This window comes from Chanos chanos, chromosome 10 (genome assembly GCF_902362185.1).
Source record: "Chanos chanos chromosome 10, fChaCha1.1, whole genome shotgun sequence".
Classification (NCBI taxonomy): domain Eukaryota; kingdom Metazoa; phylum Chordata; class Actinopteri; order Gonorynchiformes; family Chanidae; genus Chanos; species Chanos chanos.
This window is the reverse complement of record NC_044504.1, coordinates 24,336,221-24,389,240: the sequence shown is the minus strand read 5'-3', so window position 1 is coordinate 24,389,240 and position 53,020 is coordinate 24,336,221. Positions and strand designations below refer to the sequence as shown.

General features: G+C 38.5%; 3 protein-coding genes across 3 annotated transcripts; 1 reads left to right on the top strand and 2 right to left on the bottom strand.

Moving 5' to 3' along the window:
• Positions 1 to 20,869: 20,869 nt before the first annotated feature.
• On the bottom strand, positions 20,870 to 25,619 carry taok3b (TAO kinase 3b). The gene is made up of 8 exons (XM_030786736.1): positions 25,494 to 25,619; positions 24,159 to 24,395; positions 23,720 to 23,848; positions 22,940 to 23,143; positions 22,400 to 22,639; positions 21,970 to 22,182; positions 21,531 to 21,713; positions 20,870 to 21,031 (listed from the first exon to the last, which is right to left on the bottom strand). Exons 2-8 carry the CDS (start codon positions 24,342 to 24,344, stop codon positions 20,870 to 20,872), a joined length of 1,317 nt encoding a protein of 438 aa, XP_030642596.1. The 5' UTR covers positions 24,345 to 24,395; positions 25,494 to 25,619.
• A 7,763-nt stretch (positions 25,620 to 33,382) lies between these two features.
• On the top strand, positions 33,383 to 35,460 carry m17 (IL-6 subfamily cytokine M17). Its single transcript, XM_030787510.1, has 3 exons — positions 33,383 to 33,410; positions 34,060 to 34,208; positions 34,996 to 35,460. Exons 1-3 carry the CDS (start codon positions 33,383 to 33,385, stop codon positions 35,458 to 35,460), a joined length of 642 nt encoding a protein of 213 aa, XP_030643370.1.
• A 6,774-nt stretch (positions 35,461 to 42,234) lies between these two features.
• Positions 42,235 to 46,311, bottom strand: tescb (tescalcin b). The gene is made up of 8 exons (XM_030787088.1): positions 46,248 to 46,311; positions 44,973 to 45,042; positions 43,946 to 44,026; positions 43,275 to 43,414; positions 42,969 to 43,030; positions 42,719 to 42,826; positions 42,509 to 42,556; positions 42,235 to 42,282 (listed from the first exon to the last, which is right to left on the bottom strand). The coding sequence occupies exons 1-8, from the start codon at positions 46,309 to 46,311 to the stop codon at positions 42,235 to 42,237; spliced, it is 621 nt and encodes a 206-aa protein (XP_030642948.1).
• Positions 46,312 to 53,020: the final 6,709 nt, after the last annotated feature.

Here is a 53,020-nt window from a genome sequence, read left to right as displayed (position 1 = left end):
ATGCTGAAGCAATGTATGTGTGACTTTATCAAGTTAAATCTATTTCTGTGTTGTGCAAGTCCTTTTTTGGATGCCTGTGTGTCCTTAAAGTTTTATGGCTACATTCCTGCTGCGGAGGAGTTGGCAGATTCACTGCTGCTCTAATATGGCACGTATTTTAAACATGAACGTTAAATATTCAGATATGGTTGTGCAGCATCAGAACTGTTTTAGCCACTGAAGATTTATATGGAACATCAGATGTAGCATGTGTCTTCCCAAAGAGTTTTAAAATAATTTTGCATTGAGTTCAGTCATGTTCAGCCCAATTGTGTGAAGAAAATTAATCAAACCATGCTAGAATACCACAGATAATGTCCTCTGGGTCATTCTATTTTTAACAGGGTGACATTTGGCCAGACATTTACTCATATATCAGTTTGTCTATATATCACTTTTAATAGTTGCTGAGGTGCCAATTTATCCCATAAAATGATGATATGAATTTTGGACTTGTACATCAGTCTTAATTATGGTTTGTCTAGTCCACGTGCTTAACACTTTGCTGTGTCATTATGAAAGTGTCAGAGGCCCACATTGTCTTGTCCACATGTCCTGAGTTACCATTAGTGCTGTCAAAAGGATGTTTAAAATGTCCATGCTGTACTCATTACCATAATCTTTCTAACAGTTCTTTATGCCTATTATGTATTGTTACAAATACTATTGTGAATAATATGTGGAACTCAGCGAACAAACCTCCTAACATACATGTACACATACACATACATACACAGAAGTGATCATTTACTAATATATTATCCATTACAAATCATATTTCTTAATCATTTGCTTCATTATTTCAAGTGTTTTAAGCATGTAATAAGATGGGGGGAAAAAAGAGAGAGAGAGAGAGAGAGAGAGAGAGAAGAAGAAGAAGAAGAAGAAATGACAAGGATGGAGTCATTTCATCTAATTTTAGAGAGGGTATCTCTGCATGATCACAGAACAGCTGGAGTCTCCTCTCTTTGTTAATGACCTTTACATGATGACAAGTGCTGCATGTGTGAGATGCTTAGGTAAAGCTCCAATGTCCAGACTGGGTAAATGGAGACTAGATTTTGTGTATCATGACTTTCATCTAACATGATTATCACTTAGAAATTTCTTAGTTTCTCAACATATCAACATTTACCTTTCCAGCATCACAGCTCTTGGCTCTGAGCTTGCTGACCTGGGACCTCAGCCTCTTCCAGCTCATGATGCACCTTACTGAGCTTGGACATGTGGGTCTTGGATCTCTCCTCCTGAATTCTTAAAAATAAAGTATTGGTTCATGATCACTGTCTATACAATAAGATAAAATCTGATATATTATTAGACTCTTCTTTGTGTTGCAGTTACTTACAGTTTCTTCAGCTGATGTCTCGTAGGCCTTGACATTTAGGTGTAGTTTGTATATTAAATCCTACACTCTAGCAATATTCTTCTTTTTCTCCTCAGTCTCAAAATGAAATGTTGCCATATCAATTAGTTTTTGTAGGGATATCCATATTTTGATTTTACTTTTTCTATTGTTCACAAAGTGTTCTTACCAAGCATATGAACTCCATGACTTCCCTCTCAGATTTGCAGACACCTTTAGGTGCATCTGCTCCATATATCTGTTAAGGCTTCAGGTATCTGTTCAACTTCAACTTTCAACTCACAGACCTTTTAAGAAAGAAATTATACCCATTCTATGTAAACAACCACAGCAACAACAACAACAACAAGGTTTCTGTCAACAATTACAAGTTGGAAGCATGAATTAAATCAAAATTTGGCACAGCACTGATGGCTTCACTCCCGTCAAAGGAAAGAAAAATCAGTCCCTTTGGGTCATCCTATTCATAGAAATGAGGAGCTAGCAAAAATTGGAACCATTTGTGCTCCATATCAAACTACGTTTTAACTCAAGTTATGACAAAATTAAAAAAAAAACAAAACTGTCATATGTGTATACTGCATATTCCGATTTTGTTTTCAGAGGAGGAAAGCCTATGTTAGGACAACGATCTGGCCAACCTGTTCTGATGTGACATCATAATAACTATCATTTTAACTATTACTGTCACCGTAGAGCAAGCAATGTGTGCACATCTTGTTTCAGGAAGGAGGGTAACATGCAGAGCAGACTTATTAAGTTCTAAGATCCACCACACTCTCATACTGTCCAAAATCACTCCACTCCACTATTTTGTCCATGCCCCTCTTCTGCTACCCCTTAGTTTGTATTCTCAAACCTCTTGTACAAGTCTTTTTCTACAAATAAGGTAAAATTCAAGTCTAAGTCCTAGGTCCATGCTGGCTGCACCTAACTCAATAAACTGAGAACCTAGTGATAGTTCATTCTCATTATTACCATGCAACTGGCTTGCTTCAATTTCATTACTATTAAGTGAACACTATTTAAAGAATGCTTACAGTATAATTCAGAATACATGTCCATAAATTCCAATTATTGTGGTATCATGGTTGCTGGTACAATTTTACTTGTCCTTAGATGTGATTTTTGCCGGTTTCTCTCAACGCAGAGCTTTTGGTTTTACTACAGGAAAACGATTAAGATGAAAGAGTTCAGCATTTTCAAATTTAAAGAGCGGAAGAAATGTAAAAAAATAACTGACCAATCGATTATTAGCTCATCATTCCCATTTTGTTCAGCTTTGGCTAACTCCTCTGCCTGGAGGTCTTGGAGGACTTTCTTCTCTTTTGTGAGCTTGGCAATGCTCTCATCCTGACTGGTCATCTCCATCTCAGGTTCCCAACCTGCACAGATTCAAAATTAACAGGTATCAGGTCATAAAAGTTCACATGACAGATTTTTGAGTGATTTTATTCCCAAATACCCCAATATATGGTGTTCTCTGGCCTTTTTCTCCTTCTCTTTGACCAAGGTTAGTATTGTCATATAGGGTAATTTCTCTGATTGATTAATGACATGATTTAGTCCATTGATTAAATTAGTCTTGCTAGATAGAACTATTCCACTTTTGTGACAAGTAATGCAAGTACTGAAAAAGGAAAATCAAACACCATTGCATGAGGAAAAGCTTAATAGATCTATATGCATCTGCCTGCATTTGAGTGATTTGTATATTCATCTTGCCAAGCAGACTGTTTGCCCTAGTAATGAATTGTACTACTATACTAAAATTTGATTCTTACTTTGAACTTAATGCCTCTAAGGAATCAGTTTGCTACTGTGCTTTAAATTTGACTGCCTTTTTTCAAACAATTTTGGAAGTATATTTATATTTAAGGTTTAAAGAGGTCACAACATGTACAACATGTTGTAGTGAGCCCCTCTAGGAGTGTGTGTCTGATCCATGCATAATTGTTACCTCTATGTGGGTATCACTGCTGATTCTTTTTTTGTTGTTTGTTTTTAATATTTAGTGATTTTTTCAGTATATTATTCCTTCTCTTCTCCATTCTGTCCTGCCTGCTTTGATAGCAGTGCCAAGCAGGTCTTGTGTTTGATAGCAGTGCCAAGCAGCACTGCAGCGGTATCACTTTACCTTGGCATGTAGCATGCTGTTATGAGTATAGTGTAGATCTCCTTTAGAAGTGTACTGAGCTATAAAGTGGACTCTGGCCTTGCCCTTTCGTTAGAGTGTTAAAGACCCACTGGTTCTAAATTTCCTTCCATTCCCCCTCATGCCTTAATTAATCCCCTTGAATACCCCTTTTTGCTGTTCTGATTATTATTTCGCCCCTTAAGTCAGGCAGTCTGCATGGGTATTAGACTCACCAGACAACAGAGAGAGAGAGAGAGAGAGAGAGAGAGAGAGAGAGAGAGAGAGAGAGAGAGAGAGAGAGAGAGAGAGAGAGAGAGAGAGCAACTTGTCTGACTAACTTGTAATGCTATAAACAGCTCTTTTCATGCATGTGCTGTACTTGCTGCATCTATGGTGAATGAGTTGTTATATGTAGCTGGTGTCTTTGTATTCCCCTCATTATTAGTCACATGAATCACAATCAGATACAATTTACAATTTAGCATTTGGCAGACGCTTTTAGCCAAAGCGACTTACAATCAGTGCATCAGTCGGATTCCTAATACTTCATAAGCAGACATCACAATAAGACTGAGCGTCAAATACACACAGCCTATGTAAAGCTTCCTCAGTGGCCCACTCTGGACCTGGCTGTGCATATTCACAAACTTAAGTGCTGAAGAAAATGACAACAGATAAGAACAAAGTTTTGATTTTCATCAATCATATTGGTACCATTACAAGTAAAAGTGATTCCGTCATGAGCCAGTGGCTAACAAGCATCCACACTGAATCCACTAAACAATGGAAGAGTTTGTGAAGTCCTATTTCATAGCAACTGCTGACTACGAGCTAAGTTTTATATGGGGAAATCTTGAACTTCTATGCTGCTGTGTGCTTCGTGCTGGTCTGTGAGTGGCTACTAACATTTTTGCTGCTGTGTACTTTATGCTGGACTTTGCTAACATCTTTGCTGCTTGTGCTGGACTGTGAGTAGTAGTTGACTTCTCTGATGCTGTGTGTTTTATGCTAGACTCTGCTAACATCTCGGCTGCTGTGTGCTTCATGCTGGACTCTGTGTAGCTGCTGATACTTCTGCTGCTGTTGCTGTTGGTGCTACTGTTATTTACTTGTTTATTTTTTATTGATTTATTATGGCTTCTTTCAGCCTTACTTTGTCCTGACTCTATGTGTGGTCATTTTAACAAGTATTTTTAATTAAATCAGATAATGTACACTTTAAACTTAGCAGTCTGTCCAACTTTGAAACTGACAGTGATTGTCTATACAGCAGAGCCTTTGATTGTTTAATGGTCACCACATTTCTTGGTGTCACGTTAAACCAGCCCTTTTTCAGGTGGCTTCTGTTATCATGTGATGTCATGAAACAGTTTTTTAAGATGACATTGTTGCCATATGTGCATAGATTACCGTCCGTAAAACAACAACAACACTTTAGATCTCTGTCTTGCCCTCTTATTACTGCTTATGATTTCTGGTAAAATCCATGTTTATCCAGTCCCCTTAATAATCCTGTCCTCCAAAATACTTCCTTGGCCTCAAACAATTCTTTGCAACATGGATTTTCCACATGTAAATGCAAGAAGATTATGCTCAAAATGGATCAGCTTAGAGTATGGGTTGAAAGCTAAAAAACAGAGATTGTAGTAGTTTCTGAGATGGTTTCCAAAACTGTCCTACACTGACTTAAACCTGTTTTTTTTGTTTGTTTGTTTGTTTGTTTTGTTGTTGTTGTTTTTCGGCACGATAGACTGTCCAGGGGCAGGGAAGTAGCAATTTTTGCTTTACTGCTCTGTTGCCTTAGCTAAGTCTGTTCCCAAACTATTTGATTCATTAGTTTTTAATGGTAATTAGTTCTTAACATTAAGTTATCAAATAACTTCTTGCTGACAGTAGCTGGATGCTATTGCCCTCCTTCAGCGTCTGTTTGTACCCCAATGGCCTTAAGTAATGACTTGGCACCTTTTACGAGATCTGAGCAGGTTTATTAAGCGATCTTAACTGGGACATGTTGAAACCTCCTGAGAATGTATTGCAATAATTTGATTCATTGAATCTTCATCAAACTCATCCTAAAAGATATGATCCTAATATACCCGATAAGGCTACACTAATTGATATGATTTTTACTAATTCACCACACTTGTACCATTCTGGCATGTTTCACATTGACATTAGTGATCACTATTTTATTGCTTGTGTTCGTAAAGGCCATACTGCTAAATTATACTGACAGATTAGTCTAAAAAGAGTTCTCAAATTTTTAATACTCAAGCCTTTTTACTTGGCTGAGGTGAGCTGGACTAGGGTTAGCCTGATTCATGTTGTGGATGTTGCACAGAAATGTTTAGACATATGCATCCATAAAGAAATTACCTATTAAAATTATAACAGTCCATGGTTTTCTCGTGATTTGGCAGAGAAAACCCCCAAAAAACCTCCCAAAAAAACACTGCTAGGCACAAAGCGTGCCGAACTGGATCCCCGGCTAACAGACTTGCAATTTGTCAAGTTCGGAAACAAGCAGTGCAACAGTCGAAATCCAACTACTTCAAGGAGAAATTTATACATGGTGGCTGTAATCCGCAGCAATTTTGGAAAACAGTGAGGCAATTAGAAAATAAATCTTCAGGCTTGCCTTTGTCAGTCAAAGCAGATAATATTCTGGTGACCGATAGGAATCGTATGTCTGATCTTTTCAATCATCATTTGTTAAATCTTGGCATGTGTCTGATTCCCCTAACTCGAATTGCCTAAAGAAGAGCTGCTTGCACACTTGTCCAACTCATATCCCTCATGTAGCCTCTTGTTCAATACCTGCATGTAGTTTACTTGCAGCCTCTCACAGGTTTTCCCTCAACCCCAATTTTGCCAAAAGAGAAGTTTTAAAGGAATTGCTCTCACTGGACCCAAAAAAGCCAGCTGGGTTAAATGGGTTTGCTCCATTCTTTTTTGAAATACCAGCTCCAATCTTTGTCGCAGCATTAACAGACATTTTTAATATTTCTATTCGTACTGCTGAATTACCAGCTGACTAGAAGACAGCCATCGTACCTCCTCTTTTTGAGGGTGGTGATCAGGCTGACTCAAACTGCTACAGACCCATATCCATTTTACCTTGCTTATCTAAGGTAACATCTTCTCTGGATGCCAAACAACAACAGTGTGCAGCAATAATTATTGACCTAGCAAAAGCTTTTGACTCAGTGGACCATTCCATCTTATTAAATGGATTAGATAGTATTAGGGTCTCCAGCTTGTAAGTTTAGACCTCCATCTCTCTAAGCCCCTCCCTGTGTCTTCAGGCATTCTCCAGGGCTCAATACTTGGTCCAACTCTCTTCTCCAAATTCATTAACGATATTGCTTGTGTTGTTAATAACTCCCATGTTAATTTTTAACAGGGGGAGTGGCTCAGTGGTCACTGACATGACTCTATAGAGTATATAGGGGAATGGCAGGTTAACAAGGGGGATGTATTTTGGTCATTTTGGTAACAAATCGCCTACTGCCCATATTCATTTATATGCTGATGATAGGATCTTGTATGCCACTGGTCCATCTCCCAACACAGTGATAAAATCACTTCAGGACAGTTTTTTGAAATACAGCAGGCTTTTACTAACCTCAGTTTATCATTAAATGCTGCCAAGACTAAAGTTATGTGGTTTGGTTGGAAGGGCACTGTGTCCCCTTCCACTTTGGACAGTACTACTAGAGATGGAACTGTCCTAGAGCAGGTTACAGTTTATAAATACCTAGGAATCTGGCTAGATAGTGCCTTTCTCGCACCATGTCACCATGTTGCAGTCTAAGGTTAAGGTACAAAACTTGGTTTCCTATGTAGAAATTGTTCCTCTTTTACATTTGCTCTCAAACACATGATTGTTCAAATGACTATACCTCCCTTGTCTGATTATGGGGATACAATTTATAGTTTGGCTTGCAAAGGAACACTTCGAAAGCTTTACACAATCTGCTGCTATTCTTCTTTACACAATCAGTCTGCTATTCTTCTATCTTCTTGGATACTCGCCCCCCTATTTGAGTCAGCTATTGCAGCCAATATTTATGACCAAGTATACTACGCAGTCTTCACTCTACATCAGAGTAAAGGCCTCTAAATCCAACACATCCTTTGGCCTGTTGTCATTTCAGTCTGCTGCTGCTAATGATTGGAATCTGTTACAAAAAATACTAAAACTGGATAAATTTATTTCAAGGACTGCTTTTAAGGGGCTACTTATGGACACTTTTAGTGATACTTGTAAAGGTTTTACTTCTGTTTGATTAGTTAGTTACTCTTTGTTTTGTTTGTTTTGTGTTTTTCCCCCTCCCCTTCACCCTACAAGTGTCTTTTGGCATTTGTTAGGCTGTCATTTAAATAAGCAATTGTTCTTAATGTAGTGTTCGACATAAGTAATGGCCTGATGGCCTGGGGCCAGTAAAAAGTATGTGAAGCAAGTTGATGGGCCAGTGACAGTGTTTCCGCCAATCGCAGTCACGAGTTTCAATTTTTAAGTTTATTTAGAGCCCAATATCACTGTTTATCACTGTTTACAGTCTCAAAGGGTTTTACCACCCTACAACAAACAAAACAGGACGGCATCCCCCGACTTAATCCTCATGTCAGGCAAGAAAAAACTCCCCAAAAACCCACGTGTAACAGGAATAACAGGGAAAAAATGGGAGAAATCTTGAGAAGAGAGAAGAGACCCCTTCTTGGACAGACAGGTGTGCAATAGGTGCCGACCCAGCAGCCAATTACAATTTCAACTAAATGCAATCAGGTGTCAAACGAAGGGGATGGTGATACTGACAGGAGGCTCACAGGGTGATGAAATATGAGAACACCAGGATGGATTGGTCCGGAGGGCAGGAGGAACTGGTATCATTGGTATCTCAGGAGTAGCATGTGTGGCTCAACAGAGAGAGAGAGAGGCATTATTAGATATGTTCATTGCCACATAATGGTTAAGGGACAATGTACATCGCCTGTCGAGTGCAGGCAGGGAAGACTAGCTTTTACAGCATAGCTGTAAAAGGGAGAGCTAGAAGGTAATACGGACATGAAGGCACTCTGGGACACAAGGCGGCCACCCATTCCACCGTCAACAAACCTGAGTGAATGTGTTAGAGTGGGGGGGAGGCAGCAGCATCCAAACGTTCACCTGTGATGCTAAAGCTAACCCTCGATTCCCTGACAAATTTTTTTCTTACAGTCAGTATTTTCATCTAATTAAAGTTTCACCTCAGCCAGTAGTTTGAAAATAATGTCAAAAGAAGCATATGAGGCTACTAAAAGAAAGTGTGTGTGTGTGGGGGGGGGGGGGGGGGGTTCCTAGTGTCATGGAAAATGCAGTACACCTGGGTGGAGGAAACTAATTCCCCTATGTCAGGAGGCATTTCACGTGCTTTGTAAAAAAACAATTCTTTTAATTGTGGTGTTGTGTTAAGTCTGGGATAATGGTTGACGAGCTGTCTCAATGTGAAAATACTGGACAAGACAAGGCAAACTCAGCTTCGAGTAGCAGTGTTGCAAACGCACCCATTTCAGGAGGCATTTCACATGCTTAGTAAAAAACAAGCTCTGAATGGCCTTTTAAGAGAAGCAGACATCATATTTTGTTACCTCGGTTAATTGTGGTATTGTGTTAATTTGGTGATTTTCAGGGATGGCAGTTAATGAACTGTCCCAATACGGAAATATTGGATGTGGTGTGGGGAAATTCCACTTCGAGTTTGCTCCACCAGTGCTTTTTACTCTGTGTTTAATCCTTTGCATTTACACCTGCGTGTGTACAAAGGAAATGTTACGGCTAATGTTTGTGGTAGGCCACTACTTTCGGCAGATTGCTTGGTTCACGTAAAAATTATTCTGGTAATAAGTCCATAGCTGTTGCTATGACCATGTAGCTTGTTTTAATTTGGTAATATCACTGGTCCAGCCATCGCCGCTTGCAGTGAAACATCCACAGTCCTCACTGAATGTATCGATACAAATGAAATCAAAAATTAATTTTAAAATCTTCAAAGAAGAACATGAATCAGTTCTTTGTTGTTAGGAGGAATCATTACAATGTATATATGATTAATAAATGAACCGTTATGTGGAAAAGGGTTTTTTTTCTGCTTTTTCTTTTCTGGGCCACTCAAAATATACAAGGGGCAAGTAAAACAGTGTTATGTTGGACATTGTCTTAATGTCTTGCCTGGTAAAATAAAGATTAAATTAAAAAAATGAAATAAAATAAATATTAATTTCTGTCATTTTGGTGCAATTCATTTGATATTGTCTGGGACCTAGTAGTGCAGCTTGTCAGTGTGAACCTTACTGTGGTTGTCTGAGCTAATTTACTGGCCACTTATTTAGTATTTGTGTAATGAGCACACAGCAGATAGCACATTCAGTTATTGTTTTTGATATGTGGCATTCAGGAGCAAGATGTTTAATTTTCTTGAGTGATCTTTACTAGTTTGACACCTTTATTTACATGAGTGGGTGGGACAAGCCCTACAGCCATCTCTATTGGTGCACATATTCAAAACACCAGTACTCATTGCTGATTTAACATGTTTCAGGTGCATGCAGCTGATGTTAATAATGGAGCACAATTGACTTCAGTTTTATGACTGCTACCCCGTTATTTTCAACTTTTAATTTGGGTAAGAGTGTATCATTCTACACTGATCTCTACAATCAGTGTTGGTCTGAGGGTACCACGGGATATGGTGTATATTGGCCACACTAATCATGGTGTAGCAGTCTGCATCAGGCTTTTAATTAATCTTTTTAACATTATGTTACTCTCTGAAATCTCTGTCCAATATGTATGAAGTTTGGGGCAGGTCCAAAATGTGTGGAAAAAGTGACCCTATTTGACTTTTGCATCTGTCACACAAGAAAGTTGCATCAGAGTATATCTTACCAAGTTGCTCTTTAGATAAGTGCAGGCCTGGGGTCACTTGCCTTTCTTTAGCTGATCCATATAAACTCTGGACGAGAATAAGCAGAGACACGTTCCCGCTCGTAAGCGAGGGAGCTCATAGCCCACCCAATCCACATTATTCTAGGATTAATGTTTGACTCCCAGTTATGATGTCACTTCGTACCACCAGTCAATCTTATGTCTAGATCGCAAGGTACATAACGCGATAATGTTTAAGAAGAAGGGCGAACTGGCTGTGCAATGTATTTTGTTGATTTGGGAGATCAGAATGACCAACAGAGATTGCTAGATTGTAAAGCACAATTTCTTTGTAATTCCATCCAAGAAGGCTACCCTAGACGCTGAAAATACGTTCCTGTCCTGCTGGTGCTGTCCCACTGAAGGCTCCAGTTCCGGTGTCTGCGTTTTCACAGTTTTGATTGCATCAGAATGTAGCTTATGCTTATGCTTTCCATTTCTATCTCAAACTGCGGGAAAATGGTATGTTTAGCAGCCAGAATCAAGAAGATTTTCCCCTGGGAGAATGCCCCCCTACAGGTCTTGGTTTATCCTGTGTTCCTGTCCCCCCATTTTGGGAGGCGCCGCTGGTCCACACACCACCAAGATGAATTGGTTTAGTCTTGACTCTTGGTTGACAGTGAGGAAGGATGGTAATGTATTGATGCTCGAGTGCAAAATCAACACAAATGGATATTTGTCTTTGTTACTTCTGATATTTGTGAGTCTTATTTTTATATTTATATAGTTTAATGTTCTGATTATTTATTTGTTCCAAAACTCTAATAATGATTACAGCTAGTGCAGAATGGGGTTTTTTTTGTTGTTGTTGTTGGGGGGGGGGGGGGGGGGGGGGGGGTGTAGGCAATGAAGGATTTTGAACCATAGAACTCCATGCTTTGTGCATACTGATGAGGAGTGAACCCTATCTGGGATGGGAGCTCCACATGTCCTCAGACAACTCCAGCCCTAGATCATTTTCCCAACTGACCTTTAATGGCAGAGCACGAAGCACAGTGGAGAACAGCAGCTGTCTTATAAACCCATGTGATTACAACTATCTTAAATTAGCGAGAACGTCACTGAGAGTAATACTGGTTGTTGGTGGGGAAGCTAGGCCAGTTTAACTTATTCAAAGTACCTAAATTGCAAATATCCAAAAAGCTGACTATTGGACAGATTTTATTTTTTGCTTAACTGGGTGAATGACCAGATCTTTGAAAGACTTTGAAAGACAGTGTCTTTTAATGATGGTGGGTAAAGGTCATTACAGTATTTTGGAGACAAGAGAGGCATTATGCAGATTTTCTCCTAATGTGCAACAAGATGTTGAGTTAATTAAAAAGCATTGGAATATTCTTGCATGAACACATAAAGATGAAAGTTGAACACATAAATATCAAGTTAAAAGAGCAGGCAGTGAGGATGTTTTGCAATATAATGCCTCAACGCTTAGACAAGTTTATCACTCCTGGGCAGGTGAGTTAATCCAGTACAGTATGCTGTGAATATTTATTGCCCAATAGTAATATTTGACATTGGGTAATCCCAGACCTCCCAATTTCTTATCTATTTATTTATTTATTTATTTATCTTTGTGTCTAAACCTTGCTGATTCTTCAGGGGCTCACTATTCCAGATAAAACCTAAAATAGATTTGTCTAGGTCAGTGGAAAACGTTCTTGATCATAACTGGGACACATTGGGATAAATAGAGAAAATTCAGTGATGTGCTCACTTTGTATACTCATGTTCAAAAATCCTTTTTGATGTCTTTATTCAGCCAGGTGAAATTTAACTCAAAAGGCTTTTTGTTAGATCTCAGCACCTTGACGACCAAGTGGCTCATATATCCTGAAGCTGGCCACAACTAGAAAGCAGGAGGAGAGACTGTATCTGCTAAGGAAGTAATATGGAGCAGCCAACTCTTATGTAGATTTAAATTGTAACCTGAGATTTCCCCAAAGCTATTAAATGTGTTGAGGGCATTTGTAAGGGATCTCATAAGATAATCAAACATTTAATGAGTAATGTCTGTAATCGTTATTTTAGCCTGTCACTGCTCAAATGATGACACTTTTACTGAACTTCCAAGAGGTGGAAAGTGTAAACCTGAGGCAACTGTTCTTTTCAGCACATACTTTGTATGTGAAAGCTATTTACTGCACCTGCTTGGTGCTGAAGATCATTCTTTTTTTACAGCAGAGACACCATGTTCTCAACCATCTTTTTAGCTTCTTTATCAAAGATTTTCCATGTATCTGTCACAGTACTTCATTTCAGCAAGTTCATTCCCAGTCTCATTACTCTTGACCTTAATCTTGTAATACACCTTCATCCATGGCCAGTGTTTGATATTCATGAAGGAGCAAATGTTACATTAGATGGTAAAGAGGGATCCTCTGCATAAGATAATAATGTATACATGGGATAATTTTCACTTCCCTGATATGATTGTATGGATTGCAGATGTGCTCATTTATTAGTATCATCAGAATACTTTGTGAAGATTTTTGATGATTAAATTTCATTAATTTTACAATTACATTTCGGCCCCTGTTTTCTCAAGAGCTTCCAGATTTGCATGGTAAAGGCCATTACATTTGGACTAATAAAGCAAACTTTGTGTGGTGAAAATCAGTCCCTCAAAATGTTTACTAAAATTGCTTCTGTTATTGTTTTACCTTCCGAGGACAGTAATATCTCACATAGAAAAAACTGCTATCATTAAAAAAAACCCAAAACAAATAAAATAGTTATTTTCTGATACTTCCTCATCTTCTGAACAAAATTCATCACTTTTATTTATGAAGTAACCACAGCGCAGCAGCCAGTTTCTCCTCTGCAATCTCTTCAGCTTCTCATCAGTTTCTCTTCAATCTCTTCAAAGTACCCAGCAGACCGGCTTTGAGCAAGACCTGAATTAAAGACACAATATGTACATTTTCTCTCCAGTACACATCTTAAAAGAGTATTTTACCAGGTAGTGGTACAGGCATTTGACTGTGATCTCTGAATTTTTGTCATCATATCCAGGTGAACACTGGTGTCCTGCCATCTTTACAGTTGTACATTGTATTACTATAAAGTTGTGTTAGCTACTAGTTGAACCACTGGTCAAGGAAATGAAATGAGTGATTGTACTTTGATACTTTGGTGTTAGTTTTCATAAAGATGCTCAGACAAAATGTCACTGAGATCAGTTTCAGCAAATTGGATTGAAATGACAGTGTCAGGGGAGAAAACAGGATGTTTTACTTTGCTATTAAAAGAAAACAATAAATGCCAGTGACTGACCAGTTGGCGTGATGTTAACCTTTAAGCATTCAAAATGTGAGTAGGAAAAAGTACATTTTTCATACATTTTTGATTGTTGAGCCAGTTTACAATGAAACCTCAAACTCTAATGTTAACTACTTACCAACACTGCAATTGCAACTTTCTTGTTTAGATTCAAGTAGAGAAAGTAAAGATTGTTTGCCTGAGAGTGGCTAAGTTTTAACAACTAGATGTCCCCCCCCCCCCCCCCCCCCCTTTGAAAATAGTTCTAACCTAGTTGTGGTGTGCACAAGGGAATATTACCTTTTTATTTTAGTCAACCATTTGACCTGCTGATTCCCATTTAAAGATGCAGCTGTTGAGGGCTTATGGCTGAGGCACACGAGTTTTATGATCTTTTAGGCAAAGTGCCAGGGTACTTTCCACCGTCCATGCATTCAGCATCCACTCTACTCATTTTAATAAGCTAGACATGAAGTGGCATTTCTCAGATCATTTTCTTTGCATGTGATAATACCAATTCATGTATCTATCCATGTATCTATCCAGGTATATATCAATGTATTTAATAAAATTATATAACATTTTTTCAATATACTGTCCCAGAAAATAAACAGTGAATAGGTAACGGGGGTGTTTCAGAAAGCGGGTTTCGTGAAAACTCAGAGTTAGTAGTAAACTTCCTAATAGAAGAGCCCTATGCCTTCATTCTCCTAGCAAAACAAAGCCACAACGATCTTCTATTAAGAGGTTTACTACTTTCTCTGAGTTCACTAACTGTGAGTTTTCATTTAACCCGCTTTCTGAAATACCCTCAACATTTTCTGAGAGCAGATGTGGTAAGTACATTAATGTGACTAAGGGGATAGAAGTGCGCATAAATCGGGAGATCTGAAAGGAAAAGGTGGCTGAAATGAGATATGAGAGTGCAGAACTACCGTCTCTAAGGTAGTTGCAAACACATTTCCATGGTAGGCTTGTATGTAACATACACCTTCAGTAGAAACTGTTGGTTCGCTAATCACAGAATAACTGTATGAACATAATTTGGTTCTCTGTTGATAAAGACAAGTCCGCTTTTATATCAATTTGACATGCGGAGTTTGCTGCAAAATGCTGCATTCTGGGAGATTAAGATCAAGGTAATGGTCGAAATAGTTAAATGTCTGTTTTTACACTAATTACCTGTTATTTGCAAAGCATAAATAAAGCATAAATACTTAAGAGAAAATTACCCACCACTTGGCACTACGAAATGCAGTGGCGCAGCGGAAAAGACGCTGGTGCACCACCGTTCAAATACGTTAAGTATCCTAATAATTTCCGCCAGTTTAAAGTATTTGTTGTGGTAATTTGCGGCTCGCAAAAAAACACAATTTATCACAATTCGGTGGAAAGAAAAAAGGTATTGATGACGTGTGTTGGTGGATAGTACTGTCTTGATAACAAAGGAAGCTTTGCAGCTTTGGAAAACAGAAACCAGAACCTCTACCTTTCTTATATCGGGAACACCATGTAGATGGTGCTGTGTGTTCAACTCCATGTTTGTTCTGTATAGGGAACGCACACAGTTACAATTCATACAGTTCTTCCAGTGGCTGTCTGTACACAAGGAGGTGGGACTTCACCGTCTAAAATTGTCACTGCTCGCCGTGCTTATACACACAACAGGTCACTTCTTGTACATAAACCTCTAGAGCACATTTTTTGTTTGCCCGATCGCGAATAGTGACTCTGCATTCATGCCTGTTACGGACAGCTGAGAGAAAATAAAAAATGATATGTGAGTTTATTATGCTTTGATATGTATATATTTTTTCCATTTAAACAAGCATGTAGATACATATGTTTTGAATAAATTTTTCTAATTACAGAAGATCTGCATTGTATGCCATTCATATCAGATATCAGTTTATTATGAATATTAAAATATTAATGCATGATAATTATGATTTTTTTATATATTTAAACACAATTTTGATTGTTAGTAATAAACTATATGATATAATAATTGGAGTGGCACCATTATTTTATGTTATAGTTCTTAAATAAAGATGTTGTATGAAAGACGTGTTTACTTTGAGTGAATGAACAATGCAATTTTATATCAACACTGCTGCACACACAGAATTGACAGTGCATTGAAATGTATGTTAACATCAGTAAATTGATCATCATTCCTTCGAGAACTTAGAAACAAGTGTTTTATTGACTTTCATAGCAATATGAACATGACCATGACCTTGACCAGAATCTTAATTTCACTTGGATGCAATGTGACACTTTTAATGCCAAGTTCTCAGCCACTACCAACTTGGAAACATTTCAGTGCCGTGCAACTCAATCAGGGTCCAAATACAGCCACCAGAACACTCACCACTTATTCACTGTCTGCCTGCGCCAGCTGGCTTTATGTTTAATTTATATCCAAGTCCTAGTTACAACACAAGCCATTCTAAGAGCAAAGAGCGGACAGTTTTAATTACATAAAGCGTTCTACACCATTTATAATTTCAGATGATTCCCCTCAAATTCATAGATATAGCATCTCTACATTTATTGTTGTTCTGCAACTACTGTGATAAACAAAGTTTATGGAGTTTCAAACCACTGTAGACCATTACAACAGTCTATAATTAATAAAAAAAAAATTATTATGGGTCATGTAATCAGTAGATATATCATGACAATACATGCTTTGTGCTGTTTACAGGCACTAATGACTATTTGGCATGAAACAACAAGAGCTTAAGACGACATGGTCGCAGCAACTGCCGAGAGAATTTAGAATTCTATGTAGAACAACTAAAACAAGGCAGACTTCAGAATTGATTAAATACTCCTGTGTGATTTAATATATGAACACACACATACATACACAAACATCCATATATGTGTTTGAGTATGCGTGTGTGTTAGAGGTGTATGGGAAATACAGATGTTTATATATTCTGATTAAATAGAGCTTTAAATGCAACCAGTGGCAATTAACTGGTATGTGTGTGTCAAATATGTTTTGTACATCCAAATCTAACTGTGAATATTATTATGAACCACAATGGCATTTTCACCGGATGAAAGTTGCCACTGAGTGTCTCTGGGCTAAGGCCAAGTGACTTTTTGGCCTCATGCCTCTACTGAAGTTAACAACCTTACGGTTGTCAGTCATGATGGGTATTTATCACTTGTTTGGAATAGCTACAAATTGATAAATACTTTTGAATCAGCAGCTACTCAAGGCTTCCCCAAGGCAATAATTTATGAGGGCCTGCAGCAAGCCTCTCACCACTCATACAAGTAATTCATACAGTATTAATTTTCACATTGCACATACCCCTTATAACAGCCAAGCAGACCGTCCTGTGTAAGTCTAGATTTTACCACTGCTACAACATTTTTTGTGTATGAGTTATATTTAGAATCATTGTGTGTTGTAAACAGTACAGTTTGATGGCACTTAATAACAATTTGGAGTACAGTACAGCATATTAGTATCCACTAGTAACAGTAAAACAGTTCACACCACAAACACTGTAGCTTTGTACTTCAGTGTTTTTTGATTGATTCTTAAATTTTGATGATATGTTTGAGTCTTTAGTGTTTAAATAAGGTAGTGTCTTCTGTCTGACTTTATTTTTAAAGACGTCCTGTTCAGGCCTTCAGCAGCTGTCACCCAACATGTTATAGTTACTGAAGGAAGAAAACATCTTCCATAAAAGGTCATATTTTATGGCTCGTATCCAGAGGCCTGAGCTCGAATTCACCGCAGCAAATCCTCGGAACATGACCCTCTAAGACTGCCACATTTTTGCTGTCATGGCCACATTTATTTTGGACAGCCCATTGACTGTGTCACACACATGCTGTGTGGTCATCCAAAATAAGCAGGTGCCATGTCAGCATTCAGCAGTTCACTGCCATACATAGCAATGGTGAGATATTTAGATACTTAGAATTTATCTTTACTAAAGCATTGTACTGTTTCATCAGTATTATGTTACCTAAGCTCAAGATGTGAATTTGTCACATCTCACACAGTTTTTAGACATCCTCTGTAAATGCCAGAGTATTTTGCTGCAAGTCTGAAACAGGTATCGAATGTTGAAGAAGTTTTCTGAGAAATTACAGATGAGAAAGGTACTAAAAGTCTGGGGTACATTTCTGACGTACTTTCACAGAGATCAAGTAACTATATACTTGTCAGGACACTAAATTGGTTTATTGCTTTATTTATAGTTGTGACATAATTTGTTAACTGCTTTTCTATAGATGAATATGATGTCAATACTGCATTGCCTTTAACAGTATCCTTATTCGTTCTATTAATGAATACAACAATAATTTAGAAAGAAATCTAAGGTATTATAGTCAGTAATCTGGACTGTAACTGTGTGTTTCTCCTCCTGTCATGAGTTCAGCATTTCACAACAATCAAAAATTGTATTACACCATCGATCAATACCTTATAATTCTGCTGAGAGAGACCATCGTGATTATGAAGGTGTAGAGAAAATGGTATAAAATTGTACACTCTTACATTCTTCTCTAAAAGAAGTTCTTGACATAAATTGTACATTTCCCACATACTCCGATTCTAAATACAGTCCTGCAAACTCACACATGGAGGGATATCTGTCAGCTGTCCCACTGCAGCTGAAACAGAGCAGCTGAATTTCCCATGATAAATGCCACCTAGTGTTTGCAGAACAGACCAGCTGAATTTCCCATAAGAAATGCCACCCAGTGTTTGCAGAACAGTGCAGTTGGATTTCCCACAGTTAGTGCCACCTAGTGTTTGCATAGAGAACTGACTCTTTACATTTTTCTTCCAGGTTTTGACTCAAGGTTTTGTTATTATTGTTCTTCCCAAAAAGGATATTTCACAGTTACACCAATATGACATTTTTTTGTTACAGTAATTGATTTTGCCTTACCAAATGTAGATGCACTGATGCACTGATATTACAGAGTTTGTCACACTGTAATATGTACACATTTGTTTAATCAGAGATTGATATTGCCAGAATGCTCAAAGCTACACATCACGTAGCTCAACATTCAGACTAACCAGGCATCTCACAAAACAGCCAACAGTTGTCTCTTTGATTAAGCATATAGTACCTCTTTGATATTTCAGCTGGATTTTCATACTTGAATGTCATGGAGTAAGCTTGATAGAATCACTCAGACTTCAGAGTGTTATGAAATCTTAGAGTTTATAAACTCCAAGATTGAAAAATTGAAGTAACTATTTTTCCATATAACCTACCTTTTTTAAGACCAAAATGATTTGTCCTCCTTACCCTAGCACTGGACATTTCCCCTCGCATCAAATATATGGCTGAAGAATGGGAAATGAAAAATGTACAGGCACTCCTGTAATACAGCATCTGTGCCCCAAGAGGGCACTAAAACACATCATTTGAATGAAAAGCGGTTTGACGCTATATCCACCTTGGCGCTCTATGTTTGTTGTTATCAACAAACATAAAACACTGTGTTTTTATTTAATTAAGCCTTTCTCCTCATGTGCATAGCTTTACCATGGCAATCAAGAAGCCAGGTGGAAGTCTGTGGCTTAGCATGTTGATAGAAAACTGAAAGCATCTACTTTCTCTGTACCACCTAAGTCCATTTCATGCTTTTTTGTAACTTTTGTTGTTTGCCACCAAAGTCAGCCAACTAACATGTATAGTAGTGGTGTATTAATCAAAGTTGTCTTGAATGAGACTAGTGTATCAAACTTCCATATTAAAAAAGTGTGGACATTTTTAGATAAAAGGATTATTTCAAGTCATGAACTGTGGTAGAATATCAAGTAAATTTCACCCTTTCTGATTTTGCAGTCTTTTTCAGCATTTATCAACTGGAGTCTATTGTATAATTCATATTTTATATTTTCTGTAGTGAATAACACTTTTCTTTGTTTGGATCATTGTTATCAATAATTCAAAACTTCATGTGTGAAGGCTATGCAACATCCGTGTTCAGATACAAATATTTATATAAAAAGTTTACAGCGCACATCTCACCAGTTTCCCTTTACAAGAGCATTGATTAGTCCACATTAAATGATTCACAATGGAATGAAAAATGGTGTTGCATGTGCAAAACAAAAACATTCATCCATGTAACTTAAAGGCAATTGGTCATTTTTTATATCAAAGACAGAGCTCATGTTCAGTATCAATAGCCATGAAAACAAAACTGCTATGACCACTTTTATTTACAAACAGCTAAAATCTCTGACAGATTCATGCTTCACTTCACAACCTGAATTTGTCTTTTTTTAAAGTGCATGCAATAACACCGCTAAGCAGTTTTACAGAGATTTATTGTAACAAAATTTCACACCCTGATAAAACTAATGCCAGTTCATTTAAGATACTGAACAATGAAATCAATGATGTAGTTGTTGAGAAAAAAAGGCAAAAGAAGCATGTGTACCACTACAACATGATAGTAATTAATGCTCTCAAAAACAATTTGAAACCGTATTCCAAATCTGACAGCACTTCTAAACCTGCTTTAGCGTACAGTTTTTTTCATGAACAGTGTTCACATTCTCAGTGAAAAACAATGACAGCTAGTAGCCACGGTGAGCACGCAGCACACATTCCACAGTCGAAATGTCCTTCAGTGTACCCAAGGCATTTTGCTTTATATATGCACTGAACATAATGGGTTTATACTTAAACATATCAAAGTGCTTAATTTTACTAAAATATCCTGAATTACTGATTTACTACCAAAAGTAGGACAATGGCACAGAATCAGTGTCTTTTTGTCTTATACCATTTTTGTTTCAAAACTCCTGCACTTGACGTGAAACCACATACCTCTGTAACATCTTTGTTTTTGTTTTTGTCTTTGTTTTTATTTTGTTTTGTTTTGTTTTAATTTCTGCTGTTTCACAAGAGTTCACACTGCCTGCAACACCTCTGTGTTGTCTCATGTGTTATTGAAAAGACTATGGGGAATCTTCCAGCATGGCTGCTGTGAGAGAGGTCTTGGTGAATTCAACAGTCAGGCACAGTACAGGCACAGCAAGTCAGCAGTCATCAGCATTATATGGTCCCATCATAGTCAAATAGATCAGATTTCATCTGGCATCCTCCTTAGGAAAGTCAATGGATCCTAGGCTTCCAAAGCCTAAACGAGCACTCTCTGTGTCGAAGGTTTCCAATTCTCTTTCCTGGCGCTCAAATAAATGTTTGATCTTTTCAGTTCGCTCCTTCTGAAGTGTAGCCAGTTCCTCCTCAATCTGTAACCAAAATTGACAGACTAAACTATAATACGTAGGATGGAGCATTCATGTTTGATTGATTCCGTGCCATTTTGCAACATTTAAAATAGGCATCCTGAATTTCTGAATAATATTTGAGACCCTTTCCTTTGGTCATAAATTATTTAGGAAAAGTATGTTTTGGTTTCATTTGGACTTTTAGCATATAGAGTGAGGTAGGCCAGGAATTTCCCATTGGTCTAATTTCAAAAGACTACATAAGGCATTATGAATTATGCCACTGAGATCTAAAATATCAATTAAGTATTTGCCAAAGAACTTGACATACAGATAGATTAATTACTTGTGAATATAGTGTTATAGTTGGATTCTACAGAAGTTTAATGTTACATGTACTGAAGGCTATGACATTTGTACTCTGTTATATGTAATGATAAAAGGCAAATTTATGGAAAGATGAAACCTTTTTTGTATTTAAGGTTAAGGTTAAGCTTAAAGATGAAATCTCTCTGCTCACCTTCTGTTCCAGATGAGCGCGGCGTAAAGAGACCTTCTGTTCAAGTTTCTGCAGCTCACGATCATGTTGGACCTCCATCTGGGTCTTTGTCTTACTTTGGTAGGCATCTAAGAGCTCCATCTCCTGCTGCAGCTGCTGCTTCAGTGCCTCACACTCTGCCTCCTGCTCCCCATCTAGACGCAGCTAAGAAATAACATGAAGCAAAGGAGAGGAATGAAGGAGAGCAGTCTACGGTATAAACCTCAATGATTTGCTTTTTATTATTAATGACAATATGCATACCAATTCTAATATCATATATTAATTTTCTCATTGGCTTTTCACTTTCTCACTTTTTCTCTTTTTAACCCCAACTTCACACCTGTTCATCGCAGTTCAAGTAGGTAGCAACATGGTATGTGGTTTACATTTAGTGTCCAGTTTGTGAGTGTGCTTTTACCGATTGTGAGGCCATCATCTCATTGATGCTTTGCTCGTACTGCTCAGCCAACACCGCCAGCTTGCGCGTCTGCTCCTCTTTTAGAGACTTGAGAATGGCTTTGTGCTCACTCTTGGGGGAAACCTCCAGCTGATGATTCCTCAGAGCTTTATACTGCTTGTTCTGCACTTTGCATGTGTCCTGGAATTGCTTTTTGATCTGCATCTCCAATGCCTGTAATAGGGTAGAGAAATAAACATAATCACATTCCAATTAATGTGAGTTACTGCCCAGTTTTTGTTGTCCTGGATAAATTCTCCTAGGACTGGCCTGGGATTTATTCACAAACCGAAACCAAACCAAAAATCGAAGAGAAGGCATATTCTACTCTCAGTCTCCAGCACCTTATTTGACTTTCTGCCAGATCTGTGACTACTTTGTAAACTTATACCTTCAGATTTCTGGGCTGCTGTCGACGTTCCAGAGCATGTTTCCTGTGTAGCTCTCTCTGTCGGCGGCTGTTATATTCCTCCTGGTTTTCCAGCTCTGTTTGATGTTGCAAGCGGAGCAGTTCTATACGAAGCCTTTGGAGCGTGTGTAGCTGTCTACGTTCCAACTCTTGGGTGGACTCGTCCTGACGGATCATCAGTGCATGTTCCATCTCCTTCTGTGTCTTCTTCTTATTAAGCTCCTAAAAAGATCATGCAGCAGCTTGAGGCATTGCCTTCAGGTAATTATTCTACAGAAACAACCTACTGTGTATCTTACTGAAAATTGCATGTTGGATTTAATATGATGAAATTTCATTGTCTGTTTTACATTTCAGGGCAGCCACAATTTTTAAGTATGCTCTTTCATCAGATTATGATGCATTTGGACAGCTAGAGAGCAAATCATGAGAACCTAAATCATAAGTACCTAAAGGCAAAGTGCTGCACAAATAAGGCGATATGAGTTTAATGTGTTTCGTGCTGAGGTGAGTGCTCCTTGCCTCTCTCAGCTGCTCCTGCTCAAGTTCATGTTTCTTGATCAGGCTCCTGCGTTTTAAAGCTCGACAACTCCTCTCAAACACCAGTCTCTGCTGAGTTAACAGCTGGGCCTCTTCCTCCGCTTGGGAGCGCTGCACTGTTTCCTTGTGCCGTGACAAGCGCTCCTGTTTCTCCTCCTTGGGTGTGCTGGGGTCCTCACTCATCTCCTGTAGGGCAAAGAGAGGTGAATCCCCTCCACACCTCATATCAGATGTGCTCTATGATACATGCAAAATGAGGTCTTCTCTATAAATAAGTAACACCATTGATATGTCCCAATGGGCCATGACTACAAATCTAACCCCTTTCATTAGCTCCTGAACAGCTACTAAATTATCTGGAATGAGGAACTTGTGGGTGTCATTAAATGTCCTTTTTTTAGATTGGGGGAAATGAAACAAAGGCAAGGAAGTCTTGATTAAGTACGCTTACCACACCTTTCCAAGAATGCACTCTAAATTAACAGGTTTTATTAGTTGAGGGCTAAATAAAGGAGGCATTTTGTAACTGTAAAAAGATAAGCGCTTTTGCATGATATTTTAAAGTGACCCAGAGAAATTATTCAAATAATTAATGAACAGTTTGTGTTTAGATGGTATTCGTCTATGGAGCTCATATACAGAGTAGCCTTGTGTGAGGCACCCAGCCTCACCTGTGTGCTCTCAAATGATTCAGAATAAAGAGTAGGAGCTTTTCCTGAGAAACCAAGCAGAAGAGTTGGAGGAGGTGGTATGGGAACTCACCTCTCTCATCCTCTCTTTACACAACCTGTACTGTTTTTTCTGTGTCTCTAAGAAGGTGGTCAACTCCTTCTTTTGCTGGGCCACAATTTGCTGCTGGATTCTCCTCTCTTCCCCTGCCACTGCCTTCATCTAGAAACAGAGAACGCACCAGAAACATGCCGGCATATTAATGCCCTATGCGACACAGAATGGGGGTGGAGGGGCCTGAAAAGGTTCACAAAAGTCCAAAGGAACCAACAAATTCTTCTTTTTTCAAATATAACTTTACAACTTTGCAGGACAATACAAGACCGAAATCTCACTCTGTAAAATGTTTATCAAATGTTGACAACACCTCGACACTGGTGGATAGTAATTGTACATTAAGCTGGGACTCAGTGCGATGTCTTGTAGTTATAAGGAACAAAATGCACACACACACACACACACACACACACACCTCCTTGTCGGTCTGTGCCACATGTTTTTTGGCAAGTCTCTCTAGTTCAATGTAGGTGTTGTTGGCGTGTGTCTCCACTTCCTTCTGCAGCCGGAGCTTGTGCTCATCCATCTCGGCTTTTAGCCGGTTCTCCAGGGCAATCAGCTGCTTCTGGTGCTGCCGCCGCATGCGCTTATACCCTGACATCTGCTCCCGAGGCACAGAGTCCTGCACATGCTCCTCGATCTGCTCGTTGACCTAAAGAGAGAGAGAGAGAGAGAGAGAGAGAGAGAGAGCAGGGCAGATGCCAAAGCATGAGGCCCTCAGGGCCAACACTGAGGTCAGTTCAGATTTAAATGAAAATTTGAACAACACATTGAAATTAAATTCATGAACCAGCAATATATTCACTTAAAAACAGTTACCACTTGTTTAGTTTTGATTTGCCCTCTTAACAGACTGAACTGAAACAACTAAGTGTGTTTGTGTTGTACTTTTGAAAAGGTGACAGGGGGCTAGGACTGGATTGGAAAGGGTAAGGTACTGTACATAGGTACTGTAAAAGACTCAGACTAACTAAGAACAAGTTTGTGGTGCATTTTGATCACCTTGTAATTCAGTAGACATACTAATTTTAAGTGAATGCCCTCACACACACACACACACACACACACACACACACTCTAGTAGAGAGGCACAGTAAAACCAGAATTCTTACAGCGTGGTGGGCATGATGAAGAATAAGATGGGTCATAGATCAATTCATTGTACAGAGGGCCCAGATTATGAGTTGAGAAACTGACAGGACCAAAATGCCACATGTCAATCAATTGCCACAGTAAGAAACAATATGTATTTACTCCAAATAACTGATGTTAGACACAGCATGTGGCATATACTTAAAAGAACTGACTGAATACAGTATGCAAAATCAAGTTTTATAACAAGATCAAATTTTAATTATTTCCTCCCATTTACATTTGCATCATTTTTGGATTTCTATACATATTCATATAACTCGCATTTAAAAACAGCAAATCTTTTACACACAATAAAATAATTTTCAGTTTTAACACATATATTGAAACCAAAAAAATACCGTTTTCAGGATTCTTACATTGATAAATGAACCTCTGAATCACGGGAAGTAGAGAGGGAGAAGGAGAAAGAGAGATGAGGTGAAAAAAGGCCTTATTAACATGCTCTGGTTGCCATGACTACAGATGTGGGGTTGTGAGCGCAGCCATGGCACAGCAGAGTTCCTTATGCAAACGGAGCGAGAGAGAGACAGAGAGAGAGAGAGAGAGAAACAGAGAGAGAGAGAGAGAGAAACAGAGAGAACCGGGGCCTACCTACCAGTGGTGCTGATGTGACCGTGCCAATGCGTTGGCGGATCCTGGGGTGCTGAATCCGGCTCTGGTGAAAAGAAGTAGGCCGCAGCTCAGGCCTGCTGTCCCTGTGCACAGCCTCATCCCTCACACAAGCATGCCTTTGCAGAGGGGGAGGAACAGAAGGAGAGAGAGAGAGAGGGGGTGGGAGCTACCCAAGCCCTCCGCCACCGCTGCTGCTGCTGCTTGTCCCAGCTTCCCGCATAAAGCCCCGTTCAAATTCATCCTTCCCTATGTGTATTTCCTGTTCTGTCTAAGGATCCCCGCTAAAAATAGCCAGGACATTGCGGTGGCACCAGAGAGATGGTCCAGAGAATGAGATCAAGAGGAGGTTCTGTGTTTCTGGTGTTACCACTTCCTGAAGAAGAGGAGGACGAAGGAAGAGGATCCGGTGGGAAAGGGTGAATTATGCAATGCCTATCCCAGACGATCTAGAGAAGAAGAAGAAAAAAAAAAAGACACAGAGATACTGAGTGGGAGATCTCCGTCAAAACCTTCAGCATCACAAGATGTGATTCAGACAGTTATTTCCTCTGATATACTTCGCAGTGTCATCTGATTTAATGATAGTGCGTCTATCAAAACGAGGCTCATCAAGGGCATCTGTGCTCCCCAGCTAAAAGAATACTCTCAACAGTATTCTGATCATTCTTCTGCTTCATGGTAGTGGAGGACTCTCAAGCTCAGCGAGGCTGTTTCTAGTGCTTTCTACTCTCACTGGCTCTCCACATCTCACACCCCCTTATCTTTAAAGAGACACTGCAGCATTTTAGTGGCCTTAATGTAGTCCCGTCGTGCCAATATAGATAAATGCTTGTGATCTGTTTGATCCTATCATGTGTATTGATTAAGGAGTCTACGATCGCATGAGGCCTCTCGTTCCAACATAGTGTTGTGTCCAAATTTTTTCTCTTTGTTTCTGAATAAAAGTTATGCCCTAGATTTCCTTTTTTTCAGTTTCTGTTCCCTGAGAAATTACAAGATGATGGTGTGAATATGCATTGATGATGTAGTATTCAACAAAGAACAATAACTGAATCAAATAATAGTTAAACTACAGTAGAAGTAGTAATAGTAGTAGTAGCCTATTAGTAGTATTGGTGCACCAATGTCATGCTCCTTTTAGCAGAGTCTCCTGTCACCCTAAGAAAGTCTGCAATCCCTTTAATTTTCTTTCCAATCTGCTGAGTACAAAGACATTGTAAAAATGAAGTTGATTAATTACAACATAGTATCCCTAACATTGTTTTGCAAAGAGTAAGGACATGTATATAGTTTTCTAGTCATGGAATGTCTGATGCAGATGTTGTGAAACCATGGGATCTATGATGTATAACCAATATTGAGTGCTGATTTGCAATGTATACAAAAAAAAAATGTCACAGTGAAGTGAACTGACATCAGATATTGTGAAGTCACAGGCCCAACAGTTTTATCATCTTTATTTGATGTCATGACTTTCCAATTTTCAAGATTTGGGGCTTTTGTGGCATGTCATTTAGATGACTCAGTGGACAGCAGGATGTTGTGATTTTATCATCAGTGCATGATCTTAACTGCTATATCAGTGTCTTTTTCAAAGTCTGCAACTGTCACATCCCTTTTGCCAAATGATAAAGAGAAAAGGTTACAGTGACAGGATAGAGGTATATATGTTATTATTCTTACTCTTTCGAGTGATTTAGATATGTTTTATCACTAAAAGTAAGGTTTTTACAAGAATTATGATATTTATTAAGTGTTGTGTTTATGCTCTTTACCCTTACTTTACTATTGCAGCACATCAAAGCATTTTGCTGCATAGTGTAACGGGGGAGAATGAATGACCACATGAAAGAGGTCTTGCTTTAGGTGAGCTTGTAAACACGCTTCTTGTGAATCTGTCTGTCTCAGTTATGAGAAAGATACATTTACTCTGAAACACTAGGGAGTTTCCTCAACATACAAGCCGTGCATTTCCTGCTTGGTTAAGAGGTTAAGAAAAATCTCCCCTGAAGGTGAGATATAGACCAGGTTTGTTTACAATTTCAGTTCTCAGAAATGAACATTAATGCTTAGGAAGAGTGCGTATACTAAAGAAGCCATGCACAAAAACAAGGGTCTCACCTGTCTTGGTGGCCCAGACACAAGTGCTACAAACATCAAATACAAGAGAATTCTGCATCAACATGTCACAAAGTGACATTTCCTGGTTTCTTTTATCCCAGTGTGTGCTCAAAGAATTTGTGGTTGAGTGGCCTTTGTGGAAAGTACCTGCCCTTGTAGTGGCAACTATACCAGGTTTGGTCTAGCTTTAATAGTGAATTGCTGACAAGTTCCCGTATGGCTCATTTTTTACATACTTGACAGAAAACTCACAACAGCGCCCTCAGGCCAAGGGAGAGATCGATGAAATTATGAAACATTTGGATCTAAATATATATGGCACTCAGGGGTGAACTAATGATTGAATGTACAGTCATACTTCTATATTCCTTGCCTCTGATATCAGCATATTACTGAGGGTCTTCCACTGTCAGCTAAAGATGACATTTATGTTACATGATTTAGGTAAATAAAGGGTGGCAAGTCATGCCACCTTTTCACAGTGGAGGCCATATTTGATGCTAATGTGAGGGAAGGCGTAAGTTTTGTGGCCAAAACCATCTCTAGTGCTGCTGTTGAATGACGACTGTGTCAAATCACAAAACTGTTGTGTTAAGGCTTCTCTTTTTGCCTTCAGACAGCTTCATCATTAGTTCCACCTCTGACAAAACCAAACTCTTTGGTATAGTTCAAGCTGTACAGACCATAGAGCACACTGGGTGTCGGAAAACTTTCTCTCATTTTTAGAGCTCTGCTGATGTTGGAATTTGGGCCTCATTTTGAAATAAGATAAAAAAAATCAGAGAGGATATTTTCGGGGAAATCTAAGTTGTCAGGACATCACCTCCCTCACCCTCACGTTCACCCTACCAGTGTTCAGTGTCACCAGACTACTAATTGCTTGTCCCAATTGTCAGTCATCAATCACACCTGTTGTCTCTTCATCTACCTGCATGCCCTGCGTTCATGTATCCCATTTGTTTCAGTGTCTAGTTTATGAAGTCTACTCATCTCCCCAGAGAGTCTTAGCCATACTCTCTTCTAATATCATTGTGTTTCATGTTCATCAGTTCAATTTTTGTCTTCATTTTTGTTTCTTAAACTGTCATTGTGTTCCTGTTACTTGTTGTAAATAAAAAAATTCTGCATATGCGTCTATTGTCTCAGAGCTCGAAGCTGACATGAACACAGATTGTCCTCAGTTTACGATGTACCACACGGAGTTATGACAGCCATCCACTTGTCCTTGATAAATTATTTTTGAGTAATAACGTTTGGACATAATATCTAACACCAACCACACCCCCTGCTGTATGATAACATTGGGTGGCTTGCTACTATATTTGCTATAGTTTTGCTTTCAGTGTGTTTTGCTGTCTGACCTCATGTGTGATTCATACAATATAAGGGGATTTCAGAATTATGACAAAATCAACTTACAACAGAGTCTCTGCCACAGCCCTATCACAAGTCATGGACAGCCTGTAGTTCAAAAAGAGTGCAAAAATTTCAACTTGTAAGCAGTTTCTCCAGGCCACCACACACACTTTTTTTTTCTTCAAGGCGGTCCTTTTTTTGTGCAGACATCTAGTTTTAAAGCTTTGGTAAGTAGAGTGGAGGTGATGCAATCTTCACATGTTTTTCTTGGGAAAAACTAACAACAAATATAGCTACAAGCAGCGATGGGGGGGTCAAGCAGTCTGGCAGGGTAGAGTCGCCATGGCAACTTGATCTGATCATGTTGAAAGCATGGCTGCAAGCACTGATAGCAAGTTTTATGTCAACCGACCTGACTCAAAAATCACTTTTGTTAAGTTAAACTCATCAACACTTATGAGTTGTTTTCGCTTATTGCAGCATCCCCCAGTGGTGAAATGACATAGTTTTTTGCACATCTTCAGGAAGGCATCACGAGTCCATATACCAAGTTTTATGTCAGTACATGAAAGCTTTGCTGAGATATGCCCTCACTTCCTGTTTGGTGGGTTTGCTGTTGATTTTGATTGGCTGTAATGGGTGAATGCTTTCGCAAATCAAAAAGCCAACAACAACTTTTGTGAGGTTTGGTCTGAAGATCAGCTGTGCCAAGTTTGGTGAAGACTGGACAAACTTTGTGGCCTGTGAAATATTTTTAAACATTTTGATAAAATCCAATATGGCGGCCGCATCAAGTAGGCTGACATGACAAGTTGGCCTTCGTCCCTCCAACAGTATCACCAGACATGTGAATCAGTTATTTAAGGCAAACACATCAATAGTTATTAGTCAAAACACATTTTTCCTTATTGCAACGCCCCCCAGTGGTCAAATGAAGCAGAATTTTTGTGCTTCCTTGGAGGGTCCCGAGTCCATGTGCCAAGTCTGATTTTGATACATCAAACAGTCACTGAGTTATGACCTCACTTCCTGTATGGCAACTTCGCCTCAGAATACGATTGCAGGGCAGCAAATGGCAACATGTCCAGACCTCAGGATCAAAAAAGGCATGACTTCAATTGAAAATCATGACTTTAGACCAAAGATATGAAGTAATGAGCAAAAATACGTTTTTTTCTTATTATAGTGCCCCCACGTGGTAAAATGGGGCAATTGTTTCTTGACTCCCTTTAGGCGGAGTCCTTAGTCAGTCCACCAAATTTGGTGTCGATACATTAAAGTATTGCTGAAATATGAGCTCATTTTCGTTTTAGCGAGTTCGTCATCAATTTCAATTGGCTGTGACTGATGAACACTTTTGAAAAATGAAAAGCCAATGAATAACTTTTTTGAGGGTTGGTCAAAAAATCATCTGTGTCAATTCTGGGGAAGATTGGACAAAATGTGTAGCCTGTGAAAATTTTAAAACGTTTTCATAAAGTCCAATATGGTGGAAAATCCAGCATGGCGAAAATTGATCATCATGGAGTGCGTTGAACTTGGCTTGATCCAAGGAACCCAACGGTTCCATATTTTTGAAAATTGGGTATATGGTTCAAAGGCACAAACACACCTCCAACTTTGACCCATTGGTGGTCCTAGAGTGCTCGAGCTGCAGACATGAAACTTGGTGAAAAGAGTCGGGGACTGTCCCCAATCAGTGTGCCAAATTTCACAACTTTTTACCATACGGTTCTGGACACGCTAACCAGAAGAAGAAGAAGACGTAGAAGAGGAAGGAGAGAAGGTAGAAATACAATGGGTGCCTACACAGCTTTGCTGCTTGGCCCCCAAAATATATGTGTGGTGCATTCATACAGTGAGCAAAGTGAAACTTTTGATCTGGTAAAGCATAACATGTTGCAAAGTATTCCTATTTTCATTCATAGAAAAGGTTTTATCACTTACTGAATCCACTTCTTGCATACATATTGAGGTCCAAAGCCAAATTTATTTATTATCTGAGCTTCCAGTTTCAGCTAAAAGTGTTCATAAACTGGTAAACCTTATATTTACATACAGACATAAGTTTATTCTGATCACCTCTGTAATTATATTATGTCATGACTGTTTACTAAATTTGCTTTAAAAAAAATATGTGTTGGAGTGACGCAGAGTGACAAAGACAGAAATTCCCAAGAACAAGACTTCAGCGACTTGGACATATTTTCCGCTTTGATGAGGTTATTGTATAACGTATCCACTGCTGAAAGTTAGCTGTTGAGAAATCCAATTCCTGTGAATCAGCCGTCTATTACATGACAACTTCCTGTGCCCCTTAATGCAAGAGTGTCAATGAATAAAGTTCAAAACTCCAAAATGATGTTATTGTCCGCATGACCAAACAACCCAATAAAGTATTAATCTATATTCAGGGCGTACTATCAGTAATTATATTCACACTACTATCTTAAGTAACTCCTCTTAACCAGTTGGTAACTTTAACGTTAGTGAACTTGTAAATCTGAAATCCACACATGTTTGTGACAATGCTCTTTTTTGTTTTCTGAAAGTATGTTAAAAGGGCTATGTTTGAGTTAATGTTTATACATGTCACTTTTGTTGGCCAGTTTACTATATCAGAAAGATCTTGTGGTCTGTGTTACAATGATGTCAAATGGAAAATTCAATGCAGAGATGAAAGCAGTCAGCACCATTAGCATATCTGACAAGTCCTGTCTTGACATGACTATATTAAACATCTTTTTTGTGTTTCAAAATTTCACTCTGGGAAATGTTATAATAAAATTATGCCTTCAAATAATGTAAACATTGTAAAGCATATCACTGCATGGGTCTGTGTCTTAAGCCTTCCTGAGAGTTCTCACTCTCTCTTCTTGCTACTCCAATTTTTGTATTAACCTTTAAAACAGCTGGTAGCATGTCTAGACAAAGCTCTGATTAAGTCCTATGATACAGTGCGCTCAGCAACTGACTAAAATATGTATTGTCAACAGAAGTCACTGTCTTCCTATTTTAGCCACAACAAATTTATATAGATGTAAGGGGAAAGTACACTCAAATATATATACAAGGAAGCTAACAGTGCTTTCAAATCTACAAGAAGGGAGTAACAATGTGGCAAGAGATCTATTACAAAGCTCAGAACTTTTCAGAATAAAATCCTGCAGCAGAGAGAGGCCTTGATAGAGAGGCCTTGACCACCAGAGTCAAACTGCAATCACAAGAAGTAACATGTAAGGTATAAATATTTTGTATTTTGTACAATATGTAATGTATATCAATATATTCTTAAATCTGGGCATTGGTAATGATGGTATTATACCAGTGTGTCTCACTCACCTCGTGCACATTTCTATGCTTCAGACTCCATTGTGCTGATATGTTCTGTGGTGAGACGGTTTCCTGCAGTTTTCATGAGAATCTCACTTCTTGCTGGCTTTGAGTTGTTAGATTATGGAGTTGAAGAAGTGTACTTAAGGAGTTAGGAGTCAGAAAAATCTGGGAGTAAGGAGACACGCATCTTAGGACAACTGCTGTGTAAGCAAAGATACAACAAGGGCTGAAGTTCTTGAGGAATATTTCACCAGGGACCAAGTCAGGGATGGAGCTGGCAAGAAAGGTCTGGTAGTCATCCCAAGGAGGGTGAACAGGGAAGTGGGGGTGTGCCTGGCATCCAGAGTCAAAGTAGTGCTTTCAGAGCTTTACTCAGTAAACAAATTCGTAAATGGCTGGGCATTCACCTTTCGTATGTTACTGAGGCGTTTGGCAGATTCCCCAAATGAGTAGAGGGAAAAGGAGCATATATGTAAAATTTCTGTTGACAGAGATTGTGGTGCTACACACGGCCTAGGCATACAAATGTATCGATGCAAAACAGAAGTTTCCAGTCAGTGTGGTAGATTGACATGCAGGACAATCAGGAGGTTTCAGAACTGCCTTTACTGGGAGTTGTCATCTGTTAGGAGTATGATGACGAAAAAGCTGACAATTGTATATTTAAAGGAAGTAATTATGCACGACATGAAACTCAGCCTATCTGCAGATAAGTAGTCAAACTAAAATGGAGAGTTTGAGAGCAAGACAAGCACTCTTGATCCATGAGACGTCAACAGCCTTCCAACAGGAGGTCAAATAATGGCCGTGATCGCATATAATGCAAGGATGACAGCCCTTAGAGAACTTTAATGTTACTGACCCTAATCTAGCCTTGCTGCTTTGACTATGTATTTGAAGAAGGGGAATTGTCCATCTTAAGCATATTTATCTGTAGACTTGACTAAATAAGTATGTTGTTGCAATGATAGTGTACCTGAATCCCAAAAAGTTGCTAGTAGACTATTTTAAAGGTAATATAAAAATACTATTATTGTTGTTTATAGTCTTGTCCATCAAATGGCTCGCAACAAAAATTTGGGTGGAGGTGAGGTTTGGCCACTCTTGCATTAAACTACGTACATGTCACATGAAAAAAAAATTCTGGGAAATCTTGTTGCCTCACAAGGTTGGCCACGTCATTTCCTCCGATGACACACATGTGGTTTCAGTCTTTAAAAAGTGTTTCAGGGTCGTGATCATGACTAGTTTTAGTGCTATGTTTCTCTGTGTCTGAACTGAAAATGAATGGTCATGTTAGGAACATGTATTTTTATTCAAAAAGTTCACAGCTGGCAACCAGTAAGTAAAACCTATGTTATATATTACTTCCAAATACTCTCTTAATTGTATTTTTTAACTCTAAATCAAAAATTCTAAATGCAAAATTGCAGTACAGTAGAAGGAAATAGTCACATAAGTGTACATAGATTGGTGAGTGCACAGGTGCACACTTGTGTACATGCATTAACAGGGACATTATATTGCTGCTGTCATTCATTCTTATGAACTCTGGAAAAAAAGCTAATAAGACATTTATAGCTATAATGATTCTTTAGATATAAGATGATAAACATACAAATGGAACTAAATATACAAGTGGAATGCAATTACCATCCACTTTTCAAATCTAATTTTGGAGTCTAATTTAAAAACATGTGTATAATCACAATTTAATGTCATCCTCCTCTGTCCAGCTCTCCTGTCAGTTCTCCTGTTTACTGCTATTGGGTTCTTGGGAGCTGCAGAACAATGTGATTCACAGAGCTGTGGCAAAACTCTTCGCAAAAGCCTGAAACTCACCAGAGTCACATTAAAAAATGCTGAGGCCCTTCTGGAAACATATGTAAGTCTGATACTCATCTCCTCAGACACTGTGACCTGCTTTGGCATGACAGTGCAAACCTGCAGTATGTGTGCCGTAGCCCAAATATGGTGAAAACGCTGTGGGGAGTTACGTGGTTAGAGGTTCCAGTTAGGTCTCACCTCCCATTCACAAATTAAATATATGTGCATAGGTGTTTTCTCAAACATGAGGACCATCAGGCATATCTATAGTTCTACAGATGTAAGATCAATACAGATATGGGTCCTGTTTAAGCTGCAGGGCCAACTTGAGGTCAGTAGTGACCTTTTACATTGTATATGTCGTGTCAGACAGTCTAGTGCATTATTTAATGTGAATTTTTTCTGCTTGTAAAGTCAAACAATGTCTTGTGATCTTTTTAGATGGAAATGTGTGTCAACTTAACACACTGCATAAAAATCACTGATCAGAAGTTTATGCAGGAAGATTTTATTTAATTAAGTTGATTGAACTGATGCTAAAGACTGCAACATGAACAACAACAGATATACAGCGTTCAGCTTCACCCTGAACCCATGAGTAGTACTAATGTAAAACATGAGTATAGAGGACAGCCAGAAAAAGGTTAAATAACTTCATAAAGTGATGACATGGAAGCTATGTGGTATCCCCTTATTTCTCTAAATTAAAGCATAAATTTGGTCTTTATAATGTATCTCACTTCAAATTTATACGGTGGAGTGAATTATTAGATGAGTGAGGTTGTTTTTTTTAGATGATCTCTTGAATAATCAATTTACTAGTGTAATCCTTTTACTCCCTTCAGAAAAAAAGCCAGGGTGACTTTGCAGAGCTCTACTGTCAGATGGCCATGGAGAACATTCCAGGATCTTCAATCTCTGGGCAGGTCTCTTCTGAACGGATGGTGAATGTTTACACTCGTCTGAAAGAATTTTTACCACACTTGAAAATGGTGGCAGAACAACAGACAGAAATGCAGATCCCTTCCCATTCCCTGTTCAATGAGCTCACTGAAGTCCAGGACAGAACAGGTCACGTGTCATTCAAAGTGAACTGTCTTTTACAAATCCTCATGCCAAACATGCCTATCCCTGAACCACCGAAGCCCACTGGACTTCCCCCTTCTCTCAATTATTTCCAAAAGAAGGTCTATGGCTGTGTGGTCCTCACCAGGCTCAAGGAGTTCCTAATGCAAACAGCCCAAGAGCTGAGAACACATAAGGATAAAATGTGTATGCACAGGACTCCAAGATTGTCACAAAACTACTAAAACAAGGTTGTGGACCATTCTTATTTTTAGCATTTTAATCCACTGATATGAGGAACAGTGGAATATGATCTTTGTTGTCTATGTTAAACATATTTTTTATTTGTACGCTGTATTTATTTCTTATTTATTTGTGTATACTTTTTGCACTTTGCACAGCACTGCATTTTATATTTTAAACACTGGGTGTATTTTTATAGTATGAAATATATTTATTTTAATTTAATGTATCATTTTAACATTAATTTAGTGTAAAATATTATTGTACAGTATATATTCCCATTAATGAATGAACATAATTTCAAATGAGAACTGTCGCAGTCGTGGAGGGCCTATGAAGTCTGTCATGGAATAACATTTGAATATTCTAAAGAAGTTTCCGTTTCTTCTTTATCCTTTCCTTCATTGCACTGATCTTCATGCATATCTTATGAATGTCAGCTGTCTGGACAGTCTAAGTGTTGTTTTTGTTTCACATAGTTCTTATTTAAAGTTGTACTTCTGAAGGACAGTGGGTACACAGGATGCTGTCCTAGAATTTGGGATATAAGGTTTCTGTGTATAGACACACTGGCCAGATTGGCTTTCATTGTGTGTTAATGTCGGACACGAACTCCCACTTGTCTCAAAACTGTTTTTAGCCAACAGGAAGTGAAAGAGACTGTCGTCATCTCATTGTGATGCATTCTTTAGGGACAGCACAACTTCAGATAGGAAAGATTCTGACCAAACTGACAGACTGTCTCCCCAGTCACAAGATATGAGTATGTATGCATGAGGCTTAGTCTATTTTTCACTCTTCCAGTGAAGAAAATGCACTGATGGCCAGAGTGCTGAAATCTCATGTTCCATACCACAGTTCACGACACCATGTATGATGTCTGTCAGACTGCAAAAATTAAAAGCCTTTGTACCAATGCATTAAAAGTATATTTGGAGTATTATTTCAGCAACACAAACCATGACATTTTGAGCTCTGCAATACTATTTATGGCAGCTCTCTTAAGTATCTGTTCATAATAGACTATCAATCATGCCACCCATGACAAAGACCTTTTAAATGGAGATTATTTACCATGTGGACAATGGGGCAGATTAGAGGAGTCACAGACATGTTAGACTTTTTGGACTGTCATGAGCATGTTACTGGCCCAACCAATGTCTGGTATCACACCTTAGGTTCAGAGCTTACATACTGATGTAGGTTTCATTTTGATGGGACTGTGTAAGATAGAGTTCTGTGCTCTTGTGTCCGACCATACGCTCAATCAGAAATACCATAAAGTGCACCAGACAGACAGAAGTATCTTTGATGCTGGGAGATCTAGATATGATGATCTGTCCTAAAACAGGACAAGACTTCAACCTTAGCCACCCTTACAGTATGGCCATATTATCACTTTCAGAGATACTATCATACTGCTGAATGCAAATAGAGAAGAACAACATTACACAATCCCTACAATAAAAGCTTTGTGCTCACAAAGACAGGGTTTTTTTAAACTGTTGTAATAATAACTTTGATAGTTACCAATGATGGCGACAAGAGTCCTTAAATAAAGTTCTTAGCTATTTGTAGTTCATTCCACTTCATTATCAAAGTACCTTATAATTTCCAAACTAAATTAATAACACAACATATGTTGTACAAGCACAGTGGAACAAAATTTCCTGACCAGTCTCATTTCAGCCAACACACTTCTTCTGTGGTAGGTGGAGCTCAGCGATGCAAGATTGTTAGACAAATGAAATTCTCCACTTGCTCATTCTGTCCAGATCAAAGATAGTGTTGGTAATAGCATGTCTGAGTCAGTGCTACATGTCATAAAGTGTTCAATTGCAGTGGGCCATTTGCTTAGATGCTTTACAAAAATCAGTATAGTGACCCTTACATGGAAAATTCCTGAATACTGCCCAGGTTGGTCTTTCTGATACAGATTTAAATTGCTAAAAAAAATGTAATCAGATTACATGTACATCACAAGTTGCTTTCCTCTTTGTCAGCCTTGTTTGGAATGGGCAATTCACAGTACTAGCATAACTCCCCTCTGTGCTATAACCATCTAAGGCATAACCCATGTACCGGTCCAAATGGTGAAGATTAGTGTGTGCATCCTTCTATACACATAAAGTCAGCCACCACTGCTTTTAACCCACCATCTTGCAAGTATCTCAACCAGAGTCCATAGGAGCCCATAGCATCTTAAATTTGTCTCCAGTGCAGACACTTCACTGAAGTGTGATGAATGAGATGCTAAATCCATTAAGTGTTAATGTTATGATTCACAGCCTCAGCAATGCAGTATGGCATCGTTTACCACTATGTCTCCCAGGCATTCCTGGGAGAAAGATTACTTTCAGTTTAAGTAACATATTTCCGAAGAAAAAATCATTGCATATGGAGTCCCTCAAAGATCTGCTCTTGTTCCACATCTCTTTCCATTGTTCAGGCTCTTGCTGGAAAATATGATATTTTATCAATGGAGAGGGGTTTTGCGTTTATAAACTGCAAAATTAGAGAACACATTTTTTGAGAAGTCCATAACTCATCCTCCAAATTTGACTCAAACTCAGACTTATGCTATTAGATGTGGTCTCCCATCCACATTTACTGATTTCTATTTCTTAGCTACCTTGCCATCTTATTCTATTATATTACTTATATATATATATATATATTGGGTTTTTTTTATATTTAATGTGTTATAATGCTCTTTTTTCTTTCATTTTATCAAATGATGCACACTGTCATTCTTTTCACTCAAGGGATTGCATTTAGCAATGCATGCAGTAAGAGCACTGCTCCAGCATGAACATTCCCTGTGCAGCATCACATACCAAAGTTTTGACTTAGTACTTAGCAGAGCCCTTTCTTTTTTCATGTTTTAAAAAAATGCTGTTCCAAAAAGAGGTTGAAAGCGTCCTTTGTCTTCATAACTTATACTAACCCAGAGTTAACAGTAGCTAACAGGCTAGTTTTACTAGCGACTGAAATAAACACAGTCATCACCTAGAAACTCTTAGGACTCTCCGACCAGTCAGTAGTCTGCAGTGTTTCACGTCACATTTTGGTACCCACTCAGCTCACTTAGAACCATGATGGAATAGGTACAAAAGATAGTATCGGATACAGGTACTAGATTTGCCTAATGGAAAAGCAACAAACGCGAGTAGAGTCGGATCGGTACCATGCAGTGGATAAGCGACACAAGTCAATCTGTTGAAGATGCAATAAGAAATTCCTCATGGTGTTAACTGTGATGTTCACCACAATCTGCCCTGCATGTCTCATACTGCTTAAAGGGAAATGCAAATAAGGCCTGGGAATAATTCCTGTTGCCTGGATTGAAAAATCAGTGTATACAGAGACAAATCCAGTAAATGAAGGGGTTAAGGAGTGGGTCCTTAGAAAGAGTTAATATTGACAGTAGAAAGATATAATCTATTATATTCAAGTTTTTTCCAAGTTTTGGTTCATTTTCCAAAGTTTTGGTTTTCTGGTTTTCAAGCTTGATTTTTAAATTTGCTTGTGTGGAACAGAGTCCAGTTATTTTGCTTTCCTTTAACACCTATCTTTTTGGAGTTAGACAAGAGTGGGCACTTTGGTTAAGTGCTCCCCGAAGCACTCTGATAAGTGTTGATTATGTAAGTATCAAAACTCTTCATAAACCACTAAAAGTCTTATATAATTGACAGTCTATACTCATTCAACACTGTCTATATTTTGCTGGTGTACAAGAATTCAATGAAGGGCAAAACAGATGATAGCTTAAAAAAGAAAAAGAAAATCTGATGCACTTTACCCCAGTCACAAGCTTCAGCAAAAATGGAAGTTGGGATTCACTCTAGGTTATGCAGCCTAGTTCCTGTTCCCAAACTTAATACCTCTGTTTCCAGCATAGAGAATACAGATATGCATGATGTTTTATCAGGATATGAAACTGCAGCCCATTTTGGCTCTAGCTAACTGCTCTTAGAGTGTAACCTTTCTGTTATTGTTCTGCAAGTATTCATTTAACACATGCTTTCAGAAAAGACATTGCAGCTTGTTTTTATTTGACTCCTATGCTGTGAGCATTTAATACAAATACAAGAGAATATATCAAGTAAGTCATGTTTTAAGTTGTTAATGATCAGCTTAAAGAAAGCAGAATATAGGCTATGCTTACATCTTCCTCTCAGCCAGGAGATGAGCACATCTTTAACAACAACCACATTATCATGCCTCAGAACAATTGAAACAGAGAAAGTCGTTACATGGACTGGCGGCATTTACTAAAAACCAGAAAAAAAAAGTCTTACTGTAAACTGAAAACAAAAGCAGTTAATGTGTGTCACATCTCAGCAGGTCAAATGAGGTGAGGAAGAACCCCTCCTCTTTCACAGCATGCACTGAAACCAGGTGTGTGTGTGTGTGTGTGTGTGTGTGTGTGTGTGTGCGCGTGCGTGTGTGTATGTGTGTGTGTATATCTGTGTCTCTATGTATGAGAAATATATTTCCAGAGAGTATTTCTCAAAATGTGTCACCTATGATGGAAAAACCTCAACTGTTAGGGATTTCCAATATAGCTGTGTTACAAAAAAAACGTGATATAGCAGGTCAGAGCAGTGAACACAGGCTGCCAGCTTCATGAAATCTCAAAGTACAAAAACTTAAAAAATTAAAAGAATTTATTTTACTTACCATCATTTAAAAAGTATAGATGTTTTAACAGCCAAGCATGGAGTAGCTTTACAAAAATGATCAGAGAGTTCACAGATTAGATGATAGTACAGTTATTGCTCTGTATCCATGACAAACACTGTGGGCTAAGAGGAAGGTATCTTTTGAGAGAGACCACTTGCTCTGTTTATAATGGACTGATACATTAAATGAAAAAAAAAAACAGATTATGTCTGAAACACAAAACTGGGGCAAAGACTGAAGCATAACAACAGATATTCCAGTACTTCTCTGTATTTTTCAGTGATCAATCATTCAGATTTCATTTCTAGTGCCAAAGTCAGTGAATTGAGGGTTGCAATGTATTGGAATTTCCCAGTCAGAGGACATGATCTGTTTAATATGTCTCCACTCAAAAGACATATTTATTCCTGATGTACTATTCTACTTAAATAAACCAAAAATTTATGCCTTAAACCTGCCTATAACTTTACAATGGTGAATCAATGCATTTTTTAAAGTGACCACAAGATGGCAAAATTCCCCCTGTAAAACAGTAGCGAGCTCAGTTTACTCATAGTTGTCATCTGTCTGAGGCTTTGCAAGGAAAATAGCTTTTGCCATTTTATACAAGGCACATGCTCTCTAAGCATTAGACTGCCTGAAAATTCCCTAAGGTGTAAATTCTCAGAGGCGTTGCCTTTAAACCCAGCAACACTCTGAAATATAGGTGATGGAGATTTTTCTAGAACATGCGTCCTCAAACTAGATTAAAATAGTCAACTAATGAGCTAGTCCTTGATTAGCCTCAGTATTGCTGCTGCTATAATAGAACTAATATGTGGAACAGCTGAGTTGGAAAGGAAGACACACTTCTGTTGGGAAAGAAAGTTTAAAAGTTTGCCATGTGTGAAATTCAGATACTTAAATGATGTTCAAATAATGGACATCTGGATAACCTTTTCAAAACTTCCTCCCTTTCCATCGCTACAGTGAGTAACAGTATTAACATACACAACATTTTGTGTTCATTAAATCTTTAATCTTTAAAGTAATTAGAAAATAAGTATTGCAGATCCATAAATCACACATTCCACACAGAGTGAAGAACAGAAATATACAGTACAGTAGAAGTATATATGGGTGGGTGCATAGCTAACTCTGAACGTTCCACCACACAGTCAGTTTTAGGGAGAATCAAACATATGTCATAAAATACCAGCCTATTTTTGTAATGTACTTGTTTTTAGTATTTCGTAACTTGTTTTAGCGCTACAGTGTAATTACTTAATAAACACATCTTATTAACATGACATTACTATTTACAGACCCTCTTGTGCAAATGTGCAAATTCCATTACTTTTTATATCTTTAAGTCAACATCTCAGAGACTGAGTACAGACTCCAAAAATAAACTTAAGTCCAAATTTCTAGGCACAGTTTTGACAAAAAAGTGGCCCTGAGGAAAACAACAGGTGAAAATCTGATGTGATGCTTTCAGTATTCTTTTTGAGTTTGCAAACTTTGGTATAAAACAATATACCATGACAAGAAGCCTTTTACATATTATACTCTGAAAGATTTAGACTATTCACTCAATGAAGTTAGTATTCGTTATTAATCATTCTAAGAGAGAAAGACCTTTACCAGTAGATCTTGAAAGTCCTGCAAAATAATGTGATAACCTCAGCAAAATTGTAAACTGTGCAGATGAAAGGAATGCTGGATATCTGCTTTTTCCATGCATCTGCCTTCTAAGCCTCTGTAGTGTCTCAGATCAAAAATAAACTGATCCAATCTGATATCTGTGAGTTTATCTCACTTGAAACAGTGGGTTGTGCAAATCTTTAACTAAGAATGCACAGGATGATATGTCTCTGAACTGCTTGTACTATCTGGGTTTTTTTTCTTTTTTTTGTTTCCTGTTGTACTGCAGTAATAATCTCAAGAATTAACTGTGAACTACAAAGGAAAGTCAATGTAACCTTCAAAAGAAAAGCAGATTTTAACAGTGAAAGCGTGCTGGTTCTGGACTTTTCTTTAATGATTGGGGCCTTTCAAAGGTGATCAGTTGTTGAAGGCTCTCATTTGCATAGACCAGTTGTATCCATGTATTAAAAACGAATATGCATCTTTGTGTCAATCTCAATCTCCTTCAAAATCTGAAAAAAAGGTACAAAGCCCAAATCAACAGCAATACTGGCAACAGTGTGGGGACACTTTAAATTCTCATAGTAGATACATACAGTATCTTCCAGGGATTAACATATGTGGGGAATAAACAGATCATTTAACACTGTAATAGTTTGTCACAGTCATGATATGCATGACTTTGCACAACAGATAGATAAAATCAGATAGAAAACGGTAGTTCACTGTGTTACAAACCTTCAAAAAATGATCAAAGGTGATCCCCTCATAGAATTCATCCGGTTCCTGGAAAAAAAAACACAGAGATTAAGCACGATATCTGATCACTTTGGAAAACTTTTGAGTTTCCCCTCAATATATTATATTAATATATTTACAATGACTGATTTATTGAGCGACTGACTGACTGACTGACTGGTGGACTGATTGACTGATTGAATACAGTACCATGTGACCCATGGTGATACTGGCCACCTCCAGCATTGCAGCGTCTGAGATTCCTTTGGCCGTCTCTTTCCCAAGAGTCCCACTGCTAGACAGAAGCTCCTCCACCACCTCCAGGAAAAAAAAGGATTGTCCGCAGTTACATCAATGCTTATGAAGACCAGTGAATTATGATGAAACAATACATTTCAGTGACATATTTAATATTTTCAATTAATGCTGGTCTTCATTCTGAGTTTGAGATTTGTCTTACGTGTCTGTATTCCTCCAGTGTTATGGTACCATCGTTGTCAGTGTCATGCATGTTAAACAGGACTGTCAAAAAACAGGGGAAGTGTTGAAAACTTAACTTACAGTCAGCTTATTTCTGATATGTGTTGGGCATAAACCTTCATGTATCTGCTCAGTTTTGCAACAATAATATTTTAAATAACCTCCTTCACATGAACATTATCGAATCATGTATGTTGACACGTCCAGATTTTGTTTCATTGTCGTGGATTTGTTCATTCACGTTTACATTTAAAACTTTTAAAGTGTAAATCTAAAAGTGTCTCACAGCGTAGTTTGGCTCTTCTCATTTCTTCCCGCTGTTCCTCTGTCATGCGTGATGATGGGGGTCTGAAGTACGACATGACAGTCAGAAATTCTTCAAAACCAATCTCCTGAACAGACCCTGTGCCGTTCCCTTGGAAGTTTCTGTGGGGACAAAAGATTAAGAATATGTACACAAAATAACTTTGGTGCTGTTGGTGCTGTTTTTTAGAGAGTGTTAAGTATAATACCATACGAAAAGGCCATCTTTTAAATAAAAATATGGCCTAATTTGATCCTGAAGTGTTGTTTCACTGCAGGTACTTTTTGATTATAAGAGAAAAAAGTGCAACATGACCATTGTAAAACAGAAGACTACTCTATGAAACTTTTCAAAAATAGTAGATAGTTGGTTAAGTTTTTGTAATTACCAGATTTGGAGTATGATAATCAAATTCTTTGTTTGGACCTTGTTTTGGGCCTAGAGCTACATCTTACATTTTCGTGTCTGGTATGACCCCCACTCAACCACTGTTGGTATCCCTTTATATGCTTAGATCCATTGTCCAAAGTGAATCAGCAGGGGTATAGCACAGATGACTCTCAAAGGAATCCATTAGAGAATGAACAAATTTGGAGTGGAATCAGTTAACTTCTCGTTAATGCTTATTCTCAATACATCAGTGCATCACAAACCTTCTATCAAAGAAGGCCTTGATAATTTGAGTTCGGATGGGGTTGCAAGCCAGGTCTGGGATTGAGTTGAAGTCTTCTCTCCTTCAAATGAAACACACAATTCACTTCAAACTCTCTGATTCAAAGTACAACCAGTACAGTTTTATCAGTACATATCAGTTATTCCAAGTCAGCTTTGTTGATATATGCCATAAGCAGTTTGCAGTAACTGCAGAGAGAATACCTAAATACAAAATGGACAAAACCACGTTTTGTAACAAATGCTGTTCTTTTCTCCCATAACTAGTAAACTATCATCCTCTTAACGGGTCACATTCCTACAGAGTAATGTTCAAGCCCTAATCTAACGCACATGAGTCTAATATACAGAGTAACTCTCTGGGTCAGAACTTAGGATCTTCACTAGCTGAATGAAATATGTGTGTGGTCTGTGTGTGTGTGTGTGTGTGTGTATGTGTGCGTGCATGTGTGTGTACGTACGTGCGTGTGTGTGTGTGCATGTGTATGTGCGCCCATGTTTGTGCGTTTGTGTGTGTGTGTGCATGTTTATGTGCGCGCGTGTGCATGTGTGTGTGTGTGTGTGTGCATGTGTTTGTGTGCGTGTGTGTGCGCGTCTGCGCGCATGCGCGCGTGTGTGTGTGTGTGTGTGTGTGTACATGGGAACGCAAACAAAAGAGCACAAACAGTACAGTTCTCCAGAGGCCTAGCTGTATTATTATCATACACAGTATTATTTTGTTTACCATTGTTCATCTTAACAATGGACTTTTAGCTGAGCAACTGACTGAGATGTTGCCTACAGAAATGATCTGGCCTGGAAAAACTTGTCACAGCAAGCCCTTGTTTCCAAAGAATACACGAGTTTCGACAGTGCCATTTGAGGTTTCTACCTGGATTCCTGGGTGCCAACACTGTCACTAAAACTTCCCTGTCTGTTGTCAGGAAAATCATTTAAAGCAAGAGGGAACAGAAGTCAAAAGGACGACGGGCCATAAAATGGGCGAGACAGAAAAAACTTAGATCATACTTAAGCACATCCTCATTGTGGCTGAGCTGCTTGAATCGATTGTGAAGGGATCCAATCTGTTCCAGTGAAACTGAAAGACAAATTAGGAAAGTGGTGGAGTCAAGATGGTAGTCATAAAACACCACTCACTCACTGCAAACAAACACAAACAACACAGGATCTCTCTCCGAAATTGTTGTTGCAAAAGCATTGCATTATATCAGCAATCAGGAGTCAACAGTTTACTGTCTCCTGTAGTGTTCACTGCTATGCTACTGTCAACAAATTGCGATTGTTGTGTTCCCATATGTCTTCTATGCTCACTATTCATTCCAGCTTTCACCAGCAGTCAAGTTAAAAGACAACTTGGGTGGGAAAGCAACAGGTAACTCTGTTGTTAGACAGTCCAAATTTGCATAAGAAACTATTCCCAACAATATTCCTGTACTCTAACAGTTGAGAGTTAGAGCATTTTTTTCTTGAAAAAAAAATTTCACACTGTAAATGACATTTGACTGGTAAACACAAACATCTGCTTTTTTAATCTTTGAAAGCCATCAAGCAACTGATTCATTAATTTTTCAGCAGAACTGCCCATTCCTGTGAATATTGCATAAGCTACCTGAGATATACTTAGACTGCCTCAGATATCAATTATGCATGAGTAACAGCTGCACACTATTCTGTTGCTTCAGTCTAGTGCTCCCGTGAATACACATTACAACATTGTGTGTGTGTGTGTGTGTGTGTGTGTGTGTATTTATATTTGCTAAGTGAGGTGGACATTTTACCAAAACCACATTATTGTACTGGTGAGGCCTTCTCTAACTAGGGTCAAAATCATAGTCCCCTCTAAATTAAAAAAATGCACAGAACCTTTTTTTTTTTTAATGAAGGATATCGTTGTTGGTGGTGGTTGTGGTGGTGGTAAAACTAAAGTGTTAAAGTGTTTTTGGTAAGACTCAAGATTATGGTTAGGTATTTTGTCCTTTTTAAATAATGGAAGTCAGTGGACGGTCCCCCGAATCTAACATACAACATAGGCTATGTGAGTGTAATATAGGAAACTGTTGAGGATGTGTTTGTGCGTGTGTGTTGCACTTGTCTCCGAAACTCTGACTTTGTTGGTTCAACTTTATTTACTCAGAATATATCTGTCTCACAATCGTTTTATTTTGGGTTATTCTGAAAATATCATCCGAGCTTCCTCATACGTAGACTAAAGTTAGTTCGAGACAAAGACAACTAATTGTTGAATTTAGCCAACACTGAAGTTGTTCGTGAAATCGTACTTACAACCGGTCTTAGCAGCCAGATCTCGGTACGGGTGGTCATCAGACACGGAGTGAAACGCACCCATTATACGAATGATGTGTGTGATCACTGTCCAGCTTCGCGCCCCCCGGTCGAACTCCTGTTGTCAAGTCTTGTTAGGTAAAATAACGCTAGTTGTTTCGGTTGTCCTTAGTGAGTGGAACGCTTCAAGCAAGACAGCGGAAAGGAGAATTTGCCTGATAATCCTCCGTAGCCGTTTGCATTAAAACAATTTCTTTGCAGTGAACTATTCGTTATTATCGATGTGCTAATGATGCGGTCGTCTGTAAAAGGCTGTTTCCGCATTTTCACGATAACAACTCAAACTGGTTATAGGGACGGAAGCTGTCTCTGATGTGCTCATTCATTATACATCGCGCAGCCGACGCGTACAACTTCACTCTCTACAAACCTGAACGAATTCATGTACTTTCAAAGAGTTTCAGGTCATCACAAAAATCGAAGAACGTCGTAACATTTGATTAATGGACACATGAGCCAAACGCTGTAACTTCCCCCTTTAAAAATAATGGTTCACAAACATGTTTTGCGACTTTCACTTTTCAAATATCCAAGTAATGTTAGACCTAACTGTCGGCATTAACAGCGCTGTCATCTCGGAGTTCTTTACAGCAATTAAAAATTCTAATGATATTAAAAGTTATTGTTTCATCTGTTTACATCACAACACTAGTAACGATGACCAGCGTTTAATAGTCTGTTTTGTAATAACAGCCTTGTAGTTTTTCCGAAATAGTTTTCCCATTGTACTCTGACAAAGTTGTGATTAAACTTGTGATCGCGATTAGGAGACATAAAACCTGATGAATACATTTTTTAAAGTTTTTAAAGTGTTTTAACTATGTTTCAGGAAGTGACTGAATTAGACATGGCAGAAATTACCCAAACTACCGTCCTGTATTGTACAAACACATTTTAACTTTTGTTACAAAAAGTAAAATGTATGGTTGTTGGCGATTGGTCAGTGTCGAAGAATCACCACGCGGTGGCAGCAAACTTGTAAATTTGATAAATATATTTTAATTGATTTTGTTTTATATATATATATATATATATATATATATATATATATATATATATATATATGGATAGATAGATAGATAGATAGATAGATAGATAGATAGATAGATAGATAGATAGATAGATAGATAGATAGATAGATAGATATAGATATGGATACATACACTTACATATAAACATTGTTCATGAACCAAGAGGATCCATTAAAAACTAGTTCCTGTCTTTTGAGACCTTTATATGCTCTTCATTGCAGTCAGCAACTTTTTTTTTTAAAGTGCTGTAACTGCAATAAGGCATTTGAGGGTCTAACAGGCAGATATTTTTATTCATCTATAGTCCAGTAGTCCTTGCCATTTCTTATCATTTTCTACTAGAATTTGCCCCCTACACTGACTAAGCCTCATCAATAACCTTTGTGACCTCTTTCCTTTTCAGCTAAACCAAACACTGACAGGCAAATCTATTCCAAAGTACATTAAGTTCAATTCCTTTTAGCAACATTCCTTTTACTACATCAGCCCCCAGGTGAAGAGGGCAAGGCAGCGCCTGTATCACCTCAGACTGCTGAGGAAATTCACAGTGCTGCAGAAATCCTTCTACAGCGCCACAGTAGGGTTTGTGCTCTCTGGAAGCATCACTACCTGATACGGCAACTGCACTACTCTGGATAGGAAAGCTCTTCACAGGGTGATCCAGTGTGCTGAACACATCACCAGGACAGCACTACCTTGCCTCCAGGACATCTACACCAGGCAGTGTAGGGGTCCAGGGCAAACAAGATCATTAAGGACATTCACTACCCCAGCCATAAACTGTTTCAGTGGCTTTGCTCTGGCAAGCGTCTCCGTTCCATCATGGCCAAGACAGAGAGGCTGAAAAGCAGCTTAACACTTAATAAATACTTACAAACCTACATATCACACGTCCTGCGTCTTTTCTGCACACTGCATCTCTTTGCAGCATGTTTACATTGCAAACTGTTACACCTGCACCTGCTTTGCAGACTGCATCTTTCTGCAGCACCTTTACAATGCAAATTGTTCATACACTTGCAAATTGTTTATTTCCCTGTATACAGCTTATATTATTGTTATTATACTGATAATGTCACTTTTCCTTTTATGTAGCTTTACATGTTTTTCTTTCTTCCTTTCCTTCTTTCTTTCTTTCTTTCCTTTATTTAATTTTTATACTGATGTATAGCTTTGCATTTGCCATTTGCACAGTTGTCGGAGTTGCTGCAGTGTCATTTCGCTGCTGTTGTACATGTACAATTATGCATGTGACAAATAAATCTCTTGAATCTTGAACCACAAACTACTGAGCACTACAGTTTATCAGCTGCTGCCTTATGGGTTTTCCTTGAAAAAGGAAGTACACCAACCATGTAAATACACTAAAGAATCTTACCCCCAACTTCCACCAAAAGTTCTGACATTTGTAGAACCACACCAAAGATATGGATGTATAACAGAGCATCTCTTGGGAATCATCATGAGTTTCCAGGTTGTGTATGTAGGTGTAGCTGTTTCTGAAGGCTATGTGTTATAGTTATACTTCCAGTCTGATCGGATATCCACGAATATCTGTGACTTTACACACACACATACACACACACATTGGTTAAAATCTATGAGTCCACTGATGTTTTAAAGTCAAGAGTCTCAAGACACATCCGTTCATATGTTCATGTTGACCTTTAGTTAATCCCTCCCCCATTCTGCCTTGTCTCACATCATCTCACTTCATCCTGTCCCATTTCACTAAGCACATCTCACTCCATCTGGTCCAGTCCCACCATCTCCCCACATCCCTGTGCTGTCTTTTAAACTGTATTTTTCATTTCATTCATAACATTGTTTTTCACTTAAATTAGTGCTCACAATGGTGCATAAATGAAAAGGCATTCCACAGTTTGATTTGCTTCTTATTTTGCTGACAGGGAATCTAAGTGTGGAACACATGGCCCATTCATTCTCAGAACCAGAGCAGGTCATTCTGCCCTTGGCACAAACAAAAACCTAAGTCTCCCTCAGGTTAGAAATCCCTACTCATAGCTTATTGTATGACAACTCAGGGAGGTATTTCCTACAAACCCGTGGAGCTGATTTAAATTATCATTGTTCTGGAGTGAGAATGACTATTTCAGCACTGCACACATCACGCTTATCGCTTCTGACTTACATTCTAATTTTTCCTAAACATCTCAATCTGGAATCACAACAGTCAGGACTGTTGTAATTACAGAAATTAAATGATAATAGTAAGTAAAGGGATGATATTCAGTTCAGTTGTCTTCGCTGGTACTTGACCAACTTACAATGCTCCTCACGCCCAGCTGCTCCCACCAGAGGAGAAAGTCATTGTCTGTGTCTCAGAGCCTCCAGGACACTCTCTTTCCCTCTCTCTCTCCCTCTCTCTCTGTCTGTTCTTCTGTGTCTGTCTCTATCTCTCTCGTTCTCTCTCTCTCTCACTCTCTCTGTTTCTCTCCCTCTCTCTCTCCCTCTCTCTCGTTCTCTCTCTCTCTCCCTCTCTCTAAGCAGCTGTTGTCTGAGCTAGAGGCAGCCCTGCGACGCTCTGTCAGACAGTTCTTGGTGAATCACCTCTGTGCATGCAAAGCAGTCTTTCCCTCTCTTTACACAGCACAGCACCAGAGACTGCTCTTGTGACTGTTGTTATGACAGAAGGTTGTGATTATCTCTGCCACGTAGGGCTTACTGAAAGTCATTTGAATTTTGTATGTTTTTGCAAAATAAATATCTTTTTCTGCATATACAATGTGTAAAATATTAATTTCACTACCTTTTAACTCATGTAGCTTACATTCATATGTTAATTCATATAGCTTACTCTCTCATCCATAGCAACTTACAGTTGTTATTTTCAGTGTCATTGGACAGCCCAGACCCAGCCCCCAAGGGTCCACTGCCTTGAGTCAAGAGAATATTACCAGAGAGCCATCATACTTGTAAATACAACCAACAATTCTACTATTACTAGGCTTCACTGCTGTCTGAGTTACACCCAACATTTTAGTACAAATGAACTGAGTTTATTCTTGTCATTGCTGTTTTGTTGTTATTGATGTCACTATAGTTAGAACTGTTATTGCTGCTGACCTAAATTTTGAGATTAATTTTGATCTCATATAATGAAAGAAAAATCCAGTTGTTTTGGGTTTCATGAGTATTTGTTGCCAGCAGTGTAATAATCTGGAAGCTCAAACTTGTTCTGGGCACCCCTCAGTGGCAGCAAAATCACATGATTAGAGATGCCAGTATGCCCTTGAGCAACATAACAACAGAGATAGAGAGAGAGAGAGAGAGAGAGAGAGAGATTGAGTGTGGGTCAAAGTTGACTATCCACTAATTAAATAAAACACAGACAGCACTTTTGACCTGAAAGACCTTAAATAAATAGATTGTGTAAATAATCTTGTCCTCCAGTCACACAGGCAACTGATCTGTGACTGTATGGAACAATTATGGAGACAACATTAGTCATTTTAGAAAGTGATCTTAACTTTTTTACAGTGTTTCTTTACTGAAAGGCACTACCAATAACTGCGACTCATTTCACCTTTAGTATGAGGTAGTGTATTTGTGTGTGGGTCAGTTAGCGAATGGTTGTGGGTGCGTTTGGAACCTGATTCAGTGATGGTAATAAAATAACAGTGAGAATCTTGTAACAGGGTCACATTTACTGGACACATCCGTTCTTGCACACAAGTATTCATATCTAATCTCGATTTGAGATACAAATAATAAAACATAACTTGACAAAACTTCCCAAAACAAGTCAAATACTATCCAAAACAGACTTCCTTCTACTGGTCCATTTACAATACTCTGCAGAAAGAAAGAGAGAGAGAGAGAGAGAGAGAGAGAGAGAGAGGTGGTGGTGGTGGGGGTGTCCAATGTGCTAACCATTTTTTAAATGTGATATAGCTCACAGCTGAAGATAAATATTTATATCTTACCCAGAGGAAAGCAGAGAGTAGAATGTTTCTGCGCTTTTTCATCAGAGACAGGAAAGTCAGTTAAAAAGCATGCAAATCTACAGGTTTTTTTTTTGTTTTGTTCTTTTTTACTTACAGTGTATTAAGTTACATTTTGTGTGTGTGTGTGTGTGTCTGTCTGTCTGTCTGTGTATGGAATTGTGCTAGACAGTACATCGCAGTTAACAGTTCACATTCCAAAAGAGGGTGAGTTAAATTTAGTTAAGTTGTATGAAAAAGCATGTAATTTTGCATTATTTTGGGGCAGAGATACAAAAAATTTGCTGTGTACAGCAAAATGTATCAGATGGTAAAAGGCATTTACCATACTGTCCACTTCCATGACACTGACTTATTTCCACTCAGTCTGTTTTTATGTCTGTGACAAAATACATTAAAAACCTTCAAATCTGTGGTGGATGCAATGGTGACAAAGGTGTAGATTTTACAGCCATTCCCTAAAACCCTTGGGCTCACTTCAAAAGCCTATCAGACTCCAACTGGCAGGAGTGACAGATAACATCTCTATACAATGTATTAGTGACCTTCTCCCATGGATACCATAGCTTCAGGGTTTCGCTTCCAATACCTGCAGGATCTGGTGACTTTGTTCGCCTCACAGAAGCAGAACAGAATTCAGGCTGTTTTGACTACAGGCTGCAGTGGAGAATCCATGACTGTCAACGCATACTGTTTGATGAGGTAAAGAAAGTCATTGAACAATGAAATCTTTAAAAGACCACAATAGGGAAGCTTAAGAGTGATCCAGTTAAAGGGATAATTTGCATGAATGTACATGTTAGCAGTGTACATGTTAGCATCCTCAGCATCCGAAAGATATATGAACTACTGATATAAGTGTAATACATTTGCTGTGAAGACAACATATGGAAAAAACAGCATTCTGTGGCAGAATTCTCAGGCACAAGGTAAACATTTTTCTTTACAGTCTATACTGTAAGGATATTTTTAATATACGTAAATTAAAAGAAGGTGTTTGAAGCACATGTTCCCAAAAATAGTTAGTGATTAAACTATAGAATGCTTAAGCAAATTTTTCCCCCAATTTTTTAAGCTTTCTGTCAACACCAAACTTGATGTTGCTCTTGAAAGAGGTGTCAGACTAGCTATTGACCCTGTGACAAGCTGCACACCCTGACAGTCACTCCCCAGCAGGAGAAGCCATAAATTTCATTGCTTTATATGATCAAGGCCAATCAAACAGCTTGCCAGGCTTAACTATCATTACCAATTGTTAAAGGTAAATTGAGAGGTGAAATGACTGACGAGAGGAAATTAAGGGGTGAAAGATCAATCAAGTCTAAACCAGCGTTTGTAAGTCTATTACCGGTAATAATTCAGTGTCCTTCAGGGTTCCTCCTGGTCTGGCTCAGTGCTGCACTTAAAGACAGAACAGAACAGCCCACTGTGGGGCCTTAGACTGCAGCTCAAGCCGGAGGCTTGAAAGAGAAGAACACCAATCACTGCAGGTTCCACTCTGGATAAACAAGAATCCCTGAAATAGACTTGCTGTGTTCCTGAAAGCTTCCCGGAGTTATCTCTGATGAAATCAGAGTACATTCTGAATGTGCTGAGGCTGTCTGAGGTGCTTTTAAATAAATGTATTTAATGAAATCACATTGTTAAGTGAAAATCGGTAAGATTTTTGTGAATGGTTAAATAAATGATAACATCCAAAGTCACATATGAGCAAAAA

Coding starts and splice junctions, on each gene's coding strand:
- taok3b (XM_030786736.1), bottom strand. CDS start 24,344: ATGTCAGGGTATAAGCGCATGCGGCGGCAGCACCAGAAGCAGCTGATT. Junction 23,849..24,158: donor TGGCACAGACCGACAAGGAG/GTGTGTGTGTGT, acceptor CTCTGTTTCTAG/ATGAAGGCAGTGGCAGGGGA. Junction 21,714..21,969: donor AGATGATGGCCTCACAATCG/GTAAAAGCACAC, acceptor GTTATTTCTTAG/CTGCGTCTAGATGGGGAGCA.
- m17 (XM_030787510.1), top strand. CDS start 33,383: ATGGCTCGCAACAAAAATTTGGGTGGAG. Junction 33,411..34,059: donor CAACAAAAATTTGGGTGGAG/GTGAGGTTTGGC, acceptor TCCTCTGTCCAG/CTCTCCTGTCAGTTCTCCTG. Junction 34,209..34,995: donor AGGCCCTTCTGGAAACATAT/GTAAGTCTGATA, acceptor TACTCCCTTCAG/AAAAAAAGCCAGGGTGACTT.
- tescb (XM_030787088.1), bottom strand. CDS start 46,311: ATGGGTGCGTTTCACTCCGTGTCTGATGACCACCCGTACCGAGATCTG. Junction 45,043..46,247: donor TCTGGCTGCTAAGACCGGTT/GTAAGTACGATT, acceptor TTTGTCTTTCAG/TTTCACTGGAACAGATTGGA. Junction 43,415..43,945: donor AAGGCCTTCTTTGATAGAAG/GTTTGTGATGCA, acceptor TTGTCCCCACAG/AAACTTCCAAGGGAACGGCA.